This window comes from Pelobates fuscus, chromosome 1 (genome assembly GCF_036172605.1).
Source record: "Pelobates fuscus isolate aPelFus1 chromosome 1, aPelFus1.pri, whole genome shotgun sequence".
Classification (NCBI taxonomy): Eukaryota; Metazoa; Chordata; class Amphibia; order Anura; family Pelobatidae; genus Pelobates; species Pelobates fuscus.
In genome coordinates, this window is record NC_086317.1 from 3,794,110 (window position 1) to 3,866,198 (window position 72,089).

Below are 72,089 nucleotides of genomic sequence, written 5' to 3' on the forward strand. Positions count from 1 at the left end.
CTCTTCTTTTCTGTAACCAAAACATTAGACATAAATAAGCATAAATTAACATATATACATATATAACTCCACCCATAGTGTTATACAGTGACCCAACCGTCCTTGCCAATAAAAACATGGAGTGGTTCCTAATCACTACTCCCTCTCACCTCCCCCCTCGTCATAAAAATCCTTCCAATGCCTGCCATCAGCCGACCTTATCCACGCTCGATGGGCACGAGACCTCAGGCAACCTAAAGTTAAACCTTTAGAGCAGGGGAGGTTTGAGACCTTAAAAAACTTGTTCATCTCATTCCATCTACTTAAACGTAAACTCAATTGGCAAGGACATACCCCGCCACAACCCCGCTGTTTTACGCCTAAATCAGCGGGGGACCCCACCACAACCAGCCATGGCCTGTTCCACCACTTCACGCAGCGCTAGAGTAACAGAGGTCAAGTCCGACCTCCAGCAAGCGCACCCCTCCCTTCAAGATACCCAGGCCACCTTTGGCCAAACCCAAAAGGCGAACTGGAAGTGTTCATGTTTTAGTTATTCATTTTGTCCGTTATACGTTTAGTCATTTTTTGTTATGGCCATGACAAACCTAGAAACCCATCCATTCTGATGACCGACGGCAGCGCACCAGGGCACTCACATTGCGGAGTGCACTGCCAACAGGAAAGGGCGATAGGCGCAGCCTAGCCCCTGGGAACCTCAGGGAAGAAACAGAATGCGTAACATGTCCCGATCGAAGAGCACCCAAGTCCTAAACCACCACCGACCCACGTTATTCCACCCAGGGATGACAAAACCCCTGGTACCCCATGAGGCGGGGCAGCTGACCCCGTATGAGGAGGAGCCCCACCCCCTTCACGTAGCCGGAGCCAGACCACCGAACCTCCGCCATTCGAGCCCTCTGAACCATCGGCGCAGGCACGCCCAGCCTGGCGGTGTCTGTAGCCGCCCCAACCAATATAAATGCCCTTTGAATTCCCCACCATCCCTATCCAGGAAGTCGAGCCCCCAAGAGGAACACCCCAACTAGATGGACGCGGGGGTGAAAAAACCCATCTCCGAGAAACAAACCGGGGAGGAGACCGAACAATCCCAGGGACGGAACAGTACTCCCAACGAAAACAGGCAAATGACGGAACCCTGCACCGCCCCCGATCGGAACGGTATAATACAGACCATCCTGGAAACCCATTACAGCTTGCCAGGACAAAATACAAACAGTATATCTACATATGATACCTCCAAATTCGTGACAATGGCATCTAGATATACCCACACTTATCTGGTGTAGTTACAACAGCCTCTCAAGGTCGTGGCCCAGTTCCTGACCTTTTACAACATATACATAGACACAGAGGGGAATGAGATACGGCTGTACATAATCTAAAACAGGAACAGAAAAAAAAAAAAAATAAATAAATTACCTAGTGTAATACCGCAAAAGAAAAGATAATGCGCTGAAACAAGATTGCACTCACAATATCAAAGTATCAAAGTGAATAAATCACCAGAACATGTGCCTGCCCGGATAAGCTTGGGCGGCTGGACGTCTCCACTCTCCACGGGAACTCCAAGCGGACCAAAAATGGAATGAGACTTCAATAGAGGTAGGTAGAGACTTCCAAAGCTTGGTAGGAGCCCAACCATAACCCCGTGCATCCCACCTACCCCAGGAGGATGCAGAAAGTCAACCCTGCAACACCAAGAATTGCACAGATTCTATCGATGAAACAGCCAACCTCAACCAACTTACCCTTCCCAATGACAACAGCCATCGAGCTGCGAAACCTGAAGGAAGTCCATTCCAACGCTTACTCAACGGAACCAAACATGTATATGAGCAGTCAAATCCCGGAACCCAAAAAGAAACGTACCCATCCGTCCCGAACCCTCCAACCTTACTGGAGCGGGCCCCACGCCGCCCCAGAGATTGCCTACAGACCAGCTTCAGCAGACCACTGGACCAAGTGACCACACCTCCACTGCCATACAAATCGACCCCGTGACACCTCCACCCGAGTGCGCTCTATAAAGAACAAGACAGAGCATCGGCCATCATATCGGTAACCACCGGACAAACCCTGACCAGCCGCCCCTAGCCTCAAACAGCACCGAGCCAGAGTACCAGAGTACCTCCGGGGTATAGGGTACTGTAACATGTGAAAGACAGCCAGCATCACCCCACGATGGTCCCCAGGGAAAACCCACCCCCTTGTTCGTGAGCTGGGTACCACATGCCTACCATGCCACCAGAAAGGGGGACCTCCAAGAACACCAGCGTCCGCCAGAGCCAGCGTATTGGCAAGAGGCAGCACACCCCCGAGAGCCCAAATGGCCCAAAACCTGCTGCGGCGGCGAAACAGTTGGAAGCCAGCAGAAAAGGACACAGGGGGCCAGATTGCACAAGCCAGCATTAGAGGAGGCCCAGCACCGACGCCTCCTGCCTGATGCCCAAACCGCAGCCAGGGGCACCGGCGTTTCCCTCACAGGAATTGATCCCACTATCCAGGAGACAAGAGCACACATCCCGACCCCCGAATAAGGCCTTGGCCACGGAACTCAGAAACTCCAAAACACTATCTCAAGAAAACCACTGCAACAGCAGAGTGCGTACATGCGACACTGACGGCCCCACATAAGCGACATCGGGAGCAACTTACGTGGAGGCACATAGCCACCCAATTCTGACTATCAGAACACAGCCCAGAAACAACAACTCGACGGGCGTACCGGCAGCAGCCGGAAGACCAATTCCACCGCCGCCTTCGTCAGCAAGGCCCCAGGCCCCGCAGCCCCACCCACGCATACCGCTGCGCCGAGCCACCAACTCAAACCCAGCCCCCGGAAGGAAACGGGCACCTATAACGATTGGGAAGTAAGCTAATCGAGCGGTCTGGGAAACTGGACCCACACCACCCGAAGGAGCTCTCCCATGGACTGGGGGTCCAGCACCCACGTCCCCATCCCGACAGATCGCAGAGAGGACGAAAAACGCACCGTGCTGAGGCACCAGGTGAGACCTAAGCAAAACCAGAGGCCGGAGCCCATCCGGCCCCAGGCCAAGAAGGGTTGCACCGCCAACTAAAGTGCAAAACGTACCTCCACCAACCCTGCTCCACCCACGGACGATACACGTCCGGAAAGTGTCCTGACCGCAGAACCACGCAGCGCATGCCCGGGGAGCCCTCTCCCCGACCATGCAAACCAGAACACAGGGTGCATTTGAACATGTGCCATGGGGTGTAACCGACCAGAGCACGCTCCCCACGACCCTCCTGGAGCCCCTAATGTCCCTCTTAGTCAAGGGACCCCCGTGGCAGGGACCCCCGTCCCTGCAATAAAAGCCCCTCCCCACCATCTGCTCCCTAGCATTGCGCGCAAGCCAAGCAGGCCATATAAGCCCAGCAACACCCAGAGTTACACGAACTCGGGACGCTGCAGGAAAGCGCACTGAAACATACGATGCATACTGAAATTCAAGGGGGAGGGGGAAGCGGCGGCCATGCACCTAAGTACTTGTATTCTATTTCAGTTGTTTACTTCCGTTTCGTTCTTTTTTTTTTTTTATAATTGTTGTTTTGCTGTTCCTTTATATATGTTTTGTTTTTTATTACTTTTCAGTTTTCTTTTTCTTTTTTTTTTTTTGTGAACGATCAATCTTCTTGTATAAGTCATAGCACTTTTGTCGTATGCACTTTACTTTTCTCTTTTTTTTTTTTTTTTTTGATAATTTATTCCAGTTGGCAATTTACAGTGCATTCTTTTTTTTTTTTTTTGAGTGTGCAAGAGGACCAGACTGAATAAAGGAAGGAACAACGTATGCACGCGAAGCGCGAAAAGGAGGGGGGAAGCGTACTCACCGGTCGCAGCCTGGCGATCCAAGCCCAGCACTGCGCTCACAGAAGGCTGAGGCGAAGAAACAGCAGTCCCAGCATCCACAGAAGACCTCAGCTGTGATCCAGGCGCCACCTGCTGGACGGTCCATGAAGTGCAGCAGTATCCTGAGAAGAAGCAGCAGAGAAGATGAGAGCCCACGCCCCAGAGGAGATGGCCGAGGTAAGTGACCTACATAGGGTGGGGGGGGCAGGCTAGGAAGGGGGGGGGGACAGAGGGGAGGCAGACAGGGAGAGACAGAGAAGGGGGGGGGTTAAAGCAGAACAGGGGGGACAGGAGGGGGAATGAGAGCAGATGGGGGGGGGGGGGAGGGGGCCACCGGGGGTAGAGTGGAGAGGAAACCAGGCAAGAGGAGGGGGGGGGGACCAGCCAAGGGACCCCCCAGCGGAACGGACAGCCCAACAGGGGAAAGGGGGGGGGGGACCAGGCTAGATAGAGGGGGGGGGGACATAGAGGGGTAGACAGAAAGGGAATGGAGACCCAGGGGAGGGGGAAAGAAAACATAGAAGAGGGAAAAAGGAGGGGAGAGGACAGGCCCACTAGAGGAGAGGGGGGGAAGGAAGCAGAAAATGGGGACGAGGAGGGGGGACCAGGGGGCCCAAGACAGGGAAAGCTGGGTCCCCTGGGAGAAGAAGGGGAGACAGAGCCCTGGGAGCCTTCCTCATTGGCAGAGGAGGCTCCCGATAGGCAAAGAGACCCCCCCTATCCCAAACGGCGGTACTAAGGTACCCCGCGTGGCCCGCGGGGGCCTACTCACTGCCCCAACCCCCCGCCGGCCGCGGGGGGACCTGGACTGGTGCCGGGCGGCCGCCCGCCGCCCGGAGAGCTGAATCCGCCGCCCACCGCCCCCGGCCCGCAATCCAGCGCTGGCGGCCGGGGCGGATGGTGTGGTAGGAGGCCCATGCGTGTGCCGCGCGGCAGACGCCCCAGGTGGCCGCGCGGCATTAGAAGGCCGCATCCCCGGCCTTGCAGTGGGGGCCCGCGCGGCTGTGGACACAACAGGCCGCGCGGCGGTAGGAGGCCGCATCCCCGGCCTGGGAGTACCAGGCCGGGCGGCAATGGATGCGGCAGGCCGCGCGGCAGTGGCAGGCCTCGTGGCAGAAGGCCGTGCCACGGGCGCGGCCGCAGAAAGGCCGCAAATCCAGGCCCCAGTTGTCAGGCCGCGTGTCTGGGGGGTCCTGTTGATGCCTCGGGCCCGGGTTCCACCTCAGCAACCGGGCCCGAGGAGTGGGATCAGGGGACAGTGCTGTTGCGGCCCCCAGGGGCAGGGACCGCATGGGAGGCAGCAGGGGAGACCGCAGGGGGTGCTCCAGGGGGAGGCAGGCCGCGGGGGGGGGCCCACACCGGTAGCCATACCTTTATTAATGCTTGCCAATTGTCCCCACAGGTGCCGGCCACCATCCACGCTGCAGCAGCCCTGAGGGAAGCCAGAAGCCTCAACCATCAGGCTGTGTAAATCTGCAGGCCCAGGCAAACAGGAGCAGGAGGACAGGAAGCTGTTTGCTGGCCCGAATCCCAAGTGGCACTGAGGTAAGACCTCCCCCACACTGTCTTACACAGAACATAATCACACCCACAGACTCTTCCCAACCAATCCCATGCATCTATCCCCACACTCCTACATGTGCCCTTGTCCGCTTAGCTGCGCTATCTCCCCAGGGCCTGGAGCACAGTGGCATTGTATTATCACTCTGATAGCGTTGCAGTCACAGGAGCGCAGTGGCATTGTATTATCACTCTGATAGCGTTGCAGTCACAGGAGCGCAGTGGCATTGTATTATCACTCTGATAGCGTTGCAGTCACAGGAGCACAGTGGCATTGTTTATCACTCTGATAGCGCTGCAGTCACAGGAGCACAGTGGCATTGTATTATCACTCTGATAGCGTTGCAGTCACAGGAGCGCAGTTGCATTGTTTATCACTCTGATAGCGCTGCAGTCACAGGAGCACAGTGGCATTGTTTATCACTCTGATAGCGTTGCAGTCACAGGAGCACAGTGGCATTGTTTATCACTCTGATAGCGCTGCAGTCACAGGAGCACAGTGGCATTGTATTATCACTCTGATAGCGTTGCAGTCACAGGAGTGCAGTGGCATTGTTTATCACTCTGATAGCGTTGCAGTCACAGGAGCGCAGTGGCATTGTATTATCACTCTGATAGCGTTGCAGTCACAGGAGCACAGTGGCATTGTTTATCACTCTGATAGCGCTGCAGTCACAGGAGCACAGTGGCATTGTATTATCACTCTGATAGCGTTGCAGTCACAGGAGCGCAGTTGCATTGTTTATCACTCTGATAGCGCTGCAGTCACAGGAGCGCAGTGGCATTGTTTATCACTCTGATAGCGTTGCAGTCACAGGAGCGCAGTGGCATTGTTTATCACTCTGATAGCGTTGCAGTCACAGGAGCACAGTGGCATTGTTTATCACTCTGATAGCGTTGCAGTCACAGGAGCGCAGTGGCATTGTTTATCACTCTGATAGCGTTGCAGTCACAGGAGCACAGTGGCATTGTTTATCACTCTGATAGCGTTGCAGTCACAGGAGCACAGTGGCATTGTATTATCACTCTGATAGCGTTGCAGTCACAGGAGCACAGTGGCATTGTTTATCACTCTGATAGCATTGCAGTCACAGGAGCGCAGTGGCATTGTTTATCACTCTGATAGCGTTGCAGTCACAGGAACACAGTGGCATTGTTTATCACTCTGATAGCGTTGCAGTCACAGGAGCACAGTGGCATTGTATTATCACTCTGATAGCGTTGCAGTCACAGGAGCGCAGTGGCATTGTATTATCACTCTAATAGCGCTGCAGTCACAGGAGCGCAGTGGCATTGTTTATCACTCTGATAGCGTTGCAGTCACAGGAGCGCAGTGGCATTGTTTATCACTCTGATAGCGTTGCAGTCACAGGAGCGCAGTGGCATTGTATTATCACTCTGATAGCGTTGCAGTCACAGGAGCACAGTGGCATTGTTTATCACTCTGATAGCGCTGCAGTCACAGGAGCACAGTGGCATTGTATTATCACTCTGATAGCGTTGCAGTCACAGGAGCGCAGTTGCATTGTTTATCACTCTGATAGCGCTGCAGTCACAGGAGCGCAGTGGCATTGTTTATCACTCTGATAGCGTTGCAGTCACAGGAGCGCAGTGGCATTGTTTATCACTCTGATAGCGTTGCAGTCACAGGAGCACAGTGGCATTGTTTATCACTCTGATAGCGTTGCAGTCACAGGAGCGCAGTGGCATTGTTTATCACTCTGATAGCGTTGCAGTCACAGGAGCACAGTGGCATTGTTTATCACTCTGATAGCGTTGCAGTCACAGGAGCACAGTGGCATTGTATTATCACTCTGATAGCGTTGCAGTCACAGGAGCACAGTGGCATTGTATTATCACTCTGATAGCGTTGCAGTCACAGGAGCACAGTGGCATTGTATTATCACTCTGATAGCGTTGCAGTCACAGGAGCACAGTGGCATTGTATTATCACTCTGATAGCGTTGCAGTCACAGGAGCGCAGTTGCATTGTTTATCACTCTGATAGCATTGCAGTCAAAGGAGCGCGGTGTCATTGTTTATCACTCTGATAGCATTGCAGTCACAGGAGCGCGGTGTCATTGTTTATCACTCTGATAGCATTGCAGTCACAGGAGCGCAGTGGCATTGTATTATCACTCTGATAGCGCTGCAGTCACAGGAGTGCAGTGGTATTGTATTATAACTCTAATAGTGCTGCAGTCACAGGAGCGCAGTATCCAGCAAAACATAGGTACAAAACACGCACAGGCGTCTCTGTGTCTGGGAGATAATTTAATTTTCTTTACCAGGCACTAGAGGGAGAATGAATAAAACATAAAACACTCCAAAACATACATAATATTAATAGGAACCCTCACAAGTCTTATATGCCTGGAGAGCCTGGATCTGAGTGCAGAAAGTGTTCAAATAGCACTCCGATCCCACGAATACAGCCGAATCGCCACTAGGAATATGTTTTGACCAACCGCAGACGTGGCGCCTGCCCAAAATAGTTCCAGAAGTGTGGCAAATGTGCCTATGCCACGAGCTTCTTGAGGAGCCTCTGTGCCGGCGCAGGCTGTCTGTATCGACGCGGTCACGCCTGATCAGTGTGATCGCACTGATACTTCAGATGCAAGTAAGTCATTGATCGGCGCTGCCGCACATGAGCAGGGCGGTCACGTCGAAAAGGGAAAACTTCACTTACGTGGATCGCGGCGGAGTGCTGCCCGATCCTCCAAATAGACGGGTCACGGCTGGTGCGGCGTTCTAAGGGCCGCCGGCCCCTGCGGTCTCATTCTTAATGTTAAAGGGCGCACTGTCCACATTAGAGATGGCGCCAACATACGTGTGACATCACATTATTGACGCACACGCATGTTTTGGGGTCAAAGGCCATTCAATAACCAATCACAGCACTGAGAGAAATATTTAAACCATGTTATGCCTTTTTTCGGTGTCCTGTCATGGTTTCCACTTGTTGGTTGTCAGAGAGCGCATTCTTGGTAGAGTATCTCAGTTTTTTTGCTTTGGCTTATGTTTTTGACTTTCCCTTCTTCTGGTATCCTGACCCTTGGCCAGTTATTCGTATCGTCTCATTCTGTATCCCCAACCTTGGCTTGTTATTTCGACCATTCTCTTTTACGTTAAGTCCGGCCATTCTAAGGTCCGGTATACGTTATTTGTGTTAATATAGTTCTGCGTGTTGGGTCACACAGTAATCGTGACATTACGACAGGGGCATGGACCCTGTAGAATTGGTCAACACATGTTGGTTTGCGAGAGGAGACTGGAGGAAAGTGATCACTGCATGGATCAATTTGCCCAGGCCATCCAAGCGCTTCTAGCCGTACGGCTCTTCTTCAGCCCTATGATCCACCGTCAGTTCCTACCCCTCCTGTTGTGAGTATTCCTATTGTGTATAAGGCTCCTTCGATATCCTTATCACCACCTCCTCAATTTTGGAGGCGATGCTCAGGAGTGTCATGGATTACTTAACCCCTTAAGGACCAAACTTTTGGAATAAAAGGGAATCATGACATGTCACAAATAGAATATCACTTTGAGGCGTCTCCTGGATCATTCCTTTCTGATAGATCCAAAATAGGTTATCTAATGAACCAATTGACAGGTAGGGCCCTAACATGGGCCAATCATCTATGTGAGAGCAATAAATCTATAACTTAGGACTATAAAGAATTCCTTGCTGAGTTTAAACTGACATTTGAGCCATTAGGTAAAGAGAAAACCGCTGCCAAAGCATTAAAACAAGTCTTCCAGACAAGCCAGATGGTCTGTTGCAGAGTACGCCATTGAATTTCGTACCCTTGCTTCAGAGGACGACTGGACTAACAGTGGTTTAATAACTGCCTTTTCTGAAGGTCTGTCTGATGCAGTACTCGATGAGACTGCTGCTAAAGAATTACCAGAAAAACTTAATGAGTGCATCACTTACATGATACATATTGATAACCGTCTAAGAGAAAGAGACAGAACCAGAAATAGAACTAGACGTTCCAACTTGTCTTTTGCCCCCTGTTTCTCTACTCCTATGTTACCTGCTCCATCTCCCCCTCCTGAACCTTAACCCATGCACTTAGGGGTGATGAGATTATCCGAGGCTGAAAAACTATATAGGAGAAACGAAGGACTGTTTATATTGTGGGGAAAAAGGGTAATTTGAGAATATCTTGTCCTGTTTGGCCGGAAAACTTGCACACCTAAGGTGTGATGTATATGCTTTCTGTGATTGCCCAAAGAAATAAAAGTAATCTATTGTGTTATGCTTTGGTTGATTCTGGTGCAGCTGAAAACTTTATAGACCATTGTAGCGGAGAGCTGATTTCCCACAGCTTAACTCCTCTGGTATATTAGAAGAATGCAGGAACAAGTATTAAATCCAAGAGGGTAACCAGCACAATCAGCAAGGCAAACCAATAATATCCCATCACCTTTCCCAATCACTGGACGACACACAGTATCAGGAGTAGAACTGAAGTTTAATGGCAACATTCCTGCTTTTAGATTCTCCCATGCAAGGGAGGGACTCACCATAATTACTACAGTAACCAATCACATAGATGTTACCTCCCACACATCTCCTCCCCTTAGCTTAACAGTTAACATAATTATAAAGTACATACTTTTCCCCAATTCCTGGATGTACCCCAAATATGGTAGGTACACCTTTAAATATCTGATCTGGGTGAGGAACATATCCGAAAATCACCCAGATCAGACCAGGGGTTCGGGAGTTATGAGAAAGCAAAGATTTGACCGACCGCATGGGTAAAGTAGCCGAAAATAGTTCCATGAGATCTGGTCCTGCGGTTGGTCTCTGTTCGTGCATCAAAAGTCCTGAAAGGCTATGCCATCCATAGTTAAGTTTGCAGTCGGATGAATCCCCTAGTTTGTGGGATTCATCCTACCGAACGGTGGGCCGTTTGTGCGTTTCAATCAGCACTTTCTGAAGTCCTGGAGGTCTTAGCGGTGTTAGTCGAGTGTCCATTTCGAGTTCCAGACACTCGACGACCAAACACCACTGTTTGCGGGTTTAAGATGGCCGCCGCCACGTGTTCGGCTTCCGAAATGGGGGCCACCCAGGGAATACAGCAGAGTGTTCGTGCGTTTAAAACAAGGGAATGGAACGAGCATACAGGGAGGTAAATTACAGCCACACTTCACACCAGGGTGGTCCAGTTGTTCGGTACTTTAGTTTGGATGGTGAATATAGCTGTTCACATGCAGACTTGTACATCTTTTTACCGAACAAGGTATGGCCACATATGGTTGTATGTGATTCTGTATAATCCAGGCACAGGAAAAACTTAGTTCCAACAATAAAAGGGAATATATTGGACAGCCAAAGGGGTTCTGCTACAACCAACCATGTAGTGCCACTCAAAGAAAGAACCACACATTTGGCCGTTGAGGCCATAGATGGTAGACCACTGTCTCAACCCTTGGATACACAGGAAACCTTAACTCTTACCTTAACTGTAGGGGCGTTACACAATCCGCGTATTGATTGGGTTAAGGGTGAGATTCTATAATGGAGTGGTGAATTTAGACTGTCTAATTCTCCTTGACCTGTCTGCGGCTTTTGACACTGTTGATCATCAACAGCTTCTTCTCATCCTTAGCAATATCGGTCTACAAGATATTGCTCTCTCCTACCTCTCCCAGCACTCTTTCAGTGTTTCTTTCTCTGGCTCTGCTTCTTCTCCCCAACTCCTCTCTGTTGGTGTCCCTCAAGGTTCAGTCCTTGGTCCCCTACTGTTCTCCATCTATACTGCCTCCCTTGGTAAACTCATTAGCTCCTTTGGCTTCCAATATAATTTCTATGCAGATGACACGCAAATCTAGCTGTCCTATCCTGATCTCTCCCCGTCCCTCTTGACTAGTGTCTCTGACTGCCTCTCTGCTGTTTCTAACTGGATGGCTGCCCACTTCCTTAAACTAAACTTGACCAAAACTGAAATTCTGGTCTTTCCTCCCTCAAGTGTTGTTACTCCTGTGTCTGTCTCCCTCCAAGTCAATGGTGCTACCAACAGCTCCACCACGCAGGCTCGCTGCCTAGGTGTTCTCTTTGACTCCGACCTCTCCTTCAAGCCTCATGTTCACTCTATCGCCAAATCCTGTCATTTCCATCTCAAAAACATTACGCGCATCCGCCCCTACTTAACGCCAGATGCGACTAAGGTCCATTCTACTGTACTTTCTCGCCTTGACTACTGTAATCCGCTTCTCAGTGGTCTTACGTGCTCCCAACTTGCGCCGTTACAGTCCATAATGAATGCGGCGGCGAGGCTCATCTTCCTGTCCGCCCTCCCCTCCCATGCCTCACCCTTCTGTCAGTCCCTACATTGGCTTCCTATAAAATATAGAGCTCAATTTAAAATTCTGGTTCTTGCTTTCAAATCTCTACATAATGCTGCTTCCACCTATCTATCCTCCCTTATACACAAGTATGTCCCGTCTAGGCCCTTGCGATCTGCTGAAGACTTACGTCTATCTTCTGTCCGTACTCCCACCTCTGATGCTCGCCTTCAAGACTTCTCGAGGGCTGCACCGTTCCTGTGGAACTCGCTTCCCTCCTCCGTTAGATGCTCACCCAGTCTCCACTCCTTAAAAAAATCATTAAAAACCCACTTCTTCATAAAAGCGTATCAATTAAACTCTTAATAGCTCCCAACTGATTCCTCTTCTGCCACTGTCACTAGTCCAATACTATCCTTACCTTTTGTGTCATTTTACCCCACTCCGTCTAGCATGTAAGCTCATTGAGCAGGGCCCTCAACCCCCTCTGTTCCTGTGTGTCCAACTTGTCTGGTTACAACTACATGTCTGTTCGTCCACCCTCTGTAAAGCGCTGCGGAATTTGACGGCGCTCTATAAATAATATAATATAATATAAGTATAAGTCTACTGATGTTTTATCTCATCAAAGATCTTACAAATGCTCCATTGATTTGCTTCCTGGTACTATACCCCCTAAGCATGGTGTATATACCTTACCCCCTCAAGAAAGCAAAATCACGTAAGAATACATAAATGAGTCCTTGTCTAAAGGTCACATACGTAGATCTACGTCCCTGTATAGACTATAGGGCATTAAATAAGATCACTGTGAAAAATGCCTATCCTATACCGCTCACTTCCGAATTATTTGACAGGTGCCAAAGTATTTACCAAACTTGACCTTGGGAGTGCGTATAATTTGGTGAGAATAAAGGAGGGACATGAGTGGAAAACTGCTTTCAATACTAGAATCGGGCATTATGAGTATTTAGTCATGCATTTTGGCTTATGTAATGCCCCAGCCGTATTTCAGGATCTTATAAACAATGTACTTAGAGAATTCATTTATTGGTTTGTATTGGTGTAGTTCGACAATATACTCATATATTCTTCTGATCTCTCCACTCACCACGGGCATGTTTTTACAAGTTTTACAAACACTACTAAAATATGGGTTATACTGTAAACTTGAAAAGTGCCTATTTGATCAGACAGAGATTCAGTTCCTGGGTTATGTGATTTCTGCTTCTGGTTTCCAAATGGATCCATAAAAACTTGAGGCAGTTTCTCTGGCCCCTAGCCAGTGGACTGAAAGCTATCTAGCGTTTTAAAGGCTTTGCCAATTATTATCGTAGGTTCATAAAGGGGTTCTCTACTGTTGTAGCCCCCATTACTAACCTACCGTAACTCAAAAGGGTGTAAACTGTCACATATGGTCACAGGAAGCTAAAGAAGCACTTGATAATCGAAATACTTTGTTTGCTTCTGCTACCATACTAGTGCACCCTGTTACCAGTACACCTTTTATACTAGAGGTATTTGCATCAAAAACTGGGGATGGTGCTGTTCTATCTCAGAGGCAAAGATACACCCTTGTGGGTTTTTCTCCAGAAACTATCGCCAGCAGAAAGAAACTATGATATAGGCAACAGAGAGCCGTTAGCCATTATGCTAGCCTTAAAAGAATGGTGAAATCTTTTGGAGGGTTTCTAAAAAAACACTTTTGATCATCACTGATCACAAGAATCTGTCTTACATGGGTGAAGCCAAGAGATTGTCTTCCAGACAAGCCAGATGGTCTCTGTTCTTATCACGTTTCAATTTCGTGATTACATATAGACCAGGCACACGAAATGCCAAAGCTGATGCCCTATCTAGGCAATATGATGCCGAGGAAGAACAGGAGCAAGAGATTTCTCCTATTATACCTCCTGAATGCATTATTGCCTCTACTGTTCTTCTGTTGTCCTCGCCTCTTCTTAGTATCATTATGACAGCTCAGGCACAGGCTCCCAACGAAAAAAAACACAGGGTAAATTGTACATACCACATTAAGGAGAGAAAATAAATATTGAGTGTATTTCATGCCAATGTAACAGCAGGACATCCCAGTATCAGCAATTTGTATCTAGGTTTTGGAGATCTTTCAGCAAACAATTGGGTATAGAGTTATCATTCTCCTCGTCCTATCATCCAGAGACTAACGGCTCAGCTGAAAGAGCTAACCAGTCCCTGGAACAATACTTACATTGTTTCATTAATAGCACGCAAGAGAACTGGTCTGATTTGTTGCCATGAGCTGAGTTTGCTAGGAACAATACCACTCATGAATCCTCAGGTCTAAGTCCATTCTTTGTTACTAATGGTCAGCATCCTACTGTCTTGCCTACTTCATTTTCCGATACTGCCGTTCCTTCTTTGGATTTTCATTTAAATCTCATACGTGACACTTGGATTTAGGTTCATGATGCTTTAAATGTTGCTGCTGCTCATTTTAAATGTCAGGCGGAACCAAGTTGGTGACAAGGTTTGGCTTTCTTCACGACATATCAGGTTGAAGGTACCCTCTCTGAAGTTTGCACCCAGATACATAGGCCCTTTTCATGTTCTTTGCAAGATCAACCCTGCTTCTTACTCTCTTGCACTTCCTGCTAATCTTCATATTCCGAATACCTTCCATGTCTCCTTGCTTAAACCTTTGATTTGTAATAAGTACACTACTCCTTTGGTTCCTCCTTCCCCTGTGGTTGTTGACGGTCAAAAGAGTATGAAGTCAGTTCTATTGTTGACTCCAGGTTGTCCCGTGGTACTCTTCAATATTTGATCGACTGGAGGAGTTATGGTCCTGAGGAAAGGTCTTCCTGCAACTGAGGGTTCCTGCAACTGAGGTTCATGCTGGTCGTCTGCTCCGATCTTTCCATGCCAAATTTTCTCTCAACCCTGGTCTGGCCCGCCCAGTAGGCAGTCTTCGAGTGGGGGGGTACTGTCATGGCGCAGGGGGTCTGTATCTGCGTTGCTACTTTAGATCCAAGTAAGTCCATGATCGGCGCTGCCGCACATGAGCAGGGCAGTCACGCCGAAAAGGGAAAACTTTACTTTCCTGGATCGCGGCGGAGTGCCGCCCGATCCGCCAAGAAGATGGGTCACGGGTGGTGCGATGTTTTAAGGGACACCAGCCGCTGTGGTCTAATTCTTACTGTTAAAGGGACCACTGCCCACATTAGATATGGCGCCGGCGTACGTGTGACATCACATTATTGACGCACACGCACGTTTTGGGGTCAAAGGCCATTCAATAACCAATAACAGCACTGAGAGGCTTATTACAAATCAAAGGGACCGTAAACCAAAGACAGTGGAGAAAACAGCTTAATGGTGGACGAGTACCAGGATGGCAGGCGACTAGAACCCAGCACCCTCATACCAGCTATAGTCTGCACCACCACCACCCAGACCGTCTCCTTTAAACCCAGCACCTGCTCCAGCACCCACACAGCGTCCTGCCTTTGTATGCCACAATTGCCAGCAGCCCGGGCATTTTAAGAACAACTGCCCTAATCGGAACAGAGGACATTGGGAAAGATCAGCATCCTAACCCACCAGGGCAGCCGCCCATTGCTTCCACCAGGAGGCCCCCAGCGATACAGACCACAGCGAGAGTGGACGACTCTACACGAGGCTAATCCAGTCCAGGCTGCAGATGACAACAGATGACATCATCGCCAGTGGGTCACCGTTGCCGGAATGGACGCACGGGGCCTGAGAGACACAGGCGCCACCCTCACCAACAAGACAGTAGCAGTAAGGGTGGCAGGAGGAGCCATCCAGAAACTGCCCACGGCGCGGGTGCACCTCAACTGGAGATCGGGAGACAAACATCTGGAGGTGGGCATAATGAAGGAGCTACCAACCGAGGTGTTATTGGGGAATTACTTGGGCTGCCTAACTTCCCAGCTCACACACATTCACCAAGCGGAATCGTATCACTGGGACGGTAACATAGGAGACGGAGGAATACCTGTTGTACCATATGTTCTGGAGTTGAGGGACCACTTGCAGATGTGTGGCAAACCTAGCCACCTAAGACTATTTTTTTTATATCTAACGGTTGCCCTGGAGAGACTGGTTTATATATGGTGATTGATGTGTTCTCTTAAAATGTGATAGAGGGAATTCGTATGCTAGTGGCACGAAAGCCGCTAGCATTCATATGGTAGTTTCACGAACAGTGACTTTCAACACTGTTCGTGAAACGAACAAAGTACCGAATAGGAGCCCACACACAGTCGTGTGGCTCCCATTAACCGATTGCAACATTGTATCGATCGGCTGCTAATTGATTCCCAGAGTGGCCGTCGTTCGGATACCGACCACGCGGCGGCGGCCATCTTGGATTCACTTTTAGCCCAGCTGTGTTTGGTCGTCGAGTGCCTGGAACTAAAATCGGCTACTCGAAGGCACGAACACCGCTGGACTTCCAGGCCATTAGGGAGCGCCGGTCTTTCGGTACTTTTTCCCCACTTATGCATTCGTGACTTTTATGAAGAGTTGATGTTACAATGTATTTCGTGCGGCGTTCGGTTAATTGTGCTGGGATCTGAGCGGTACTTTCACGAAGTATGCGCTCAGACCCCATCTACATGCCTATCGGTCATTCGGTACATTGTCACGAATATTATGCCAGTTACAGATTTTTATGTGAAAAGCCGGTTCTGCTGTACGGAGGGATAATCCACTTAGCAAGATATTCTTTTGGAGTATCCCTCTCGTACAGCAGTGCATGGTGGGAGAAATGTCCTGTATGTTCAGTTCCCCATGTAGTCCCCTACTGTATAACCCCTGCAAAGTAATTAAGGAAACCCCTTTCATGGGGAATCACATAAATACTGGAGCTTTTGAATAAAAACCTCAGTTGACTCCCAGAACTGTGTTTGTCTGTGTAACGGATCGACGGGCACCCCGACTGGGTACCTCCGTTGAAGGATGCTCCTAGCGCTTCCTGAGGACTCCAAGCACCGCAGCAGACACCAAAACTACCGAACCGGAGAAGCATACGAATGCTCTCGAGCATATGAATGCTGTAAACAGCTGAACAGGAAAAGCATACAATCAGCTTACACTCCTGGCAATCAGCATACAATCCAATTCCCCCAATAACGAGACGACACTTTGTTTTGAGGTCAAGCAGAACTGACTGTACTGGCACATACAGCCTCTTTTATTCACAATCCACCAACATAGTACTGCCCACAGGGTTTTGAAATACAACCAATCAATCCGTACAATACACACAGACACTCCCACACAAAATCCTCCCCTCTGCCTGTGATATGATTACTGAACACAATGGGTAATATAATTATCACAGGCAGAGGAATACAGTTTTTACAAAATATTAATAACTTCCAAAATAAACAAGCCATAAAACATACATTTTCATAATCAGCATTAGTGATGTACCGAACTGTCCGCCGGCGGACAGTTCCCGGCGAAATTAGCTTGTTCGCGTTCGCCGCGGTGGGCGGACACATGCGCAGTTCGATCCGCCCCCTATTCGTCATCATTGGGCAAACTTTGACCCTGTGCCTCTCGGTCAGCAGACACATTCCAGCCAATCAGCAGCACTCCCTCCCTTCCACACCCTCCAACCTCCCTCCCAGCATCCATTTTCGATTCATTCGGAAGATGCATGCTTAGTGAGAGGAGGGAAAGTTTAGCTGCTGCTGATTACATAGGGAAATTGATAGCTAGGCTAGGGTATTCAGTGTCCACTACAATCCTGAAGGACTCATCTGATCTCTGCTGTAAGGACAGCACCCCAAAAAGCCCTTTTTAGGGCTAGAACATCAGGCTGCTTTTTTTTTTTTTTTTTCCTGTGTAATGTAATTGCAGGTGCCTGCCTGCCAGCCTGTGTGTCAGGCTCACAGCATATACTGTGCCCACTTGCCCAGTGCCACCACTCATATCTGTTTTAACAATCGGTTAAGCTTTACATTTAAAATAAATATATTTTTTTCACTGTAATAGAAGAGCAGTTGCCTGCCTGCCAGCTTCTGTGTGAGGTTGTGATGTGGGATTATTTAAAAAACCTTATTGTATTTGTATTCAATTATTGCACTAACTCCATTTTAACTTTATACTGTGACAATCCTCCATTTTGTCCCCCTAACCTGACTTCTTCAATCCTCCATTTTGTCCTCATAACCTAACTTGTTCATTTTAAAACTACCTTACATGACAGAATTTCCCAACACATCTAATACAATAGAACAAAGACTGTATTTTCTATAAAGACATGATTAACACAGGAATTGCTGACTTTTCCTTAGATTTGCAACATAGTATAATTTGAAGGCCATGAGAACACAGTAGTAATGAAATGTTCTATTCATAAGAGACCTTGCACCTGGCCACGAGGCCTGAGATCACCAACCGTGTAAAATGACGCTCAAGACCCCTTGTCCCCCACCCGTGTCCAGAACAATCCCACCTCTTGGTAGGTGGACACGGGATTAACCACTTAGTCTTTTGAGCCAATTAATAATATTGATAGGTGGACACTAATCCCGACACTTGACAATTAATCCAATTAATGATGTTTATTTACTGATATTCTAATAAGCAATGATGACGTAAAATGTCTCTTAAAAGGACCTGCGTGTCCGCTTTTTAATCACTTGCCAATAAATTTTCTCGAAGTTATTTTAACCTGAACCTTGTGTGTCAGACTTAATTACTTCAGTGTATATACGCAATTTATTTTATTGATTTGGACAGGAACAGATAGACATTTAAACATTTTGGTTTACTGCTAAAAAGTACCATAACAACTTGGCGCCCAACGTGGGGCATCGGGCTATGTCCGGCCGGTGAGCCGTCCTAAGGAAGACAAGGGTGGACGGAGGAATCCAGGGGGAAGGAAGGGAGATTGATCACCTCCAGATACACGGTAGAGACTTCTGCAGAGCCACCGGTACGTTCCGGCCCCTTTGATTGACCCGTCCACGTGTCTGTGACTGCTTCCCGGGAGGACATCAAAGACAGGTAATATCTTGCCCGGTGTCTCGTTACTCATTTGTTTACCTGCATTTTAGTCTATCTGTTGCCTGGGTGTGTTTGAATTGTGTTTGAATTGTTTGCCTGTTTCCCCATTTTGAGATAAAGGGGGGGTGGACCTGCAGGGGATTTGCCTGGGGTTCTGTCTTGCTTGTTTTCCCCTTTTTGGGATAAAGGGGGGTGGACCTAAGGGGATTTGCCTGGGTCTTCAGTATATCTGTCTATCTGTTTGTATTTTGCCCCTTTTGGGATAAAGGGGGGTGGACCCGAGGGGATTTGCCTGGGTCTTCTGTTGCCTGTTTTACTCCTTTTAGGAACCACGGTGTCGTGGTTGTAGGGAAAAAGGGGGGTTGACCTGTGGATGCGTTCCTGGGGGTCTTCTTTGCCTGTTTACCTCTTTTAGGAGCCTCGTGGCTGTGGCTGTAAGGAAAAAGGGGATTGTTGGAACTGTGGATTTTGTGTAGACTCATAATTTCCTGTGATCCTTCTCGTGACACTCTGAGAGCTTAGCTAGCCTCATTGTGCACGTGGTAACCCACAGTTTCGAGTACTGGGGCTAGTGGAATTCCAATTTTGGTAACCACTGTCCCGAGTACCGAGGCTGGGGGGATTCCAGTTTTGGTAAACCTCAGCTTCGGCTGGGGGGATTCCAGTTTTCTCTTGGTAACCGCCGCCCTGAGCGCTGGGGGCTGGTGGAATTCCAGTTTTTCTGTTTATTTGTGGTAGTGAGACTTGTAAGTGGGTTTTATAGGGGCACTACGGGGTTGAGGGAGGTGACTTTGGAGTAAGCACATGAGTAAGGGAAAGGAATTACTGTTGATTTCATTTGAACTGTGATGCATACACTGTATTTCAACTGTATTGTTGTCTTGTTTGTTTAATGAGGAGTCTCATGTACTCCTGTGTCTGTCTCTAAGGATTTTTCCTTGCCTTTCATCTTTTCTACACTTTCTATATTATTATACTATCCACTCCCATTCCTCTTAAAAGAGAAGTGATTGGTCACACACTTCTCACCTCGCTCCAATCCGTGTCTACCACCCCGGGTAGGCGGATTCAGTGACTAGTCTACGTTTTGGGAAGACGCACCTGAGAAAGTCCCACGATTCTCGGGTGGCAGTCGAGCATTGTAGACGTTCTTGTTCAATTTTCCTTCTCTCTCTCTATATCTAGGACGCTGGTATAGGGGTAAAGGGATTATGGGACAGGATTTAGATAAGCCCAGCAAGGGCTGGTTAGCATGTGATTTGGTAGAGAACAGAGAGGGTGAAGAGATGGTTAAAGGTGTTGAAAAGATTGCAAAAGTATGTAAAATTGCTGTACCGACATGTGGGAGATTGCAACCAGAAAGTTGGCGCAAGTTACTAGCAGAAATGAAAGGCAAGCTTACAGATAATGGTTTATTAAAGACTGCTGAAGCATGGTACAGAGTAGCGAAGGCTATTCAGTTAGAAGGTTGGGTTGAGGAAGAAGTAAATCACAAAGGTGTGAAATTGTTTGTGTATCATAAAAACTGTGTTGCTGGGGTTTTCCCTCAGCCAGCGCCCCAAAATGGCGCCCAGGGGATGTCCGTCCCTAAGGTTCAGTCAGCCATAGGTGATAGCCAGCTGACCATGTTCCCCTCATCTCCCGATCCTCCCGAATCCCATCCCATCACCTCCCCTGTCTGCCCGGTCCTGAATTCTGATGGATCTTTCTTTACCCCTTCCCTTTCTCTAACGGTCCCATCATCCTCAGCCATCCCCACGCTCCCTTCCATGCCTAATCCTAACATCTCATCTGCCGCCTCCTCTCTGCAATCCCTCTCTATGGTTAATCCCCTTCCATCAGCACCCGTTCAGCTAACTACCCCTCCCTCCCATGCTACGACTCCTCTTTCTGCATCCATCCCTACTAATCCTGTCCTGTCTCCTCCGATAACCAGCTCCGCCCCAGTCCAATATCCTACCTCCTTAACCGTACCTGCCCACCCTACTCTTTTGCCCTCCCCTGCCTGGCCCTACCCCTTCCCATATCCCATGGCCCTGCCCTACCCCGGTTACCCTCCCTTTCCCCAAGCCACTCCCCAGGTTCCGGTCATGCCCAGTCCGGCCCAATCTGCCCCGGAAGTGCCCATATCAAATATGGCCGCCGCTTCTTCCCTTAATCCTGAAGCAACTCCTTTCCCCACCTCCAATATGGCGGCTCCCAGTTCAGCCCTGATTCCAGTAATTCCCGGCGACTACCTGTCTCCAGGTTACGACTCACTAGCCACCCCTGCATCTGGGGCTCATTCCCAACCACCGGTCCTTTCACCTCACGCGGGACCTGCACCGCGTAGAAGAGTCAATATCATAGAATTCGATGATGACGAGATGGACAGGGTGTCCCATGTCTCATCGGAACTTGCTGCGGGAGCCCCATCTCATCGTTCTATCGATGATCCCTTCGGCCACAAGGGTCGGGGAGAACAGGCCCCTCCTAAATATGTAGCTTTTAACCCCACTCAAGCTAGTGCTCTGATGAAATCACTCCCGGACCCAGAAAAGCAGCCTATGCCCTTCTACCGAGGGATAGTTCAAATTCAAAAGACTTATTCAGCCGCATGGCGTGATTTATTGAGCATTTGTGCTATTAAAGCAGGGGATGCATATTGGCCAAGTATGGCCCGACACCTCAGTACAGATCAGCTCAACAGTGATGTTGATTACCCCTCTGGAGTAACTTTTTGCACCCAATTAAAAGAATGGGCTAAGGACAAACTTGCAGATCAGGCTGCTGGCCTTACTGATGTTATTCAAGATAAAGGAGAATCAGTGGAAAGGTTTCATGCAAGACTGTATCAAATGTTTACAGATTTGGGGTTTGATCTTACTGACAAGATTCATTCACAAATGCTGTCAGGTGCGTTTGTCCAAGGTGTTAAGGACTCTATACGCAAGGGAATCATTGCTGCACGCCCTGAATATAAGGTTGTTCCCCTGGACACCCTACTTTTAGTTGCTAGAGGTTTGGAATCCGCTCAGACCCCAAGAAGATCCACTTCAGCGCCTCTCATGGTATCCCGCTCCACCCCAGTCCCAAAAGGTACTAGACCGGAGGAGGGGGGACATTGTTTTAATTGTGGAGCCAAGGGGCACTTTAGAAGTGACTGCCCAGAACCTAAAAAGGAGCCAAGGGAGCCCAGAAAGCCCTCCAAACCTGCCCCAGCTCCCAAAGCCACCAAACAGGTTCCGATAATTGAGGAACCAGATGATAAGGAAATTGGCAAGCCTGTGTCTGCAACCCCTGTCATGGCAGTGTCTACAGGGGATAGAGGGGGGCCACTTGCCACAGTGACTTTGCCCATTGAAGGCCACCCTACCACATTTCTAGTTGACACAGGTGCAGCCCGTAGCGTTCTGCGAGAACAAGACCTGCCAGACCCATCCTTTCTGTCAAATATTGACGTCTCTTGTGTTGGAGTGGAAGGCCAGCCAAGACATAGCCCTTTAACAACTCCATTACGAGTTGGCTCTAGCCTGCTTGCTCGCTTTGTGGTATCCTCCACATGCCCAATTAACCTATTAGGTGCTGATGTTCTTTCACGCCTGCAAGCATCCATCACCTTTACCCCGGATGGGCAGGTAGAAATGTCCACACCTCTATCTGAATCAGACACCTCAGCCTTGTGCTCCTTGCCTCTAATGCTGCATTTAGAAAAGCCCCGTGAGAAAGCAGCAGAATTAAGGTCCAATTTCCCAGAGGCATTAAAAACACAGGTGCCCGCCAAGTTATGGTCCTCAGGCCCAGAGGACATAGGTCACCTAAATGTTCCCCCTGTGGTGGTAAAGCTTATTCCAGGGGCTAAATTACCAAGAAAACCACAATATCCATTAAAACCAGCACAGGCTGCTGCCATTTCTACCCACATCAAGGCACTCTTGGAGAAGGGTGCCCTAGTGAAATGCAAATCTGAATGCAACACCCCATTATTCCCTGTGAAAAAGAAAACTCCAAAAGGTGAGCCAGAGAAGTACAGGATGGTTCAGGATCTCCGTGCTGTTAATGAAGCTACCGTCCTGGACACCCCTCTTGTACCAAATCCCCATACTCTGCTCTCTGGAGTCCCACCATCTGCAAAATTTTTCACAGTCATTGACCTAGCAAATGCCTTTTTCAGTGTTCCACTGGACCCATCCTGCCAATACCTGTTTGCTTTCACCCATGAGATGCAACAGTATACCTGGACTGTCATGCCCCAAGGGGCACAAAATTCACCAAGTCAGTTTGCAAAGGCCATGGCCACCATCCTTGACCCATGGCAAGCCGAGCACCCAGAAGTTGTTCTGCTTCAGTATGTGGATGATTTGCTGCTCTGTGGAGATGATATACCCACTACTGAAAAGTGCTCAATTAGCCTGCTTTGTTATTTGGCAGAACAAGGATGCAAAGCTTCACTCATCAAGCTACAGTTCTGCCAACCCTCAGTAATTTTCCTTGGACATTGCCTATCTCAAGGTACCAGACATCTTACCCGGGACCGGGTAAGAGCCGTACTGGATATTCCAACTCCAAGAACCTCAAAATCTCTCCATGCCTTCCTAGGCCTCATTTCCTACTGCAGAGCATGGATCCCAGAAGCCTCCCTGCTCATGCAACCCCTCTATGACGCACTTAAGTCTGACCCTTTCTGTTTAACTAATGAAGCTCTGGACAATTTCAATGCTCTCAAACGTGCCATTGCTTCTGCTCCTGCCTTGGGCCTACCTGATTACTCCAAACCTTTCAAATTATTTGTCTCTGAAAGACAAGGCCACGCAACAGGAGTTCTCACCCAAACTAATGACTTAAGAGGCCGCCAGAGGCCTATTGGATATTTCTCATGTCAACTGGACATTGTGGCCAGAGGGACTCCTTCCTGTCTCAGGGCTGTTTTTGCTGCAAGAGAGCTCATAGAAAGAACCTCAGACCTGGTCCTTGGCCACCCCCTGGTTGTTTTGGCCCCTCATGACATTTCTGCCATCATCAACCAAGTCCAGCTCAAGCACGTGTCTCCAGCCAGACACCTACGCCTCCAGTGCCATCTTCTTCTACCTGACAACATTTCCATCCAAAGATGTCAAGTTCTTAACCCATCCACTCTTCTTCCACTCCCTGAGGGGGGTATCTATTATGGATTTATCACAGATGAAACCTACATTTACCTGCTTTGTGGATGTATCAAGAAAGTCATGCATCCACATTTGACATTTTATGAAGGTGAAAAGCCTCTCTGTGAAGGCCCAGATCACGCCTTCTGTACCATGTGGTACAAACCAGACATTACTCCCGAGCCTTGCTATGAAGATGAGCTCTACCATTGGACTGATGTTAAGCTCACTGCTCAAGATTTCTATTGTGACTCTGAAGGCAATAGCATGGTCTTGGTCCAACTACCTCAACAACTTAACTACCTCTACCGCCATTGGGATACTGCTATCCCACATATTCCTGTTACCAAATTGAAGACAAGGTCATGGAATGACCTTGGGCCCATGGCAAAGCTATGGGCCACCATGGATGAAGAACAGCTACAGGAAAATGGTATTGTCAAATACCCAACAACTGACCTTCTGGAAGCATGGCCACGCCACTTCCTAGAAAAGGAATTTCAAGATCTGGTCATAGTGAATGATTATGACCCCGAAACACCTCATGACTGTTTTGAACAGATGAAAATGGAGACAGTGCACCTACCAACTGTGCATGAGAATCCATTACAAAATCCAGATTTTACCCTGTTTGTGGACGGCTCAAGATATGCTGATGAAGAAGGAAGATATCATACAGGATATGCCGTAACCACAACAGACGAAGTTATCAAATCATCATTTTTACCGCCAGCAATGTCTGCGCAAGAAGCCGAATTACAGGCTCTGACTTCAGCATGCAAAATTTCCGAAGGAAAACGTGCCAACATCTATACAGATTCAAGATATGCTCTGGGTGTGGCACATGACTTCGGCCTAATTTGGAAGACAAGAGGATTTCTTACCACCGCCGGTACACCAGTCAAACATAGTACTGCAATTAAGGAGCTAATGGATGCCCTCCTACTCCCTGAAGAAGTGGCCGTTTTGAAGGTAAAGGCCCATGGGAAATTGGATACAGATGAAGCAAAGGGCAACCATTTGGCTGATCAGGCTGCTAAGCTAGCAGCCAGGGATCTGCAGGAAGTGGATGAAGAAGTGTCCGGACAAGAAGAAGAAGAAGAAGAAGTCCCTATTTTTGCTCTGCAAACTCTTCCTACTGATTTGCGAATTTTGCGAGAACAGCAAGCTGCAGTCACTCCTGAAGAAACCCAAAAATGGAAAAATAAAGGAGCTGTCCAAAAGGACGGAGTATATTACAACAACTTCAAATTTTGCCTTCCAAAAAATTTATATCCAGCAGTTGTCCAATGGGCACATGGGCCTGCACACCTGTCAAAAGAATTGATGGCCGCCCTCATACAGAAGTATTATGAAGCACCCGGAATCACAACATTGATCAACAGCTTCTGTAAGGCCTGTGTTATTTGTGCAAAATGCAATCCAGGAAGACCAATCAAGGTGCCTGCAAAACACCTGGCAAAGCCCATGTACCCCTTCCAGCGAATTCAAATTGATCACATCCAAATGCCCAAGAGTGGGCCCCATGAATATGCACTAGTCATAGTGGACATGTTCTCAGGGTGGCCAGAGGCCTACCCAGTGGCCAATATCACTGCAAAGACAACCGCAAGACGCCTACTTACAGAGATAGTATGTAGATTTGGACTCCCAGAAGTCATTGAAAGTGATCAAGGCCCAGCCTTCACAGCAACAGTGACTAAAGAAATTTGGACTGCTCTAGGGGTGACCCTAGCCTTCCACACCCCTTACCACCCACAAAGTAGTGGTAAAGTAGAGCGCATGAATGGCACTCTAAAAGCCAGAATGTTAAAAATGTCGCAAGAAACAAAGATGCCCTGGCCAGAAAGCCTGTCAATAGCTTTATTCAGTGTTAGGCACACACCTAGAGGGAAGCATTCACTGTCCCCATATGAGATTCTATTTGGGACAGCACCCAGACTAGGTTGTTATTATTCGCAGCAGTTACAGCTCCAATCAGATGTTTTAGTAGATTATGTAACTGAACTTGCAAGTGCCTTAAACAAAATACATGCCCAAGTTTTCTCTTCAATTCCAGATCCCGAATTGGATACAGGTGCCCATAACCTGCTCCCCGGAGATTGGGTTCTGGTCAAGAAGTTTGTGCGGAAAAATACCCTGGAACCAAGATTTGACGGTCCATTCCAAGTTCTCCTGATTACCGCAACTTCCGTCAAACTGGCCGGTAGGCCAAATTGGATCCACGCTTCCCACTGCAAGAAATCTCCTGCCCCAGAGGAAGCAGATACCGCACAAGCATGTACCTCTGGCACATCTTCTCCTTAATCAGCCTCATAAAGGCCCAACAAGTAGCCATCACCAAAGATATTAGTGGGTATACCTTCTGGTACAATTCATCATGCACCCATGTGGCTACTTACACCTTTGACTATTGTGATATTGTAGAATGCCCGTTCCCCACATCACAAATCCAGAGTATTTACAGAGATATCCCTCATTCAAAAGATCCATATGTTTGTGTAGTTGACAAGCAATGGGGGCACAATTGTAATCATTGGGGGGCGGCGGGATGGAATGCCGGGCCTGCCTGGGGTTACAAGCCAAAAAGTGCCTTATCTAAAGTAGATGATCAAGGTAGATCCCTTCTCCAGAGAATGACTTTAAGAAAGCCTGGGGGGGGTACACCAATGAAATTAATCCTTAACATTGAGCATCCAAGCCCAACGGATGCAGACCAGTATGTGATGGGAATGTATTGGAAAAAGGGTTCCTACCGTAAATTAGGGCATTTCTTCTTAAAAGATATGTGCAACTCTTCTGAGTGGCAAGGGGCCACCCACATGGTCCCTAACCCATTAAAACCTCACATCCAGACCTTTCAAGACATGATGGCCATTGCTAACCCCACCTTTGAAGATACCATGGCCGCTGAAACAGGTTTTAATGATGTAAATCTATGGTTAGAATGGATGAAATATAATGCCAATAAGCATAATAAGACTGCATGCTATGTGTGTGGTGGTGCCCGGCCTCACCTGGGCACTGTACCTCTAATCCTGCCAGTAGATATAGAGGAATGTGTTTTAAGCCTTTTTGCCTATCACTATGATTTTAACAGGTCCATATGTATTGCATGGACAAAGGAGTATCCTCTCCTAACCAAGGATGTCAAACCCCCAGATGGTATTACCGTGTATAAAGGTAATTACACTTGTTATGCTAATTATAATGGAATTGGTAAATTCTTGGGTAACTTCTCTAAGGGGTATTGTGCTACCTACAGGAGTGTCTCTATGAACTTGTTGCAGTTTCACACCAGGTCATTAGGGGATATCTACTGGTTGTGTGGGGATTTACAGTTAAGATCCAGAATGGACAAGGAGTGGTGGGGGGGAGTGTACTTTGGCTAAAGCTATTATGCCTATACATATCATCTCTGACACACACCTCAACACCCATGAGTCCAGACACACTAAGGTTAAGCGTGATGCCCCAGTAAAAGGAAGTTTTGATCCTCATGTCTATATTGATGCCATTGGGGTGCCTAGGGGGGTGCCCAATGAATTTAAAGCAAGAGATGAAGTTGCTGCAGGATTTGAATCACTTTTTGCCATAGTTACCACAAACAAGAATTTAAATTGGATAAATTACATTTATTATAATCAACAGCGTTTTGTTAATTATACCAGAGACGCCCTCCAGGGATTGGCCGAACAATTGCAGGCCACATCCCAAATGGCTTTCCAGAATAGAATGGCCCTAGATATGATCTTAGCCGAAAAAGGAGGAGTTTGTAAAATTTTGCCCGACACCTTGACATGTTGTACCTATATCCCAGAAAACACAGGCCCTAATGGTAAAGTTACATTAGCCATAGAGAAATTAAATGGCCTGTCTATAGAGTTGAAAAGGAATTCTGGGATACAAGATCCCTGGGAAAGATGGTTTGGCTGGATGACGGGATGGCAAAAGGCTTTAATGCATATTGGTATGGCTATACTAATTTTTCTTTTTCTCTTTGCTCTTCTCTTTTGTTGTATTCTCCCATGTCTGAGAAAATCCCTCCTGAAGACTGTTGACCAAGCGGCACCCACTTTCGCCCATCTTGAAGTTGATGACCAAGATTTCCAAGACATCAACTCACCCTGTCTGCCGCTGCAAACAATCCCTTTTGTTGATAAAGTGCAGGAATTCTAGGAAGGGACTAGCTCAGGGACAGCATCTGTCAGTGAATGGTAAAGGCCCCATGTGGAGAAGTGGTGGGTTAGCTGCCATGGGATACCCTTGGGTGTGAAGTGTTCGAGAGCCATACTGACGGATGAGTTAGCCTATTAGGGTCAGATCTAGGGACAGCCTTGCACTTTGCATTAACACCTAGCTAGCGGCCACGGGGTTTCTGTGCCTTTGGGTTAACACGTCTTCCTGGTACTAACTTAATAAAGTTTTATCTCTTAGAATCTAACATTTCATAGGGGGGACTGATGTGGGATTATTTAAAAAACCTTATTGTATTTGTATTCAATTATTGCACTAACTCCATTTTAACTTTATACTGTGACAATCCTCCATTTTGTCCTCATAACCTAACTTGTTCATTTTAAAATCACCTTACATGACAGAATTTCCCAGCACATCTAATACAATAGAACAAAGACTGTATTTTCTATAAAGATATGATTAACACAGGAATTGCTGACTTTTCCTTAGATTTGCAACAAAGTATAATTTGAAGGCCATGCGAACACAGTAGTAATGAAATGTTCTATTCATAAGAGACCTTGCACCTGGCCACGAGGCCTGAGATCACCAACCGTGTAAAATGACGCTCAAGACCCCTTGTCCCCCACCCGTGTCCAGAACAATCCCACCTCTTGGTGGGTGGACACGGGATTAACCACTTAGTCTTTTGAGCCAATTAATAATATTGATAGGTGGACACTAATCCCGACACTTGACAATTAATCCAATTAATGATGTTTATTTACTGATATTCTAATAAGCAATGATGACGTAAAATGTCTCTTAAAAGGACCTGCGTGTCCGCTTTTTAATCACTTGCCAATAAATTTTCTCGAAGTTATTTTAACCTGAACCTTGTGTGTCAGACTTAATTACTTCAGCGTATATACGCAATTTATTTTATTGATTTGGACAGGAACAGATAGACATTTAAACATTTTGGTTTACTGCTAAAAAGTACCATAACAGTTGGATGCCTTGCCCATTTGCACAGTCAGTGCCACCACTCATATCTGTTTTAACAATTGGTTAAGCTTTCGATTTAAAAGAAATAATTTTTTTTCACTGTAATAGAAGAGCAGTTAGTTGTCTGCAAGCGTCTGGGTGTCAGGCCTCCTTCAGCGTGTGCTCTGCAGACCTGTTCCAGCGTGCTTTGACAGTTGCCAATCATATCTTGTGTCTCTATAGCGTGCTTTTACAACCAAAATTTGTTTTTCACTGTTATAGATTGAATAGCAGTTACTTGTCTTCAAGCGGGTGTCTCAGGCCTACAGTGTGTGCTGTAGGTATAGATAGGCAGTCTGCAGCTTCTCTTTTTCACCTGTTCTCTTCTTTCTCTTATGCGTATTCTTGTCTATATGCAGGTGGTCTCTTGCCTTTCTTTTAACCAATTCGTTCCTTCCATATGGTTTCAAAAGATCTCTGGCATCATTACTTTCAACGCAAATAACGTCATCATAGTTAGTCTCCTCATTATTCACCGGGAAGAGAGTGTTTGCACTGACTACCCACAGCATGCTCTTGCCATTGCCTACTCCACCTTCAACGACAGGGTGCAAGTCCCAAGGAGAAGGATCATTCACTTTATTATCTGTCTTTATTTCACAAGTAGTGCCTGGAACATCCTCATGGGTCACAAGATGTAAATCTGGACTAATGTCAACCCCAGGGTCTGGAAAATCTAAAGAGTCCTGTATTGTTATTTGTCGTCACTACCTTCCCGCGTCGGGAAGATTTCTTGCACAGGGCGCCCAAAGGCCTAAGGCTGGCCCTGCGCATGGGTCAGTGGCTCTGCACCAGACTTCCCTCCAATTGATCAAAGTTAAAGGATTTCAAGTGGACTGATTACAATTACAGGGCCTCTAAAGAGTCCTGTATTGTTATTTGTCGTCACTACCTTCCCGCGTCGGGAGTGGGTCATTTGCGCCCCTGCTGCCTTCCTTGCATGTGGTAGCTGTTTGTCAGGGATTTGTCAATCCATATCTGCCAAGTGACCCTATGTAGGGGGAACAGTCCCTATTCTGCTCTGTGTCAGTGTGTATCAGGGATCATTAGGATAGGTGTCAATCCATATCTGCCAAGTGACCCTATGTAGGAGGAACAGTCCCTATTCTGCTCTGTGTCAGTGTGTATCAGGGATCATTAGGACAGGTGTCAATCCATATCTGCCAAGTGACCCTATGTAGGGGGAACAGTCCCTATTCTGCTCTGTGTCAGTGTGTATCAGGGATCCTTAGGATAGGTGTCAATCCATATCTGCCAAGTGACCCTATGTAGGGGGAACAGTCTCTATTCTGCTCTGTGTCACTGTGTATCAGGGATCCTTAGGATAGGTGTCAATCCATATCTGCCAAGTGACCCTATGTAGGGGGAACAGTCTCTATTCTGCCCTGTGTCAGTGTGTATCAGGGATCATTAGGATAGGTGTCAATCCATATCTGCCAAGTGACCCTATGTAGGGGGAACAGTCCCTATTCTGCTCTGTGTCAGTGTGTATCAGGGATCATTAGGATAGGTGTCAATCCATATCTGCCAAGTGACCCTATGTAGGGGGAACAGTCTCTATTCTGCTCTGTGTCAGTGTGTATCAGGGATCATTAGGATAGGTGTCAATCCATATCTGCCAAGTGACCCTATGTAGGAGGAACAGTCCCTATTCTGCTCTGTGTCAGTGTGTATCAGGGATCATTAGGATAGGTGTCAATCCATATCTGCCAAGTGACCCTATGTAGGGGGAACAGTCTCTATTCTGCCCTGTGTCAGTGTGTATCAGGGATCCTTAGGATAGGTGTCAATCCATATCTGCCAAGTGACCCTATGTAGGAGGAACAGTCCCTATTCTGCTCTGTGTCAGTGTGTATCAGGGATCATTAGGACAGGTGTCAATCCATATCTGCCAAGTGACCCTATGTAGGGGGAACAGTCCCTATTCTGCTCTGTGTCAGTGTGTATCAGGGATCATTAGGATAGGTGTCAATCCATATCTGCCAAGTGACCCTATGTAGGGGGAACAGTCCCTATTCTGCTCTGTGTCAGTGTGTATCAGGGATCCTTAGGATAGGTGTCAATCCATATCTGCCAAGTGACCCTATGTAGGAGGAACAGTCCCTATTCTGCTCTGTGTCAGTGTGTATCAGGGGTTTTGAGGACAGGTGTCAATCCATATCTGCCAAGTGACCCTATGTAGGGGGAACAGTCTCTATTCTGCCCTGTGTCAGTGTGTATCAGGGATCATTAGGATAGGTGTCAATCCATATCTGCCAAGTGACCCTATGTAGGGGGAACAGTCCCTATTCTGCTCTGTGTCAGTGTGTATCAGGGATCATTAGGATAGGTGTCAATCCATATCTGCCAAGTGACCCTATGTAGGGGGAACAGTCTCTATTCTGCTCTGTGTCAGTGTGTATCAGGGATCATTAGGATAGGTGTCAATCCATATCTGCCAAGTGACCCTATGTAGGAGGAACAGTCCCTATTCTGCTCTGTGTCAGTGTGTATCAGGGATCATTAGGATAGGTGTCAATCCATATCTGCCAAGTGACCCTATGTAGGGGGAACAGTCTCTATTCTGCCCTGTGTCAGTGTGTATCAGGGATCCTTAGGATAGGTGTCAATCCATATCTGCCAAGTGACCCTATGTAGGAGGAACAGTCTCTATTCTGCTCTGTGTCAGTGTGTATCAGGGATCATTAGGATAGGTGTCAATCCATATCTGCCAAGTGACCCTATGTAGGAGGAACAGTCCCTATTCTGCTCTGTGTCACTGTGTATCAGGGATCATTAGGATAGGTGTCAATCCATATCTGCCAAGTGACCCTATGTAGGGGGAACAGTCCCTATTCTGCTCTGTGTCAGTGTGTATCAGGGATCATTAGGATAGGTGTCAATCCATATCTGCCAAGTGACCCTATGTAGGGGGAACAGTCCCTATTCTGCTCTGTGTCAGTGTGTATCAGGGATCATTAGGATAGGTGTCAATCCATATCTGCCAAGTGACCCTATGTAGGAGGAACAGTCCCTATTCTGCTCTGTGTCAGTGTGTATCAGGGATCATTAGGACAGGTGTCAATCCATATCTGCCAAGTGACCCTATGTAGGGGGAACAGTCTCTATTCTGCTCTGTGTCAGTGTGTATCAGGGATCATTAGGATAGGTGTCAATCCATATCTGCCAAGTGACCCTATGTAGGGGGAACAGTCTCTATTCTGCCCTGTGTCAGTGTGTATCAGGGATCATTAGGATAGGTGTCAATCCATATCTGCCAAGTGACCCTATGTAGGGGGAACAGTCCCTATTCTGCTCTGTGTCAGTGTGTATCAGGGATCATTAGGATAGGTGTCAATCCATATCTGCCAAGTGACCCTATGTAGGGGGAACAGTCTCTATTCTGCCCTGTGTCAGTGTGTATCAGGGATCATTAGGATAGGTGTCAATCCATATCTGCCAAGTGACCCTATGTAGGGGGAACAGTCCCTATTCTGCTCTGTGTCAGTGTGTATCAGGGATCATTAGGATAGGTGTCAATCCATATCTGCCAAGTGACCCTATGTAGGGGGAACAGTCTCTATTCTGCCCTGTGTCAGTGTGTATCAGGGATCATTAGGATAGGTGTCAATCCATATCTGCCAAGTGACCCTATGTAGGGAGAACAGTCCCTATTCTGCTCTGTGTCAGTGTGTATCAGGGATCATTAGGATAGGTGTCAATCCATATCTGCCAAGTGACCCTATGTAGGGGGAACAGTCCCTATTCTGCTCTGTGTCAGTGTGTATCAGGGGTTTTGAGGACAGGTGTCAATCCATATCTGCCAAGTGACCCTATGTAGGGGGAACAGTCCCTATTCTGCTCTGTGTCAGTGTGTATCAGGGCTGGGCTTTGAGGACGGGTGTCAATCCATATCTGCCAAGTGACCCTATGTAGGGGGAACAGTCCCTATTCTGCTCTGTGTCAGTGTGTATCAGGGATCCTTAGGATAGGTGTCAATCCATATCTGCCAAGTGACCCTATGTAGGGGGAACAGTCTCTATTCTGCTCTGTGTCAGTGTGTATCAGGGCTGGGCTTTGAGGACAGGTGTCAATGTTAGGTGATTTCTGCCCTTTATGGATTAAAAGCAGACTCTGCATCAACTGTGTAATTTTCCATGGGAGTTTTGCCATGGATCCCCCTCCGGCATGCCACAGTCCAGGTGTTAGTCCCCTTGAAACAACTTTTCCATCACTTTTGTGGCCAGAAAGAGTCCCTGTTGTTTTTAAAATTCGCCTGCCCATTGAAGTCAATGGCGGTTCGCCGGTTCGCGAACATTTGCGGAAGTTCGCGTTCGCCGTTCGCGAACCGAAAATTCCGGGTTCGCGACAACACTAATCAGCATGCTTCAAATATACACATACTCAAAAATCAGGGCAATCGGTTCAGGGGTTAAAAAGTTAAGGGAAAGTCCTATTTGACCGACCAAGCACAGTTTCATGCCCAAAAGAGTTCCATAGATTTGGGCTGTGCGGTCGGTGCAAATAGCCCAGTCTAACAGTGCGTTCAAATTGTCGAACACCTTTCGATTACAGTCGAAGCGTCGAAGTTCCTGAGAAGGTAACGGTCAGCGGTGTTCGTGCAAATGTGTAGCCGATTTTCCATAGATTCAGTGGCACGCACCGCTGACCACATTCAACCAAAATAAAATGGCCGCCGCCACGTGTTCGGTTTTCGAATGGCGGTCACTTCGACTACTTCGGCTTCCAAAGTGCCAATTTAAAAGTACAAATCCTTTCTCTGGGAGTTAAAGGGCCGGCAGCAGCACAACACAAATCCATTATGCCCAAATCTGGTATTTCAAGGGCCAAACCTCCCAGGGACTATAATCACATGGCAAGAGGCTGGCAAGCAGTCCTCTCCAGGCACAAGTGGCGGGGCAGGTTCCGCCACAGTCCAGGTACTGGGGGATTTGGGATATTGCCTTAATTCCACGCTTTCCTTGGATTACTTTCTTCTAACAGCGGAGATATTGGGATTTAATATTGCAGCTCTGCTAGAAGATGCTCACTGACTCAGTCCGGGAGAATCTGCAAGCGGCTCAGCCGCGCCAGAAGAGGTGGTATGATAGGGGCGCCCAAGATAGGATTCTAGAAGTAGGACAGAAGATATTGGCGCTGAAACCGTCTAAGAAAGACAAGCTTCATGCCGCGTGGCAGGGACCTTTCCGGGTAGTGGAGCGTATAAGCAACACTACCTACATAGTAGGAAAATGTTCAGATGAAAGGATACGGAGATCCTTTCATGTGAACATGCTCACGCCCTACTTTGAGCGGGTGGAAGACGTAGCGGCAGTATGTGCCCCTTCATTTGAAGATAGTGAGGCCCTTCCCCTTCCTAACTTGCTCGCCTACTACTCCTCTAGTACGAAAGAACAAGTCAGACTAGGCGAAAAATTAAACCCCTTAGAGAAGACCTCCGCTGTGGTCCACCCAGTTGAGACCCAGGGAGAAACCCCTCTATGGCAACAACCATACTGTATCCCTGAGGCAGTTAGAGAGAATATTCAGGAGATGTTAAAGCTGGGAGTTTTCGAACCCTCTCAGAGTCCTTGGGCTACACCGGTACTGCTGGTACCCAAGCGAAACGAAAGATTAACGACAGGACAGTAGCAGACGCATACCTACCTCCATTTGTCTAAGGCTAGACGAGTTACTAGATCGTATGACTGAGGGGAATTACTTGACTAAATTTAGGATATTGGCAAATCCCCCTGGAGCCAGCGACCATTCCTAAGTCAGCATTCGTTACCCCATTCGGGCTATACTAGTTTAAGGTTATGCCCTTTGTGATGAAAAATGCCCCGGCTACCTTTCAGAGGATGGGCTTTAGGCTCCTAGAGGGATTTCAAGATTTCGCATTTGCGTATTTAGATGATATTGCCATCTACAGCTGCACATGGGAAGACCATCTAGAGCACTTATCTAGGGTATTGAAACGAATTCAGGCAGCGGGGCTAACTCTGAAGCCTGATAAGTGCCATGTCAGTATGGCCGAGGTACAGTATCTTGGCCTTGTGGTAGGTTCGAGCAAACAGCGACCCGAACCTGCCAAGGTAGAAGCTATTGCTAACTGGCCACAACCCTGTACTAAGACCTAGGTACTAGCTTTGCTAGGTGCAGTGGGCTACTACCGCATGTTTGTCCCCAAGTACAGTGCCCTGGCCAAACCTCTCACCAACCTGACCAAATAGTCCCTTCTTAGACAGGTAGCATGGTCCCCGAAGTGCGAGACTGCTTTCCAAAAACTCAAAACAACGCTGAGCAAGGCACCTGTGTTGGCCACCCCAAACCATACTAAAAAGTTACTTATCCACACAGATGCCTCCATGTTTGGACTGGGAGCCGTGTTGAGCCAAGTGGGGGACGACTGGATGGAGCACTGGATGAGAGGTCAGCTATGCCACCGTGGAGAAGGAATGCCTGGCTCTAGTGTAGGCATTAAAGAAATTGCAAAAAAAAACAAAAAAAACTCTCCTTAATCCCTATATATATATATTTAGACAAATGGAGGTCATTTAGTTACTCCAATGGCCACTGGAGGGAATGCCCGTCTGCCAACGTCAAGGCAGACCCCCCTAAGCGGGCCCTACACTGACCCTTCACCTTACTGTGGTCGTTGCTGCCGCCCAGGAGTGATGGGAGTGAGCGCAGGACTGATCTTTTTGAGCAAGGTGAAGGGTCAGTGTAGAACCCGCTTGGGGGGGGTCTGCCTTGATGTTGGCAGGCGGGCTATTGGAGTAACTAAATGACCTCCATTTGTCTAAATATACATAGGGATTAAGGAGAGAGCGCAGGTAACTTTTTTTTTTTTTTTTTACTATATATTGGGGCTAATGTGTACTGTGGTCGTTGCTGCCGCCCAGGAGTGATGGGAGTGAGCACAGGACTTATCTTTTTGTATTTGTATTAATTAAAGAAATTGCAGCCATGCCTCTACGGTCGTCCCTTTATGTTAATGACCGATCATAACCCCCTCATCTGGTTAAACAGAGTTGCTGGAGACAATCCCCGTTTGTTACGCTGGAGCCTGGCCCTGCAACCAGAATAGCAATGCTGATGGTTTATCACGACAAACAGAGATGGAACCTTAACTGACTTATCCGGACATCCCCAAGCCAACCCGACAGGGTCTAGGTGGGTTTGCCGACCCATGGAACTAAGGGTGATCAATGTAAAGAAAACTACTATCTACGCGGTCAGTAATTTTGATTTTTTTCCTTTCAGTAGATAGAACTACTGAACACCGACCGCCCTGGCTCATTAACTACAATGAAAATCGCAAATTAAGTGCTCCCTCTGTGTGGCCGCCGTTTGTATAGCCAAATGCAACGTGCGGAAGAAAACAGCAGCCATCTTGTCGCACGAAAAAAGGCAGCGGGACTTGGTCGTCTAAATCGGACACTCGACTTCCCGAACGCTGGTCAATTTCGTGAACGCCTGCTTCTTTTCACCGATCAACCAGGAGAGCGTTATTCGGTAGTTTTTTTCCCCACGAACTAGGGAAACAAACTCTACCTATGACCCAGGGAAACCATTCGTGGATTTGTTCCGTTTTTAGACTTTCCGAAAATGAGCCTAATTTCATGGAACTCTTTCTGGGCAGGAGCCTTGTGTGCGGTTGGCCAAATTAAGACTTCCATGGGACCCCTGAACCGATCTGGGTGATTTTTGAATATGTTGGTCTCCCAGATAAGGGGTAGAACTTTTGTGGGGTTTCCATGAGGTTTGGGGTACTTTCTGGGCTTTGTGGAAATGTGTGGGGTTTTTTTAAGGAGATAATTGAGTTTAGTATAGTGCTTGACTCCATTATCTCCCAGGCCCTGGGGAAGGACTGTCCTGGACCTGAGAGCCAATGTAACTGCAGAATGTATTTTGTTATTGTCCCCTCTCAGGTCCAGTGGGGAATGCCCCTGGAATATGTCACCGTAAACCCTGTATGTTTTTAACTGCATATAAACCGGCCAGTTGACATGAATAAAACCATTCCTGTTGTACCCTTCATCTAGTCTAGGCTGATGTTTGGGTATCTGTCTGCTTGCTTGGTGAATATACTTGGATGCTGTACTTTGTCTGGAGAACATTTGAATCAACATCCGAACTGCAAGCTATAATCACTCAGCTTCTAGCAGTTCGGGAGGAAACGGGCGAACGGGTATCTGAAATACCAGCGTTCATTACAGATGGATTATCCTGTTTTCTGTGGGAGTGTCATGGGCGTGCTCAACTGTATTTGAAATTGTATAAAAGCAGGCCATCTGGCCAGATTAAACGTATTCCAGCTTGTACTCCCAGAACTATGTGTCGTCTGGTTACTGGGAGGGAAAGGGCTATTCTTTAATCACTGTTCCAGTGTGGGCGATTCAACATGGAAAGTCCTTGTAAGGACTGGAGCTCCAGGACTGAGTGTCGTCCAGTGCCTGTGGGTGTTCAGAGCAAATTCTCCATTCGGCTCCAGGAGGGAGCAGTTCCAGGACCCCAGTCAAGCCACGGTGACTGTGGGCAAGAGTGCTGAGGTTTGTCCCCTGTTCCAGCTAGGAAGCGTTCCTTGGTGGAGGTACTAGCCGTGGGAAACAAGCTTCAGAGATGGGAGGCAAGTACCGTCGGGCAGTATCCAGCATCGACACCCAGCTTCAGCAGTGGTTACAGGAGGTGCTGCGCAGTTTGGATTACCCTATCTCCACAGAAAATGAGACAGAATGGAGAGTGACGCTCCAAACCAAAAATAGGAGAAATTTTCCAAAATTCTAACCAACGCAGATGGGACCAATTTGACGTACGGATGCCATTTCTGGGAGAGCAGCCCTTGGAGGAGTGGGTAAGGGAACTGGAGCAGTTGGTTGAAATAGAGGTATGGTTAGACAAATCATACCGGGCCTTACAGTGGCATGCAGACCACCTCTACCCAGGGCTGCTCCCCTACCAGCTTACCGAGGGAAAGGACTACGTTGGGCCGGGGCTGTTGCTGGAGGCTTTTGAGGATCCCCTGGGGTTTGAAAACCTGGACAGTACCTGTAACGGATCACCTGGCACCCTGACTGGGTACCTCCGTTGAAGGATGCTCCTAGCGATTACAGAGGGCTCCAAGCACTCCGCAGACACCACAACTACCGCAGACCCCACGAACCGCCGCAGCTTGGTTGGGGTCTTGCCGTCTCCTACCCACCCTGGACCTACGACAAGGCTCCAGGTTCCAGTGGGTGAATCTCTCCTCCAAGAGAGTGAAGCAGGAACAGGCTCTTAAAAGAGCCTAGAAGTGATTATCCAAGGGAGCATGCAGAGCATAGCAATCCCTTGTAGTGATATAGCAATTCCCCCAATAAGAGACAGGACTCTAGATTGAGGGTGAAGAACTCTGATGTTTAATGGCAGGTACTCTGCTTTTATGCAGTGCTCCTCTGCAAGGGAGACGCCCACAGGCAATTAGGCATTAACCAATCACATATCGGTTACATCCCACATATTCCCTCCCCTCTGCTTGGGAGATAATTAAGTTTCTTACTGTATCTACTAAATTATTTCCAAGCTAAAAAATCATACATTTTTATACATTTCTATAACTTTAAAACTATACATTCAATCTTAATAAACCACATATTATTAATCAGCACACTTGAAATATGAACATACAAAAAAATCATGCAAATCCTTCCATTAGTTCAAAAGTTAGTCGGAAGTCCCTTGTGACCGACCGCAGGCACATTTTCATGCCCAAAACAGTTCCACAGATTCAGGCTGTGCAGTCGGTCTATTTCTGCTCTGAAAATAACAAAGTCCAATCCGAAGGCGGCGTTCGAATCGTTCTGAAACCGGGGTTGTGTTTCTGTGGTGTTCTATTGTCTACCAGAGGTCTATTTTACACCCAGAAATGACAAAGTCCCATTCAAACGTGTGTTTGAATCTTCGAACGGGACTTAGTCTCCAGCCGCAGTGTCGAAGGGTAGGGGAAGGTACAGCTCATGGATAAAAATGGCCACCGCCACGTGTTCGACTGTAATGGCGGCCACTTCGACGGCTTCGGCACTTCGACTGCATTCGAAGTGCCAGTTCAAAAGTTGGAACACTGCTCCCAAGTATTTAAAGGGCCAGGAACAGCATACAAACATCCATTGGGCCCAAATATACTTCTTGAAGTGTTAATACACCCCAGGGCCATAGTCGCAGGGCAGGAGGCTAGCAACCAGGTTTCTCCAGTTCAGTGGCGAGGTTGGTTCCGCCACAGTACCCACTATGGGTGCATCCACGACAAGCGGGAAGTCAGCAGATTTGCAACAGGATTTGTCCTACCTGGTTAATTTGGATTGCAAGCTCGAACAGGACTATGCTCACTTACTCCAGAGTATAACACCACCTGTCTCCAACATGATTGGGTTTATGGACTGTTTACCACCGGGAGCGTTGAGTTTCATCCCTCCTCCCCAGCAGCTAAGCCTGTCATCAGGAGACCCGGATACTGTACCACATACTTCCCAACCAGCCCCAGAAATAAGAGACCTTATCGACTGGTCCTGGGAAGACCCCCATTTGGCAGGTGGAGATGAGGTCGAGGTCTCTCCACCGGAGCACTCATTTATAGCAGAGGTAACCTGTCGGGTTACCCACAATCTGCTACAAATACACTAAGCTGTAATAATACGATGAGCTGTAATAATACACTGACCTGTAGTAATAGAATGACCTGTATTAATGCATGGGGTTTAAATAATACAACAAGCTGTAATAATACAACAAGCTGTAATGATATAATGAGCTACAGTGGTTATGGTGTATATATGGGTTCAATATTGTCGTGCGTGCCCCTGACACACAGCGACACCCTGCTTATTTGATCTTTATGGACTTTCTTTGTTTCCAGTGGTTGTTGTAATTTATATTCAGAGATTCCATTTGATCCATTTCTGTTTTCCTGAAGCTGTGAGCGAATTTCACGTTTTACCAGGTATTCCTGACCTTCGCTCCTGTGGGAAAACCCTGCAGTCCACACCAGATCAATCCTGTTTAATCTGATCCAAGCTCATAGAACAAACTACAGAAACCTGTTGAGCGAGACGATCAGGGCTGCACTTTAACTCTTCAATAATCCACCAAACCTGATTAAAGCAGCCTGGAGACAGTACTTAGCAGTCTGTGACATGACGAGGACATTAAACGATGGGAGCCACACATTGTCAAAGAAAAAGAACAAAAACAGTGTGTCTTCTCTTCTTCTTTCCATTTCACAAAAAATGTAATTTTCAATAGAAATTGTCACTTTTATATATGAACCTTGTCACACGCCCTGGCTGTCAGTCAGGTAATAGATCATGTTACTTCCTGGTTTGTTTAGCTCAGTGGAGATAAACTCAATATGCAGCAATTGCCCAGAGTACCTGCCTTGCAAAGACTTCTCATTCAGCTGCATTGGGGAGTCTGTGATTGGACAGTTACATAAAGTCTGGGCGGGGTTAGAAGGGGAGGGGTTACAGTAGGTGCATACTAGGTCTGCAGCTACTGCAAACTGAGAATACATATATACCCAGAAAAAAACATGTAAAAAAAATTACATGTATTTTATCCAAGGGGGCATATCTACTAAATTGGTTAAAATAATACATTTTTTCATAGAGTGTTATTTTAACAACAATGGCCAAGTTCAGTATCCAGGGAGGCTGGGGGAGTGTAATGGAGGGAGAGTCTGAGAGAGGGAGGCTGGGGGAGTGTAATGGAGGGAGAGTCTGAGAGAGGGAGGCTGAGGGAGTGTAATGGAGGGGGAGTCTGAGAGAGGGAGGCTGGGGGGGTAAAGGAGGGGGAGTCTGAGCGAGGGAGGCTGGGGGAGTGTAATGGAGGGGGAGTCTGAGAGAGGGAGGCTGAGGGAGTGTAATGGAGGGAGAGTCTGAGAGAGGGAGGCTGAGGGAGTGTAATGGAGGGGGAGTCTGAGAGAGGGAGGCTGAGGGAGTATAATGGAGGGAGAGTCAGAGAGGGAGGCTGGGGGAGTGTAATGGAGGGAGAGTCTGAGAGAGGGAGGCTGAGGGAGTGTAATGGAGGGAGAGTCTGAGAGAGGGAGGCTGTGGGAGTGTAATGGAGGGAGAGTCTGAGAGAGGGAGGCTGGGGGAGTGTAATGGAGGGAGAATCTGAGAGAGGGAGGCTGTGGGAGTGTAATGGGGGGGAGGCTGAGAGAGGGAGGCTGGGGGAGTGTAATGGAGGGAGAGTCTGAGAGAGGGAGGCTGGGGGAGTGTAATGGAGGGAGAGTCTGAGAGAGGGAGGCTGAGGGAGTGTAATGGAGGGAGAGTCTGAGAGAGGGAGGCTGTGGGAGTGTAATGGAGGGAGAGTCTGAGAGAGGGAGGCTGGGGGAGTGTAATGGAGGGAGAATCTGAGAGAGGGAGGCTGTGGGAGTGTAATGGAGGGGGAGGCTGAGAGAGGGAGGCTGTGGGAGTGTAATGGAGGGGAAGTCTGAGAGAGGGAGGCTGGGGGGGTAAAGGAGGGGGAGTCTGAGAGAGGGAGGCTGGGGGAGTGTAATGGAGGGGGAGTCTGAGAGAGGGAAGCTGAGGGAGTGTAATGGAGGGAGAGTCTGAGAGAGGGAGGCTGGGGGAGTGTAATGGAGGGAGAGTCTGAGAGAGGGAGGCTGGGGGAGTGTAATGGAGGGGGAGTCTGAGAGAAGGAGGCTGGGGGAGTGTAATGGAGGGAGACTCTGAGAGAGGGAGGCTGGGGGAGTGTAATGGAGGGGGAGTCTGAGAGAGGGAGGCTGGGGGAGTGTAATGGAGGGGGAGTCTGAGAGAGGGAGGCTGGGGGAGTGTAATGGAGGGAGAGTCTGAGAGAGGGAGGCTGAGGGAGTGTAATGGAGGGAGAGTCTGAGAGAGGGAGGCTGGGGGAGTGTAATGGAGGACGAGTGAGAGAGGGAAGCTGGGGGAGTGTAATGGAGGGGGAGTCTGAGAGAGGGAGGCTTAGGGAGTGTAATGGAGGGAGAGTCTGAGAGAGGGAGGCTGGGGGAGTGTAATGGAGGGAGAGTCTGAGAGAGGGAGGCTGGGGGAGTGTAATGGAGGGGGAGTCTGAGAGAGGGAGGCTGGGGGAGTGTAATGGAGGGAGAGTCTGAGAGAGGGAGGCTGGGGGAGTGTAATGGAAGGAGAGTCTGAGAGAGGGAGGCTGTGTAATGGAGGGGGAGTCTGAGAGAGGGAGGCTGAGGGAGTGTAATGGAGGGGGAGTCTGAGAGAGGGAGGCTGGGGGAGTGTAATGGAGGGAGAGTCTGAGAGAGGGAAGCTGTGGGAGTGTAATGGAGGGAGAGTCTGAGAGAGGGAGGCTGGGGGAGTGTAATGGATGGAGAGTCTGAGAGAGGGAGGCTGGGGGAGTGTAATGGAGGGAGAGTCTGAGAGAGGGAGGCTGTGAGAGTGTAATGGAGGGGGAGTCTGAGAGAGGGAGGCTGAGGGAGTGTAATGGAGGGGGAGTCTGAGAGAGGGAAGCTGTGGGAGTGTAATGGAGGGAGAGTCTGAGAGAGGGAGGCAGGGGGAGTGTAATGAAGGGAGAGTCTGAGAGAGGGAGGCTGTGAGAGTGTAATGGAGGGGGAGTCTGAGAGAGGAAAGCTGGGGTACTACCGTCTGTAGTACCCTGCAGTGCCCAGGAAGGCTAGGACCTGAGTCTTAGTGGTGGGGGTGGGCCCATTGGCGACGGCTTCTATCTTAGCCGGCTCTGGTCGCTGTTTACCCCACCCGGTGACCCAGGTACTGTACCTCGGCCATCCCAAAGTGGCATTTTTCTGGCTTCAGAGTCAGGCCCGGATCTGATCCAGAACCATTCCTACATGAGCTAAGTGGTCCTCCCAGGACTCACTGTGGATCGCTATGTCGTCCAGATATGCGCAAGAAAAACTCTGAAAGCCATCCAGGAGCCTATCTACCAAGTGCTGGAATGTAGCTGGGGCATTCTTCATCCCAAACGGCATTACCTTAAAATGGTATAAGCCGAACGGGGTGATGAATGCCGAATTGGGGATAGCCTCCAGGGCCGGGGGAATCTGCCAGTAACCCTTGCAGAGGTCGATGGTGGTCAGATAATTTCCCCTGGCTATACGATCAAGTAGCTTGTCTACCCTGGGCATAGGGTAAGCGTCCGTCACTGTCTTTTCATTGAGCCTCCGATAGTCTGCGCAAAACCGGGTTGTCCCATCTTTCTTGGGCACCAGGACCACTGGGGAAGCCCAGGGACTATCGGAGGGCTCAATTACCCTGAGTTGGAGCATCTCATCGATCTCCTTCTTCATTCCTGTCCTAACTGCCTCGGGAATTCGGTAAGGAGCCTGGCGTAAAGGAGCTTGTCCCGGGGTATCTACCTGGTGGGTGGTTAAGGTAGTGTACCCTGCCTTCTGGGAAAAAGTGGAGCTTTTGGACTGCTGGAGTTGGTTAAGCTGCTTCCTTTCAGTGGGGCTAAGTCGGTCCCCTATCTTGACCTGAGCTACTATGTCTGCGTGGGGACTCTTTTCTAACAGATCTGGGATGGGTAGACTGTCGGGGTCTTCCTGAGGGGGACAGCATACGGTTGTCACGTTCTCCGGTCGCTCAAGATATTCCTTGAGCATATTTACATGGAACGTCTTTCTAAGATTGCTGTCATGGCAGCTAGCTATTACGTAAGTGGTGTCTCCCCTTTTCTCCACTATCTGGTAGGGGCCCTGCCAGGACGCTTGCAATTTGTCGGTCTTAACTGGCTTAAGCACTAACACTTTTTGCCCTATGGTGAAGATTCTCTTTCGTGCCCCCCGATCGTACCATACCTTCTGTCTTCTCTGGGCCAACTGGAGGTTAACCTGCACTGATTTGGCTAATTGCTCCATTCGGTCCCTGAGTTCCAGCACGTACGGCACAATGGGGACACCGTCAGTCTCCATCTCTCCCTCCCAGTGCTCTTGGATCAGGTTTAGGGGTCCCCGCACCTTTCATCCGTAGAGCAACTCGAAGGGAGAGAACCCTGTCGTTTCCTGGGGCACCTCCCGATAAGCAAATAGGAGGTGCGGCAGAAAGCGTTCCCAGTCTCTGTATTCTTGAGTAAACGTTTTGAGCACTTGTTTGAGGTCCCATTAAACCTCTCACAAAGCCCGTTCGTCTGGGGGTGGTATGGAGAGCTCAGGAGGGACTTAATCTTGCAGACCTGCCAGAGCTGCTGAGTCAATTCGGCAGTAAATTGGGTGCCTCGGTCTGACAGGAATTCTTTCGGAAATCCTACCCGAGAGAACACCTGAACCAGCGCATTCGCTACCGTATCTGCTTGGATGTTGGATAGGGCGACGGCTTCCGGGTACCTGGTAGCATAGTCCACTACGGTAAGAATGTAGCGCTTACCGGAGTGACTAGGGGTAGCCAGAGGTCCTACTAGGTAAATGGCAACCCTGCTGAAGGGTTCCTCTACAATGGGCATATTTACTAGGTGAGCTTTAGGGTGATCACCTCTCCTCCCTACTCGCTGACACACATCGCAGGTATTACAATAAGTTCTGACATCAGCGTGTACCCCTGGCCAAAAGAACGTGTGAGTAATGCGGTGTAGTGTGTGGGTTACAGCTAGGTGACCTGCCAATGGGATGTCGTGTCCTATCTTGAGTATTTCTCGACGGTATTTGTGAGGCACTACCAGCTGTCGCCTATGCTGCCCCCTTTTCTCCGTCAAGCGATATAGCTTTCCTTTTTCCCATAAAAAGGATTCATTATCTGACCCGCCCCCTCCGGTCTCTGCTCGTTCCCAGTACTTTTGTAATGTCGGGTCAGTCTTAGACTCTGTCTCAAAAGCATCTGGGGTGTCCCAGGGTATGGGACCTAAAGGGTCAGTCCAGGTTGGGGTAGGTCTTACCTGTGTTTCCCGCACTGGTGAGGGTTCTCGCTCCGTCCGGGCTTGGGCTCGAGTAGTCACTGGATTCGCCTCATTGTTCTATACTGGAGAATAGGCAGAAGTCATGGGGCCCAAATCGTTGCCCAGTAGTACTTCGGCAGGCAAATTGTCCATTCTGCACACGTTCACTGCCCCTTTCCCCGCTCCCCAATCAAGATGTACTTTAGCGGTCGGAATTTTGTACACATCCCCCCCCACCACTCTAACGGTCACAGTCTGTCCTGATCGCTCGTGCTCCGGCACCAAATGGCTCTGGACCAGTGTAATGGTAGCCCCCGTGTCTCTTAAACCCTCAGTAGATCGACCCTTGAGCCATACCTTCTGCCGATGGTGCTGGCGGTTATCCGAAGCAGCATATACAGGATCTGCTTTGTGGAGTGGTCCCAAATATTCTTCCATAGGGGCCTCTTGGTTAACACAGAGTGCCTGGGCAGGACGAGATGACCCAGAGGGGTAATTATATTTCCGGGTAGTCTGGTGTGAATTAAGAGGGCATCTTGCCATGAGGTGTCCTGGTTGCTTGCATTGGTAGCAGGTCGGTCTGGGACGATCAGAGTTGCTATTCGCTGGTCCTGAGTACCGTACGGGCCCCGCGGGCACCGGGGCTCGGAATTCGGTACGTGGCGACGTAGGTAAATATCCTTGTGTTCGACCCGTGCCGGAGTTCGGTAGTTTGTGGGTTCGTGTAGACGGGAGTCGGAATGTTCATCGGCCAATTTGGCTGCTTCTTCTAAGGTAGTAGGTCGTCTGTCTCGCAGCCATTCCTTCCCCTGCTGCTCCATGCCATTATAAAATGTTCTAATAGGAATAACTGTAAAATTTCCTCACCGGTCACAGCTTTACTTACGCTCATCCAGTGATTTGCCACTCTCCGCATTCGGTGCGCCCATTCCATATGCGTATCGTTAGGCTTCTTTTTCGTGCTACGAAATTGTCGGCAATACGTGTCAGGAGTTACAGCGTAGCGCCGCAACAGTGTATCTTTGACCAGCGCATACTGTGTTACTTCCTCAGCGCCCAGAGTCCGAAATGCTTCCAGAGCTCGCCCGGATAGTTTCCCAGACAATATCGTGGGTCACTCTCTGTTGGGAATCTGGTGCAGGGCACATTGCCTTTCGAAGTCTGCCAATAGTAATGTACCGAACTGTTCGCTGGCGAATAGTTCCTGGCGAACATAGCGTGTTCGCGTTCGCCACCGCGGGCGAACACATGCGTGGTTCGATCCGCCCCCTATTCGTCATCATTGAGCAAACTTTGACCCTGTGCCTCACGGTCAGCAGACACATTCCAGCAAATTAGCAGCAGACCCTCCCTTCCAGACCCTCCCACCTCCCTCCCAGCATCCATTTTAGATTCATTCTGAAGCTGCATTCTTAGTGAGAGGAGGGAAAGTGTAGCTGCTGCTCATTAGATAGGGAAATTGATAGCTAGGCTAGGGTATTCAGTGTCCACTACAATCCTGAAGGACTCATCTGATCTCTGCTGTAAGAACAGCACCCCAAAAGCCCTTTTTAGGGCTAGAACATCAGTCTGCTTTTTTATTTTCTGTGTAATGTAATTGCAGTTGCCTGCCTGCCAGCTTCTGTGTCAGGCTCACAGTGGATACTGTGCCCACTTGCCCAGTGCCACCACTCATATCTGGTGTCACAATAGCTTAAGCTTGCATTTAAAAACAAAAATGTTTTTTTCACTGTAATAGATTGAAGAGCAGTTAGTTGTCTGGCAGCTTCTGTGTCAGGCTCACCGTGGATACTGTGCCCACTTGCCCAGTGCCACCACTCATATCTGGTGTGACTATAGCGTGCCTTTAAAAACAAAAAAGTGTTTCACTGTAAGCTAATAGCAGTTAGTTGTCTGCAAGCGTCTGGGTGTCAGGCCTTCAGCGTGTGCTCTGCCAACCTCAGCAAGTGTACTTTGCCACTCATATCTGGTGTCTCTAAAAAAAAGTTTTTCAGTGTAAGCTAATAGCAGTCAGTGTCCTTAAAGCGGGTGTCAGGCCTTCAGCGTGTGCTCTGTCAACCTCAGCAAGTGTACTTTGCCACTCATATCTGGTGTCTCTATAGTGTGCCTTTACAAAGAAACATTTTTTTCACTGTTATAGATTGAATAGCAGTTAGTTGTCTTCAAGCGGGTGTGTCAGGCCTACAGCGTGTACTCTGCAGACCTCTGCCATTGCACATTGCCACTGATATCTGGTGTCACAATAGCGTGCATTTAAAACCCCAAAACTTTTTTCACTGTTATAGATTGAATAGCAGTTAGTTGTCTTCAAGCGTGTGTGTCAGGCCTACAGCGTGTACTCTGCAGACCTCTGCCAGTGCACATTGCCACTCATATCTGGTGTCACAATAGCGTGCATTTAAAACCCAAAAACTTTTTTCACTGTTATAGATTGAATAGCAGTTAGTTGTCTGCAAGCGGGTGTGTCAGGCCTACAGCGTGTACTCTGCAGACCTCTGCCATTGCACATTGCCACTCGTATCTGGTGTCACAAAAGCGTGCATTTAAAAACAAAAAACTTTTTTCACTGTTATAGATTGAATAGCAGTTAGTTGTCTTCAAGCGGGTGTGTCAGGCCTACAGCGTGTACTCTGCAGACCTCTGCCATTGCACATTGCCACTCATATCTGGTGTCACAATAGCGTGCATTTAAAAACAAAAAACTTTTTTCACTGTTATAGATTGAATAGCAGTTAGTTGTCTTCAAGCGGGTGTGCAAGGCCTACAGCGTGTACTCTGCAGACCTCTGCCAGTGCACATTGCCACTCATATCTGGTGTCGCAAAAGCGTGCATTTAAAACCCAAAAACTTTTTTCACTGTTATAGATTGAATAGCAGTTAGTAGTCTTCAAGCGTGTGTGTCAGGCCTACAGCGTGTACTCTGCAGACCTCTGCCAGTGCACATTGCCACTCATATCTGGTGTCACAATAGCGTGCATTTAAAACCCAAAAACTTTTTTCACTGTTATAGATTGAATAGCAGTTAGTTGTCTGCAAGCGGGTGTGTCATGCCTACAGCGTGTACTCTGCAGACCTCTGCCATTGCACATTGCCACTCGTATCTGGTGTCACAAAAGCGTGCATTTAAAAACAAAAAACTTTTTTCACTGTTATAGATTGAATAGCAGTTAGTTGTCTTCAAGCGGGTGTGTCAGGCCTACAGCGTGTACTCTGCAGACCTCTGGCATTGCACATTGCCACTCATATCTGGTGTCACAATAGCGTGCATTTAAAAACAAAAAACTTTTTTCACTGTTATAGATTGAATAGCAGTTAGTTGTCTTCAAGCGGGTGTGCAAGGCCTACAGCGTGTACTCTGCAGACCTCTGCCAGTGCACATTGCCACTCATATCTGGTGTCGCAAAAGCGTGCATTTAAAAACAAAAAACTTTTTTCACTGTTATAGATTGAATAGCAGTTAGTTGTCTTCAAGCGGGTGTGTCAGGCCTACAGCGTGTACTCTGCAGACCTCTGCCATTGCACATTGCCACTCATATCTGGTGTCACAATAGCGTGCATTTAAAACCAAAAAACTTTTTTCACTGTTATAGATTGAATAGCAGTTAGTTGTCTTCAAGCAGGTGTGTCAGGCCTACAGCGTGTACTCTGCAGACCTCTGCCATTGCACATTGCCACTGATATCTGGTGTCACAATAGCGTGCATTTAAAACCCAAAAACTTTTTTTCACTGTTATAGATTGAATAGCAGTTAGTTGTCTTCAAGCGGGTGTGTCAGGCCTACAGCGTGTACTCTGCAGACCTCTGCCATTGCACATTGCCACTCATATCTGGTGTCACAATAGTGTGCATTTAAAACCAAAAAACTGTTTTCACTGTTATAGATTGAATAGCAGTTAGTTGTCTTCAAGCGGGTGTGTCAGGCCTACAGCGTGTACTCTGCAGACCTCTGCCAGTGCACATTGCCACTCATATCTGGTGTCACAATAGCGTGCATTTAAAACCAAAAAACTTTTTTCACTGTTATAGATTGAATAGCAGTTAGTTGTCTGCAAGCGGGTGTGTCAGGCCTACAGCGTGTACTCTGCAGACCTCTGCCAGTGCACATTTCCACTCATATCTGGTGTCACAATTGCGTGCATTTAAAACCAAAAAAACATTTTTCACTGTTATATATTGAATAGCAGTTAGTTGTCTTCAAGCGGGTGTGTCAGGCCTACAGCGTGTACTCTGCAGACCTGTGCCAGTGCACATTTCCACTCATATCTGGTGTCACAATAGTGTGCATTTAAAACCCCAAAACTTTTTTCACTGTTATATATTGAATAGCAGTTAGTTGTCTTCAAGCGGGTGTGCCAGGCCTACAGCGTGTATTCTGCAGACCTCTGCCAGTGCACATTTCCATTCATATCTGGTGTCACAATAGCGTGCATTTAAAACCCAAAAACTTTTTTCACTGTTATAGATTGAATAGCAGTTAGTTGTTTTTAAGCGGGTGTGTCAGGCCTACAGCGTGTACTCTGCAGACCTCTGCCAGTGCACATTGCCACTCATATCTGGTGTCACAGTAGCGTGCATTTAAAACCAAAAAAATGTTTTCACTGTTATAGATTGAATAGCAGTTAGTTGTTGTAACGGAGCTCCGTGTACCCCGACCGAGTACCCTCCGTTGATGGATGCTCCTAGCGCTCTCAGAGGACTCCAAGCACTGCAGACGACACCACAACCACCGCAGGCTCCACAACCGCCGTAGCTTAACTGGAGCCGCGCCGTCTTCCGTCCACCCTGGATCGGCTTCTGTCCTCCAGGACCGTGTGGGGAAGACCTCTCCTCCAGGAGAGCGTAACAGGAACAAACTCTTAAAAGAGCTAAGTGATTAAGAGCTCAGGGGAATATGCAGAGCATAGCAATCCCCAGTGTGATACAGCAATTCCCTCCAATAACGAGACAAGGCTACGTTTTGAAGGGTCAAGAAGAACTGAGGACTGGAACACCCAGCCTGCTTTTTATTAGGAACAGATACACACAGGACACTCCCAGGGGGAGGATGAAAACAACCAATCATACGTATGGTAACACCCCCACGTCTCCTCCCCTCAGATAACCACATAACATAATTAAAATGTCCACATTTTTACTCAAGTTCTGGATGTACCCCAAAACCGAGGGGTACACCTTTAAATCCGGCACCGCTGGATAGCTCTTATTCAGGAGGGTAACATGTCCAAAAATCAGTTCATTCGGATGAATGGTTCGGGAGATATGGGGTTCCAAAGATTTGACCGACCGCATGGGTAAAGTATCCGAAAACAGTTCCATGCATTTTGGCCCTGCGGTCGGTCACAAACAAGGGAATGAAAACAGACGAATTGCCTGTGTTATAGAGCCTGGAGAGGGTTTGAATGAATTCCCTTGTTTGTGGGGTTCTTTCTACCGAACGGCGGGTCATTCGGTAGTTTCCATACGAACTTCTGGAAGTATGGAGGTCTCAGCGGTGTTTGCCTAGTCAAGTGTCCGATTTTAGTTCCAGACACTCGACGGCAAAACACCGCTGTTCGGTAGTTTAAGATGGCCGCCGCCACGTGTTTGTTTCCCGAATGGCGGCCACCCAGAGGACAAAGAATACATTACACTGATTGCCAATTACCCGTTTGCAACATTGTTGCAAACTGTAATTGGAGGCACACTTATTCCTGGGTGGTCTGGTTGTTCGGTAGTTTCACTCAATATAATGAATGGAGTGATTCTACCGAACAATCAGATGAATGCTGCATACATATCACCCAGGTTAAACTTAACACATGAATACATATATGTGGCGAAACCAACCTCGCCACTGGGCCCTGGAGAAGCCTGTTTGCTAGCCTCCTACCTACTGACTATGGCCCCTGGGTTATTTGGGGCATATTGTACTGTATATTGCTGCTACTGGCCCTTTTAACAGCATCTATGGACATATTGGGACTTTTGGGACTACTGTCCCTTTAAGACTGTGAAGCATATTCGAGTGTACTGCCTGTAATATTATATATGTATTTATAGATGTGTTAAGTGTATCCTGGGTGATTTGTATGCAACATTCATCTGATTGTTCGGTAGAATCACTCCATTCAGTATATTGAGTGAAACTACCGAACAACCAGACCACCCAGGAATGAGTGTGCCTCCAATTACCGTTTGCAACAATGTTGCAAACAGGTAATTGGCAATCAGTGCAGTGTGGTCTTTGTCCTCTGGGTGGCCGCCATTCAGGAAACAACCACGTGGCGGCGGCCATCTTAAACTACCGAACAGCGGTGTTTTGCCGTCGAGTGTCTGGAACTAAAATCGGACACTTGACTAGGCAAACACCGCTGAGACCTCCATACTTCCAGAAATTCGTATGGAAACTACCGAATGACCCGCTGTTCGGTAGAAAGAACCCCACAAACAAGGGAATTCATTCAAACTCTCTCCAGGCTCTATAACACAGGCAATTCGCCTGTTTTCATTCCCTTGTTTGTGACCGACCGCAGGGCCAAAATGCATGGAACTGTTTTCGGATACTTTACCCATGCGGTCGGTCAAATCTTTGGAACCCCATATCTCACGAACCATTCATCCGAATTACCTGAATTTTGGATATGTTGTCCCCCTGAATAAGGGCTATCCAGCGATGCTGGATTTAAAGGTGTACCCCCGGGTTTTGGGGTACATCCAGAACTTGGCTGAAAAAGTGTACCGGATAATTGAGTTTAATGTTATCTGAGGGGAGGGGATGTGTGGGCTGAACCATGTATGTGATTGGTTATTTTATGCCTCCCCCTGGGTGTGGCCTGTATGTGGATTAGTGTAATAAAAGCCAGGCTGGATGAGCCAGTCCAGAGTTCCTGTTTTAACCTCAAAGTGATGTGTCGTCTCATTATTGGGGGAAGGATTTATTGTATGCTGTTCCAGTTGACTGCTAGGGGTACAAGCCTATTCGTATGGTTCCTATTCAATGGTCTACAGCATTCATACGCTTGGGAGAATTTAAAGGTTTCTTGGATTCGGTGATTATGGTGTCTGCCAGAGTGCTTGGAGTCCTCAGGAAGCACTAGGAGCATCCTTTAACGGAGGTACCCGGTCGGGGTGCCAGGTGATCCGTTACATTGGTGGCAGCGGTGGGATGGCGTCCTAGTGTGAGGTAAAGCAGCTCGGAGACACAGTTCGTTTGGATTTACAAATTGAGGGCAACGCTAGCAGTCGTGCAGCGCCCCTGGGAGCAGACAAGTATGGAAGGTTCTGGCTCTGGAGATGATTGGCTAGCCGAGGTGAGGCAGCGAGTGGCTGAGTATGGGGATGATATACCCATGGAGACACGCCGGGTGATCTGGAACCAGGTCATGGCCGAGCGAAACACAAGGCTGGACCGAGAATTCCGGTTGGCAAAAGAGAGGAAGTATGCTCAGCAGCAGGAGCGTTACAGCAGCCGGGTAGAGGCTGCATCCGAGGAGGTTAGCCGTCTTTCCCTGAGGCGGCGGGAGGAACCCGAAGTGGGGGTCCTCATAGACTGGTCCTGTGAGGAACCACAACAGGCAGGTAGAGATGGGACCAAGGTCACTCCACCGGGATGCTGGGCAGCCGGCCCAGATCCCCAGCAGCAGCCAGAGTTGCCAGGTGGGGAAGCAGGTGGCCCTTACTCACAAATGTTGAGGGGCCTCACGGATTGGTCCTGGGAAGACCCACCGATGGCAGGTGGAGATGGGACTGCAGTCTCTCTACCGGCCCTACAGGGATGCTGGGCAGTCGGCCCAGATCCCCAGCGGCAGTGTGAGTTACAGGGAGCTGAAGGGGCCGTCCTCCCTCCCCAGCGGCAGTGTGATTTGTTGGGAATTGGGAGCCCAGTCTCCATTCCCCAGCGGCAGTGTGAATTGCAGGGAATTGGGAGCCCAGTCTCCATTCCCCAGCGGCAGGCTGAGTTACAGGGGGCAGAGGTAGTTGGTCCTACCCCCCAGCAGCAGAGTGATATGCCGGGAAGGCAGTGTGAAGTGCAGGGAGAGGAGAGCAGTGTCCTCCCTCCCAAGCGGAAGGCTAAGTTACAGGGGGCAGAGGTAGTTGGTCCTACCCCCCAGCAGCAGCGTGATTTTTTGGGAATAGAGAGCCCAGTCTCTATTCCCCAGCAGCAGGACACTGAATTGGGAGGAGAGACAGTCGGTCTCCCTCCACAAAGACTGAAAGTAGGCATGGGAGAGGAGATTGTTACCACCTCTCCCCAGCGGCGGATCATCAATGGGCAGAGTGTTCTAATGGGAGAGGAGCTGGTTACCACCTCTCCCCAGCGGCAGCTTAATGTACCAGGGGGAGACTGTAAGCCCCACACCTGTGCAGATGGGACCGTGGTCTCTGCACTTCCAGCACAGGGGGTAGGGACGGTCGGTCCTGCCCCCCCACAACAGGGCTGTTTAGCCAAAGGGGAGACAGTCTGTCTCCAGCAGCAGAGCTGTGTAACTAAAGGGGAGACAGTCGATCTCCAGCAGCAGAGCTGCGCAGCTAAAGGGGAGACAGTCGGTCTCCAGCAACCAGGCTCCAACCAGACTACTCCTGTAGTAGTGCTGGCACCAGGGCAGAGTACCGCTGGTCTCTGCCCACTCAGCAACCCACCAAAACAGCCTACCAGTCCCCCACACAGCCGGGGTGAGGCACCTGGACCTGGACAAGTTTTTCCATTACTCAGGTGTAGTAACCATTTATTGTGGGTGGGCTGTACTGCTGTTTCTGTTTTGTGGGTGGGCTGCTGGACTAACAAGGGCACTGACCGGCAAGAGGTCAGGTACCCTGTTAGTCTGTTTGGAAAAGGGGAGAAATGTGGCGAAACCAACCTCGCCACTGGGCCCTGGAGAAGCCTGTTTGCTAGCCTCCTACCTACTGACTATGGCCCCTGGGTTATTTGGGGCATATTGTACTGTATATTGCTGCTACTGGCCCTTTTAACAGCATCTATGGACATATTGGGACTTTTGGGACTACTGTCCCTTTAAGACTGTGAAGCATATTCGAGTGTACTGCCTGTAATATTATATATGTATTTATAGATGTGTTAAGTGTATCCTGGGTGATTTGTATGCAACATTCATCTGATTGTTCGGTAGAATCACTCCATTCAGTATATTGAGTGAAACTACCGAACAACCAGACCACCCAGGAATAAGTGTGCCTCCAATTACCGTTTGCAACAATGTTGCAAACAGGTAATTGGCAATCAGTGCAGTGTGGTCTTTGTCCTCTGGGTGGCCGCCATTCAGGAAACAACCACGTGGCGGCGGCCATCTTAAACTACCGAACAGCGGTGTTTTGCCGTCGAGTGTCTGGAACTAAAATCGGACACTTGACTAGGCAAACACCGCTGAGACCTCCATACTTCCAGAAATTCGTATGGAAACTACCGAATGACCCGCTGTTCGGTAGAAAGAACCCCACAAACAAGGGAATTCATTCAAACCCTCTCCAGGCTCTATAACACAGGCAATTCGCCTGTTTTCATTCCCTTGTTTGTGACCGACCGCAGGGCCAAAATGCATGGAACTGTTTTCGGATACTTTACCCATGCGGTCGGTCAAATCTTTGGAACCCCATATCTCACGAACCATTCATCCGAATTACCTGAATTTTGGATATGTTGTCCCCCTGAATAAGGGCTATCCAGCGATGCTGGATTTAAAGGTGTACCCCCGGGTTTTGGGGTACATCCAGAACTTGGCTGAAAAAGTGTACCGGATAATTGAGTTTAATGTTATCTGAGGGGAGGGGATGTGTGGGCTGAACCATGTATGTGATTGGTTATTTTATGCCTCCCCCTGGGTGTGGCCTGTATGTGGATTAGTGTAATAAAAGCCAGGCTGGATGAGCCAGTCCAGAGTTCCTGTTTTAACCTCAAAGTGATGTGTCGTCTCATTATTGGGGGAAGGATTTATTGTATGCTGTTCCAGTTGACTGCTAGGGGTACAAGCCTATTCGTATGGTTCCTATTCAATGGTCTACAGCATTCATACGCTTGGGAGAATTTAAAGGTTTCTTGGATTCGGTGATTATGGTGTCTGCCAGAGTGCTTGGAGTCCTCAGGAAGCACTAGGAGCATCCTTTAACGGAGGTACCCGGTCGGGGTGCCAGGTGATCCGTTACAATATACAATATTACAGGCAGTACACTAGAATATGCTTCACAGTCTTAAAGGGACAGTAGTCCCAAAAGTCCCAATCTTTCCCTAGATGATTTTAAAAAGGGCCAGCAACAGCAATATACAGTATAACAAGCCCAAATATAAATCCTTAAATGTACCAGTTTTCCAGGGGCCATAGTCAGCGGGTAGGAGGCAGGCAAGCAGGCCTCTCCAGGACAAAGTGGCGAAGGGCACTTCGTCACAGTTGTCTTCAAGCGGGTGTGTCAGGCCTACAGCGTGTACTCTGCAGACCTCTGCCATTGCACATTGCCACTCATATCTGGTGTCACAATAGCGTGCATTTAAAACCAAAAAACTTTTTTCACTGTTATAGATTGAATAGCAGTTAGTTGTCTTCAAGCGGGTGTGTCAGGCCTACAGCTTGTACTCTGCAGACCTCTGCCATTGCACATTGCCACTGATATCTGGTGTCACAATAGCGTGCATTTAAAACCAAAAAACTTTTTTCACTGTTATAGATTGAATAGCAGTTAGTTGTTTTTAAGCGGGTGTGTCAGGCCTACAGCGTGTACTCTGCAGACCTCTGCCAGTGCACATTGCCACTCATATCTGGTGTCACAATAGCGTGCATTTAAAACCAAAAAACTTTTTTCACTGTTATAGATTGAATAGCAGTTAGTTGTCTGCAAGCGGATGTGTCAGGCCTACAGCGTGTACTCTGCAGACCTCTGCCATTGCACATTGCCACTCATACCTGGTGTCACAATAGCGTGCATTTAAAACCAAAAAACTTTTTTCACTGTTATAGATTGAATAGCAGTTAGTTGTCTTCAAGCGGGTGTGTCAGGCCTACAGCGTGTACTCTGCAGACCTCTGCCATTGCACATTGACACTCATATCTGGTGTCACAATAGCGTGCATTTAAAACCAAAAAACTGTTTTCACTGTTATAGATTGAATAGCAGTTAGTTGTCTTCAAGCGGGTGTGTCAGGCCTACAGCGTGTACTCTGCAGACCTCTGCCATTGCACATTGCACTGATATCTGGTGTCACAATAGCGTGCATTTAAAACCAAAAAACTTTTTTTCACTGTTATAGATTGAATAGCAGTTAGTTGTCTTCAAGCGGGTGTGTCAGGCCTACAGCGTGTACTCTGCAGACCTCTGCCAGTGCACATTTCCACTCATATCTGGTGTCACAATAGTGTGCATTTAAAACCAAAAAACTGTTTTCACTGTTATATATTGAATAGCAGTTAGTTGTCTTCAAGCGTGTGTGTCAGGCTTACAGCGTGTACTCTGCAGACCTCTGCCATTGCACATTTCCACTCATATCTGGTGTCACAATAGTGTGCATTTAAAACCAAAAAACTTTTTTCACTGTTATAGATTGAATAGCAGCTAGTTGTCTTCAAGCGGGTGTGTCAGGCCTACAGCGTGTACTCTGCAGACCTCTGCCAGTGCACATTGCCACTCATATCTGGTGTCACAATAGCGTGCATTTAAAACCCAAAAACTTTTTTCACTGTTATAGATTGAATAGCAGTTAGTTGTCTGCAAGCGGGTGTGTCAGGCCTACAGCGTGTACTCTGCAGAGCTCTGCCATTGCACATTGCCACTCATATCTGGTGTCACAATAGCATGCATTTAAAAACAAAAAACTTTTTTCACTGTTATAGATTGAATAGCAGTTAGTTGTCTTCAAGCGGGTGTGTCAGGCCTACAGCGTGTACTCTGCAGACCTCTGCCATTGCACATTGACACTCATATCTGGTGTCACAATAGCGTGCATTTAAAACCAAAAAACTTTTTTCACTGTTATAGATTGAATAGCAGTTAGTTGTCTTCAAGCGGGTGTGTCAGGCCTCCGACAAGGCCTACAGCGTGTACTCTGCAGACCTCTGCCATTGCACATTGCCACTCATATCTGGTGGCACAATAGCGTGCATTTAAAACCAAAAAACCTTTTTCACTGTTATAGATTGAATAGCAGTTAGTTGTCTTCGAGCGGGTGTGTCAGGCCTACAGCGTGTACTCTGCAGACCTCTGCCATTGCACATTGCCACTGATATCTGGTGTCACAATAGCATGCATTTAAAACCAAAAAACCTTTTTCACTGTTATAGATTTAATAGCAGCTAGTTGTCTGCAAGCGTCAGAAACTCACCCCCTTGCCCGGCGTCTGACACCTGGCTTGTCTGAACTATTAGCCCGCCAGCTTTTACCATACAAGCTGGTGGAGTCTGAGGCGTTCAAAAAATTTGTAGCTATTGGGACACCGCAGTGGAAGGTACCCGGCCAAAATTTCTTTGCACAAAAGGCAATCCCTCACCTGTACTCGACTGTGCAAAAGGAAGTAATGGCATGTCTGGTACACAGTGTTGGGGCAAGGGTGCATCTGACCACTGATACCTGGTCTGCAAAGCATGGTCAGGTATATCACCCACACTGCGCATTGGGTAAACCTGATGACGGCTGCCAAGCATGGAATGCGTGGCTCTGCAGAGGAGTTGGTGACACCACCACAACTTGCAGGCAGGCCTGCTGCCACCTCCTCTACTCCTACTACTCTCTCCTCTTCCATAACCTCCTCGGCTGAGTCCTCTTCTGCTGCTGCGTCTTGCTCCACATCAACGGCACCCCCCCCAGCTCCCCAGGTACTATTCCACATCCCGGATACGGCAGTGTCACGCCGTCTTGGGGTTGACTTGCCTGAAAGCAGAGAGTCACACCGGACCAGCACTCCTGTCCGCCCTGAACGCACAGGTGGATCAGTGGCTGACTCCGCACCAACTGGAGATCGGCCAAGTGGTTTGTGACAACGGAAGAAATTTGTTGGCGCCATTGAATTTGGGCAAGTTGACACATGTGCGGTGCATGGCACATGTGTGTAATCTGATCGTACAATGCTTTGTGCATAAGTACCCAGGCTTACAGGACGTCCTGAAGCAGGCCAGGAAGGTGTGTGGCCATTTCAGGCATTCCTACACGGCCATGGCGCACTTTTCAGATATCCAGTGGCGAAAAAACATGCCAGTGAGGCGCTTGATTTGCGACAGCCCGACACGTTGGAATTCAACACTCCTAATGTATGACCGGGGTGCTAGGATAGCCTCTGCGGAGCTAGGATTTTTTTTGCCACGTTACTGGACGCTCATGCGCAATGCCTGTAGGCTCATGCGTCCTTTTGAGGAGGTGACAAACCTAGTCAGTTGCACCGAAGGCACCATCAGCGACATCATACCATTTGTTTTCTTCCTGGAGTGTGCCCTGCGAAGAGTGCTGGATCAGGCCGTAGATGAGCGTGAAGAGGAAGAGTTGTGGTCACCATCACCACCAGAAACAGCCTTATCAGCATCGCTTGCTGGACCTGCGGCAACGCTGGAAGAGGATTGTGAGGAAGAGGAATCAGAGGAGGAATGTGGCTTTGAGGAGGAGGAGGAAGACCAACCACAACAGGCATCCCAGGGTGCTCGTCACCTATCTGGTACCCGTGGTGTTGTACGTGGCTGGGGGGGAAGAACATACCTTCAGTGAGATCACTGAGGACGAGCAACGGGACATGAGTAGCTCGGCATCCAACCTTGTGCAAATGGGGTCTTTCATGCTGTCATGCCTGTTGAGGGACCCTCGTATAAAAAGGCTGAAGGAGAACGACCTGTACTGGGTGTCCACGCTACTAGACCCCCGGTATAAGCAGAAAGTGCCTGAAATGTTAACGAATTACCGCAAGTCTTTTTTCATCTCCCGGTTCCTAAAATCGATGCCATATACACGTCCCCTCATAGGGGACGTAACAGGGATTAAACTGATAGGAATAGTACTTCTTAACACACCTTATAATAACGCAGAGAGAGGCAACGCAGAGAGAGGAGTCTGAAGAAGAGGAGTCAGAGGAGGAAGGTGGCTTTGAGGAGGTGGAAGACCAAACACAGCAGGCGTCCCAAGGGGCTTATTGTCACCTTTCGGGGACCCTTGGTGTTGTACGTGGCTGGGTGGAGGAAGAGACCTTCAATGACATCAGTGAGGACAAGGAACGGGACGTGTCTAGCTTGGTATCCAACCTTGTGCAAATGGGGAGTTTGCAGTTGTGCAAATGGACTGTTTGCGGTTGTTTGCGGTGCGTTAAACGGGGAGTTTGGTCTGTCACTGTGAAGCGGGCGTAACCCTTACACTACCTGATCGATACAACATCATACCTGATGTTTTAAAGCACGTTATTCCAAACAATTTAGGAATGTTAGGTGATTTATGCCCTTTATGGATTAAAACCAGACTCTGCATCAACTATGTAATTTTCCATGGGAGTTTTACCATGGATCCCCCTCCGGCATGCCACAGTCCAGGTGTTAGTCCCCTTGAAACAACTTTTCCATCACTATTGTGGCCAGAAAGAGTCCCTGTGGGTTTTAAAATTTGCCTGCCTATTGAAGTCTATGGCGGTTCGCCCGGTTTGCCCGTTCGCGAACATTTGTGGAAGTTCGCGTTCACCGTTCGCGAACCGAAAATTTAATGTACGCGACATCACTAGAGGCTACTATAAATAGTTTTGGAAATCAGTCCCGAGTTATTTTATTATAAATAGTTTGGAAATCAGTCCCGAGTTATTTTATTATAAATAGTTTGGAAATCAGTCCCGAGTTATTTTATTATAAATAGTTTGGAAATCAGTCCCGAGTTATTTTATTATAAATAGTTTGGAAATCAGTCCCGAGTTATTTATTATAAATAGTTTGGAAATCAGTCCCGAGTTATTTTATTATAAATAGTTTGGAAATCCGTCTCCGAGTTATTTTATTATAAATAGTTTGGAAATCAGTCCCGAGTTATTTTATTATAAATAGTTAGGAAATCCGTCCCGAGTTATTTTATTATAAATAGTTTGGAAATCCGTCCCGAGTTATTTTATTATAAATAGTTTGGAAATCAGTCCCGAGTTATTTTATTATAAATAGTTAGGAAATCCGTCCCGAGGTATTTTATTATAAATAGTTTGGAAATCAGTCCCGAGTTATTTTATTATAAATAGTTTGGAAATCCGTCTCCGAGTTATTTTATTATAAATAGTTTGGAAATCCGTCTCCGAGTTATTTTATTATAAATAGTTTGGAAATCAGTCCCGAGTTATTTTATTATAAATAGTTAGGAAATCAGTCCCGAGTTATTTTATTATAAATAGTTTGGAAATCCGTCTCCGAGTTATTTTATTATAAATAGTTTGGAAATCAGTCCCGAGTTATTTTATTATAAATAGTTAGGAAATCAGTCCCGAGTTATTTTATTATAAATAGTTTGGAAATCCGTCCCGAGTTATTTTATTATAAATAGTTTGGAAATCAGTCCCGAGTTATTTTATTATAAATAGTTAGGAAATCCGTCCCGAGGTATTTTATTATAAATAGTTTGGAAATCAGTCCCGAGTTATTTTATTATAAATAGTTTGGAAATCCGTCTCCGAGTTATTTTATTATAAATAGTTTGGAAATCCGTCTCCGAGTTATTTTATTATAAATAGTTTGGAAATCAGTCCCGAGTTATTTTATTATAAATAGTTAGGAAATCAGTCCCGAGTTATTTTATTATAAATAGTTTGGAAATCCGTCTCCGAGTTATTTTATTATAAATAGTTTGGAAATCAGTCCCGAGTTATTTTATTATAAATAGTTAGGAAATCAGTCCCGAGTTATTTTATTATAAATAGTTTGGAAATCCGTCTCCGAGTTATTTTATTATAAATAGTTTGGAAATCAGTCCCGAGTTATTTTATTATAAATAGTTTGGAAATCAGTCCCGAGTTATTTTATTATAAATAGTTAGGAAATCCGTCCCGAGTTATTTTATTATAAATAGTTTGGAAATCCGTCTCCGAATTATTTTATTATAAATAGTTAGGAAATCCGTCCCGAGTTATTTTATTATAAATAGTTAGGAAATCAGTCCCGAGTTATTTTATTATAAATAGTTTGGAAATCCGTCCCGAGTTATTTTATTATAAATAGTTTGGAAATCCGTCCCGAGTTATTTTATTATAAATAGTTAGGAAATCCGTCCCGAGGTATTTTATTATAAATAGTTTGGAAATCAGTCCCGAGGTATTTTATTATAAATAGTTTGGAAATCCGTCCCGAGTTATTTTATTATAAATAGTTTGGAAATCAGTCCCGAGTTATTTTATTATAAATAGTTAGGAAATCAGTCCCGAGTTATTTTATTATAAATAGTTTGGAAATCAGTCCCGAGTTATTTTATTATAAATAGTTAGGAAATCCGTCCCGAGGTATTTTATTATAAATAGTTTGGAAATCAGTCCCGAGTTATTTTATTATAAATAGTTTGGAAATCCGTCTCCGAGTTATTTTATTATAAATAGTTTGGAAATCCGTCTCCGAGTTATTTTATTATAAATAGTTTGGAAATCAGTCCCGAGTTATTTTATTATAAATAGTTAGGAAATCAGTCCCGAGTTATTTTATTATAAATAGTTTGGAAATCCGTCTCCGAGTTATTTTATTATAAATAGTTTGGAAATCAGTCCCGAGTTATTTTATTATAAATAGTTAGGAAATCAGTCCCGAGTTATTTTATTATAAATAGTTTGGAAATCCGTCTCCGAGTTATTTTATTATAAATAGTTTGGAAATCAGTCCCGAGTTATTTTATTATAAATAGTTTGGAAATCAGTCCCGAGTTATTTTATTATAAATAGTTAGGAAATCCGTCCCGAGTTATTTTATTATAAATAGTTTGGAAATCCGTCTCCGAATTATTTTATTATAAATAGTTAGGAAATCCGTCCCGAGTTATTTTATTATAAATAGTTAGGAAATCAGTCCCGAGTTATTTTATTATAAATAGTTTGGAAATCCGTCCCGAGTTATTTTATTATAAATAGTTTGGAAATCCGTCCCGAGTTATTTTATTATAAATAGTTAGGAAATCCGTCCCGAGGTATTTTATTATAAATAGTTTGGAAATCAGTCCCGAGGTATTTTATTATAAATAGTTTGGAAATCCGTCCCGAGTTATTTTATTATAAATAGTTTGGAAATCAGTCCCGAGTTATTTTATTATAAATAGTTAGGAAATCAGTCCCGAGTTATTTTATTATAAATAGTTTGGAAATCCGTCTCCGAGTTATTTTATTATAAATAGTTTGGAAATCAGTCCCGAGTTATTTTATTATAAATAGTTAGGAAATCAGTCCCGAGTTATTTTATTATAAATAGTTTGGAAATCAGTCCCGAGTTATTTTATTATAAATAGTTTGGAAATCCGTCTCCGAATTATTTTATTATAAATAGTTAGGAAATCCGTCCCGAGTTATTTTATTATAAATAGTTTGGAAATCCGTCCCGAGTTATTTTATTATAAATAGTTTGGAAATCCGTCCCGAGTTATTTTATTATAAATAGTTAGGAAATCCGTCCCGAGTTATTTTATTATAAATAGTTTGGAAATCAGTCCCGAGGTATTTTATTATAAATAGTTTGGAAATCAGTCCCGAGGTATTTTATTATAAATAGTTTGGAAATCAGTCCCGAGGTATTTTATTATAAATAGTTTGGAAATCCGTCCCGAGTTATTTTATTATAAATAGTTTGGAAATCCGTCCCGAGTTATTTTATTATAAATAGTTTGGAAATCCGTCCCGAGTTATTTTATTATAAATAGTTAGGAAATCCGTCCCGAGGTATTTTATTATAAATAGTTTGGAAATCAGTCCCGAGTTATTTTATTATAAATAGTTAGGAAATCCGTCCCGAGTTATTTTATTATAAATAGTTTGGAAATCCGTCCCGAGGTATTTTATTATAAATAGTTTGGAAATCCGTCCCGAGTTATTTTATTATAAATAGTTTGGAAATCTGTCCCGAGTTATATTATTATAAATAGTTAGGAAATCCGTCCCGAGTTATTTTATTATAAATAGTTTGGAAATCAGTCCCGAGTTATTTTATTATAAATAGTTAGGAAATCAGTCCCGAGTTATTTTATTATAAATAGTTAGGAAATCCGTCCCGAGTTATTTTATTATAAATAGTTTGGAAATCCGTCCCGAGTTATTTTATTATAAATAGTTTGGAAATCAGTCCCGAGTTATATTATTATAAATAGTTAGGAAATCAGTCCCGAGTTATTTTATTATAAATGGTTTGGAAATCCATCCCGAGTTATTTTATTATAAATAGTTAGGAAATCCGTCCCGAGTTATTTTATTATAAATGGTTTGGAAATCTGTCCCGAGTTATATTATTATAAATGGTTTGGAAATCAGTCCCGAGTTATATTATTATAAATAGTTAGGAAATCCGTCCCGAGTTCTGATTCACTAACAATTTCCTTGAATTCTGTGTTGTGTATAAATTGTTAGTCTAGTGAATCCCCTTTTTAGTGTGAAATTACCTCAATGTAAATCTTGTTACCGGAGTGAAAGGCAGGGTAAGGTAAGTCAATTAGCAGACAATGAGGATGGGACGGTAAACACAGGTAAATAACTGTGCTGATAGCATTGTATCCCTGGGCAGACAATAAACACTTTGCATTACACAGCACAGCGTGACTTTCCCGGTTGGGGGATACCAATTCTATGGCAATTCTGCATTTCAGATTCTCTTCCTGACATTTCACACTTGATAAATAGCTGTTTAGATTTATTGTGTAACTTTCAGCCTAACATTTAAGTTTAAAAGATCTAATTCCCACAATTCCAATTCACGGATAATTTGAAGTTAGAATTCAGAGTGGATTTTAGATTCAAGGTTAACATTCTTCCAGTTCGGATACTTTGAATTCTCAGTTTAGTAAATAGCCCTGTTACTTAGACAGCAGATCTGGTCTCTAAGTCCCCTCTGGTCACAGGGTGTCTGTTAGCCCAAATTTTCTCTAATTTCTTTTTATTTGGTGAAAAACAAGCCTGCATATAGGCAGCAATCATATACCGCAACGTGGGGTCAAATTAGCTTTATCAGAGATGCTGCTTTTGGGTTTGCCATCTTTGATTAATTGATTTGCTTCCTACAGTGTATGAATGCTACATACCAGAGGGCAGCACTTTGCATGCATCACCAATGAAGCCTTGGGAGTGATATTCCAGTAAAGCACGATATGTAGTCATGCAGTCTGAACCAGGCGCTCCCCCCATAATATCGCTTTCTCCCCCTGTCTGAACCAGTCGCTCCCCCCCATAATATCGCTTTCTCCCCCTGTCTGAACCAGTCACTCCCCCCATAATATTGCTTTCTCCCCCTGTCTGAGCCAGTCACTCCCCCCATAATATCGCTTTCTCCCCCTGTCTGAGCCAGTCACTCCCCCCATAATATCGCTTTCTCCCCCTGTCTGAGCCAGTCACTCCCCCCATAATATCGCTTTCTCCCCCTGTCTGAACCAGTCGCTCCCCCCCATAATATCGCTTTCTCCCCCTGTCTGAACCAGTCGCTCCCCCCATAATATCACTTTCTCACCCTGTCTGAGCCAGTCACTCCCCCCATAATATCGCTTTCTCCCCCTGTCTGAACCAGTCACTCCCCCCATAATATCGCTGTCTCCCCCTGTCTGAACCAGTAACTCCCCCCATAATATCGCTGTCTCCCCCTGTCTGAACCAGTAACTCCCACATAATATCGCTGTCTCCCCCTGTCTGAACCAGTAACTCCCACATAATATCGCTGTCTCCCCCTGTCTGAACCAGTAACTCCCACATAATATCACATTCCCCCACTGTCTGAGCAGTCACTCCCCCCATAATATCGCTTTCTCCCCCTGTCTGAGCCAGTCACTCCCCCCATAATATCGCTTTCTCCCTCTGTCTGAACCAGTCGCTCCTCCCATAATATCGCTTTCTCCACCCTGTCTGAGCTAGTCACTCCCCCCATAATATCGCTTTCTCCCCCTGTCTGAACCAGTCACTCCCCCCATAATATCGCTTTCTCCCCCTGTCTGAACCAGTCACTCTCCCCATAATATCGCTTTCTCCCCCTGTCTGAACCAGTAACTCCCACATAATATCGCTGTCTCCCCCTGTCTGAACCAGTAACTCCCACATAATATCACGTTCCCCCACTGTCTGAGCAGTCACTCCCCCCATAATATCGCTTTCTCCCCCTGTCTGAGCCTGTAACTCCCCCCATAATATCGCTTTCTCCCCCTGTCTGAACCAGTCGCTCCTCCCATAATATCGCTTTCTCCACCCTGTCTGAGCTAGTCACTCCCCCCATAATATCGCTTTCTCCCCCTGTCTGAGCCAGTCACTCCCCCCATAATATCGCTTTCTCCCCCTGTCTGAACCAGTCGCTCCTCCCATAATATCGCTTTCTCCACCCTGTCTGAGCTAGTCACTCCCCCCATAATATCGCTTTCTCCCCCTGTTTGAACCAGTCACTCCCCCCATAATATCGCTTTCTCCCCCTGTCTGAGCCTGTAACTCCCCCCATAATATCGCTTTCTCCCCCTGTCTGAACCAGTCGCTCCTCCCATAATATCGCTTTCTCCACCCTGTCTGAGCTAGTCACTCCCCCCATAATATCGCTTTCTCCCCCTGTCTGAGCCAGTCACTCCCCCCATAATATCGCTTTCTCCCCCTGTCTGAACCAGTCGCTCCTCCCATAATATCGCTTTCTCCACCCTGTCTGAGCTAGTCACTCCCCCCATAATATCGCTTTCTCCCCCTGTCTGAACCAGTCACTCCCCCCATAATATCGCTTTCTCCCCCTGTCTGAACCAGTCACTCTCCCCATAATATCGCTTTCTCCCCCTGTCTGAACCAGTAACTCCCACATAATATCGCTGTCTCCCCCTGTCTGAACCAGTAACTCCCACATAATATCACGTTCCCCCACTGTCTGAGCAGTCACTCCCCCCATAATATCGCTTTCTCCCCCTGTCTGAGCCTGTAACTCCCCCCATAATATCGCTTTTTCCCCCTGTCTGAACCAGTCGCTCCTCCCATAATATCGCTTTCTCCACCCTGTCTGAGCTAGTCACTCCCCCCATAATATCGCTTTCTCCCCCTGTCTGAGCCAGTCACTCCCCCCATAATATCGCTTTCTCCCCCTGTCTGAACCAGTCACTCCCCCCATAATATCGCTTTCTCCCCCTGTCTGAGCCAGTCACTCCCCCCATAATATTGCTGTCTCCCCCTGTCTGAGCCAGTCACTCCCCCCATAATATCGCTGTCTCCCCCTGTCTGAGCAGTCACTCCCCCCATAATATCGCTTTCTCCCCCTGTCTGAGCCAGTCACTCCCCCCATAATATTGCTTTCTCCACCCTGTCTGAGCTAGTCACTCCCCCCATAATATCGCTTTCTCCCCCTGTCTGAGCCAGTCACTCCCCCATAATATCGCTTTCTCCCCCTGTCTGAGCCAGTAACTCCCCCCATAATATCGTTTTCTCCCCCTGTCTGAACCAGTCACTCCCCACATAATATCGCTTTCTCCCCCTGTCTGAGCCAGTCACTCCCCCCATAATATCGCTTTCTCCCCCTGTCTGAACCAGTCACTTCCCACATAATATCGCTTTCTCCCCCTGTCTGAACCAGTCACTCTCCCCATAATATCGCTTTCTCCCCCTGTCTGAACCAGTAACTCCCCCCATAATATCGCTTTCCCCCACTGTCTGAGCCAGTCCCTCCCCCCATAATATCGCTTTCTCCCCCTGTCTGAACCAGTCACTCCCCCATAATATCGCTTTCTCCCCCTGTCTGAGCCAGTAACTCCCCCCATAATATCGTTTTCTCCCCCTGTCTGAACCAGTCACTCCCCACATAATATCGCTTTCTCCCCCTGTCTGAGCCAGTCACTCCCCCCATAATATCGCTTTCTCCCCCCGTCTGAACCAGTCACTCCCCACATAATATCGCTTTCTCCCCCTGTCTGAACCAGTCACTCCCCCCATAATATCGCTTTCTCCCCCTGTCTGAACCAGTCACTCCCCCCATAATATTGCTTTCTCCCCCTGTCTGAGCCAGTCACTCCCCCCATAATATCGCTTTCTCCCCCTGTCTGAACCAGTCACTCCCCCCATAATATCGCTTTCTCCCCCTGTCTGAACCAGTCACTCCCCCCATAATATCGCTTTCTCCCCCTGTCTGAACCAGTCACTCCCCCCATAATATCGCTTTCTCCCCCTGTCTGAACCAGTCACTCCCCCCATAATATCGCTTTCTCCCCCTGTCTGAGCCAGTAACTCCCCCCATAATATCGCTTTCTCCCCCTGTCTGAACCAGTCACTCCCCCCATAATATCGCTTTCTCCCCCTGTCTGAACCAGTCACTCCCCCCATAATATCGCTTTCTCCCCCTGTCTGAGCCAGTAACTCCCCCCATAATATCGCTTTCTCCCCCTGTCTGAACCAGTCACTCCCCCCATAATATCGCTTTCTCCCCCTGTCTGAACCAGTCACTCCCCCCATAATATCGCTTTCTCCCCCTGTCTGAGCCAGTAACTCCCCCCATAATATCGCTTTCTCCCCCTGTCTGAACCAGTCACTCCCCCCATAATATCGCTTTCTCCCCCTGTCTGAACCAGTCACTCCCCCCATAATATCGCTTTCTCCCCCTGTCTGAGCCAGTAACTCCCCCCATAATATCGCTTTCTCCCCCTGTCTGAACCAGTCACTCCCCCCATAATATCGCTTTCTCCCCCTGTCTGAACCAGTCACTCCCCCCATAATATCGCTTTCTCCCCCTGTCTGAGCCAGTCACTCCCCCCATAATATCGCTTTCTCCCCCTGTCTGAGCCAGTCACTCCCCCCATAATATCGCTTTCTCCCCCTGTCTGAACCAGTCACTCCCCCCATAATATCGCTTTCTCCCCCTGTCTGAGCCAGTAACTCCCCCCATAATATCGCTTTCTCCCCCTGTCTGAACCAGTCACTCTCCCCATAATATCGCTTTCTCCCCCTGTCTGAACCAGTAACTCCCACATAATATCGCTGTCTCCCCCTGTCTGAACCAGTAACTCCCACATAATATCACGTTCCCCCACTGTCTGAGCAGTCACTCCCCCCATAATATTGCTTTCTCCCCCTGTCTGAGCCTGTAACTCCCCCCATAATATCGCTTTCTCCCCCTGTCTGAACCAGTCGCTCCTCCCATAATATCGCTTTCTCCACCCTGTCTGAGCTAGTCACTCCCCCCATAATATCGCTTTCTCCCCCTGTCTGAGCCAGTCACTCCCCCCATAATATCGCTTTCTCCCCCTGTCTGAACCAGTCGCTCCTCCCATAATATCGCTTTCTCCACCCTGTCTGAGCTAGTCACTCCCCCCATAATATCGCTTTCTCCCCCTGTTTGAACCAGTCACTCCCCCCATAATATCGCTTTCTCCCCCTGTCTGAGCCTGTAACTCCCCCCATAATATCGCTTTCTCCCCCTGTCTGAACCAGTCGCTCCTCCCATAATATCGCTTTCTCCACCCTGTCTGAGCTAGTCACTCCCCCCATAATATCGCTTTCTCCCCCTGTCTGAGCCAGTCACTCCCCCCATAATATCGCTTTCTCCCCCTGTCTGAACCAGTCACTCCCCCCATAATATCGCTTTCTCCCCCTGTCTGAACCAGTCACTCTCCCCATAATATCGCTTTCTCCCCCTGTCTGAACCAGTAACTCCCACATAATATCGCTGTCTCCCCCTGTCTGAACCAGTAACTCCCACATAATATCACGTTCCCCCACTGTCTGAGCAGTCACTCCCCCCATAATATCGCTTTCTCCCCCTGTCTGAGCCTGTAACTCCCCCCATAATATCGCTTTTTCCCCCTGTCTGAACCAGTCGCTCCTCCCATAATATCGCTTTCTCCACCCTGTCTGAGCTAGTCACTCCCCCCATAATATCGCTTTCTCCCCCTGTCTGAGCCAGTCACTCCCCCCATAATATCGCTTTCTCCCCCTGTCTGAACCAGTTACTCCCCCCATAATATCGCTTTCTCCCCCTGTCTGAACCAGTCACTCCCCCCATAATATCGCTTTCTCCCCCTGTCTGAGCCAGTCACTCCCCCCATAATATTGCTGTCTCCCCCTGTCTGAGCCAGTCACTCCCCCCATAATATCGCTGTCTCCCCCTGTCTGAGCAGTCACTCCCCCCATAATATCGCTTTCTCCCCCTGTCTGAGCCAGTCACTCCCCCCATAATATTGCTTTCTCCACCCTGTCTGAGCTAGTCACTCCCCCCATAATATCGCTTTCTCCCCCTGTCTGAGCCAGTCACTCCCCCATAATATCGCTTTCTCCCCCTGTCTGAGCCAGTAACTCCCCCCATAATATCGTTTTCTCCCCCTGTCTGAACCAGTCACTCCCCACATAATATCGCTTTCTCCCCCTGTCTGAGCCAGTCACTCCCCCCATAATATCGCTTTCTCCCCCTGTCTGAACCAGTCACTTCCCACATAATATCGCTTTCTCCCCCTGTCTGAACCAGTCACTCTCCCCATAATATCGCTTTCTCCCCCTGTCTGAACCAGTAACTCCCCCCATAATATCGCTTTCCCCCACTGTCTGAGCCAGTCCCTCCCCCCATAATATCGCTTTCTCCCCCTGTCTGAACCAGTCACTCCCCCCATAATATCGCTTTCTCCCCCTGTCTGAGCCAGTAACTCCCCCCATAATATCGTTTTCTCCCCCTGTCTGAACCAGTCACTCCCCACATAATATCGCTTTCTCCCCCTGTCTGAACCAGTCACTCCCCCCATAATATCGCTTTCTCCCCCTGTCTGAGCCAGTAACTCCCCCCATAATATCGCTTTCTCCCCCTGTCTGAACCAGTCACTCCCCCCATAATATCGCTTTCTCCCCCTGTCTGAACCAGTCACTCCCCCCATAATATCGCTTTCTCCCCCTGTCTGAGCCAGTAACTCCCCCCATAATATCGCTTTCCCCCCTGTCTGAACCAGTCACTCCCCCCATAATATCGCTTTCTCCCCCTGTCTGAACCAGTCACTCCCCCCATAATATCGCTTTCTCCCCCTGTCTGAGCCAGTAACTCCCCCCATAATATCGCTTTCTCCCCCTGTCTGAACCAGTCACTCCCCCCATAATATCGCTTTCTCCCCCTGTCTGAACCAGTCACTCCCCCCATAATATCGCTTTCTCCCCCTGTCTGAGCCAGTAACTCCCCCCATAATATCGCTTTCTCCCCCTGTCTGAACCAGTCACTCCCCCCATAATATCGCTTTCTCCCCCTGTCTGAACCAGTCACTCCCCCCATAATATCGCTTTCTCCCCCTGTCTGAGCCAGTCACTCCCCCCATAATATCGCTTTCTCCCCCTGTCTGAGCCAGTCACTCCCCCCATAATATCGCTTTCTCCCCCTGTCTGAACCAGTCACTCCCCCCATAATATCGCTTTCTCCCCCTGTCTGAGCCAGTAACTCCCCCCATAATATCGCTTTCTCCCCCTGTCTGAACCAGTCACTCCCCCCATAATATCGCTTTCTCCCCCTGTCTGAGCCAGTAACTCCCCCCATAATATCGCTTTCTCCCCCTGTCTGAACCAGTCACTCCCCCCATAATATCGCTTTCTCCCCCTGTCTGAACCAGTCACTCCCCCCATAATATCGCTTTCTCCCCCTGTCTGAACCAGTCACTCCCCCCATAATATCGCTTTCTCCCCCTGTCTGAGCCAGTAACTCCCCCCATAATATCGCTTTCTCCCCCTGTCTGAACCAGTCACTCCCCCCATAATATCGCTTTCTCCCCCTGTCTGAGCCAGTAACTCCCCCCATAATATCGCTTTCTCCCCCTGTCTGAGCCAGTAACTCCCCCCATAATATCGCTTTCTCCCCCTGTTGGCCACTGTGGCATATAATGTGACACGTCCTTTGCGCTCCTGTCTCCATTACGCTGAATAAATGTTGAGACCGGCTCGATGAGCAGAGGATGTTTCCATTGATTGAAGTATTAGTAAAATCTATTGATGGAGAATACACAGGACAGACCGTGAATACAATGCTATCAGACATCAAAGTGAGGGATGAAAGATGCAGATAAGACCTGGGAGTGGTTTTTACAGGGTTGAGTGCCTGGGCAGGATTGTAGTTGCAGATTAGCATTGAAAGAACGGGCGGGCCCCAGGACAAAGGGACATCTCGGTCAATAATCTGAGTAAACACTGTGTGCAACCAGCAGGCCTGTCCTACCTGTCTATAGCACCAACATAAACCCCAGCGCTGTACAATCAGTCTATCTAATACAGCGCCAACATAATCGCAACGCTGTACAATCAGTCTATCTAATACAGCGCCAATATAAACGCAACGCTGTACAATCAGTCTATCTAATACAGCGCCAACAAAAACCGCAACGCTGTACAATCAGTCTATCTAATACAGCGCCAACAAAAACCGCAACGCTGTACAATCAGTCTATCTAATACAGCGCCAACATAAACGCAACGCTGTACAATCAGTCTATCTAATACAGCGCCAACATAAACGCAACACTGTACAATCAGTCTAATACAGCGCCAATATAAACGCAACGCTGTACAATCAGTCTATCTAATACAGCGCCAATATAAACGCAATGCTGTACAATCAGTCTATCTAATACAGCGCCAACATAAACCGCAGTGCTGTACAATCAGTATATCTAATACAGCGCCAACATAAACCGCAACGCTGTACAATCAGTCTATCTAATACAGCGCCTACAAAAACCGCAACGCTGTACAATCAGTCTATCTAATACAGCGCCAACAAAAACCGCAACGCTGTACAATCAGTCTATCTAATACAGTGCCAACATAAACCGCAGTGCTGTAAATCAGTATATCTAATACAGCACCAACATAAACCGCAGCGCTGTACAATCAGTCTGTCTAATACAGCGCCAACATAAACCACAGCGCTGTACAATCAGTCTATCTAATACAGCGCCAACTTAAACGCAACGCTGTACAATCAGTCTATTTAATACAGCGCCAACATAAACCACAGCGCTGTACAATCAGTCTGTCTAATACAGCGCCAATATAAACCACATCGCTGTACAATCAGTCTGTCTAATACAGCGCCAACATAAACCAC